At 41.4% G+C, this 60948-nt stretch overlaps 4 protein-coding genes across 10 annotated transcripts; 3 read left to right on the forward strand and 1 right to left on the reverse strand.

Moving 5' to 3' along the window:
- Window positions 1-742: 742 nt before the first annotated feature.
- On the forward strand, window positions 743-16588 carry LOC118225117 (inositol 1,4,5-triphosphate receptor associated 2-like). Of its 7 annotated transcripts, none has more exons than XM_035413163.1 (15): window positions 743-1042; window positions 1862-2140; window positions 2501-2549; window positions 4806-4843; window positions 5186-5252; window positions 6116-6274; window positions 7002-7119; window positions 7855-7905; window positions 8006-8080; window positions 8396-8452; window positions 8608-8667; window positions 10639-10691; window positions 11077-11188; window positions 15201-15256; window positions 16187-16588. In XM_035413163.1, the coding sequence occupies exons 2-15, from the start codon at window positions 1900-1902 to the stop codon at window positions 16401-16403; spliced, it is 1353 nt and encodes a 450-aa protein (XP_035269054.1). In that variant the 5' UTR covers window positions 743-1042; window positions 1862-1899; the 3' UTR covers window positions 16404-16588. The 7 variants fall into 7 exon arrangements, 6 of the variants coding, with proteins under 6 accessions (XP_035269054.1, XP_035269053.1, XP_035269056.1 ...); XR_004764773.1 differs by lacking the exon at window positions 743-1042 and adding an exon at window positions 1053-1770 and having other exon boundaries at window positions 11082-11176; window positions 16187-16207; XM_035413162.1 differs by lacking the exon at window positions 743-1042 and adding an exon at window positions 1053-1770.
- Window positions 16589-19368: 2780 nt separating this feature from the next.
- Window positions 19369-35658, forward strand: lrrc34 (leucine rich repeat containing 34). The gene is made up of 18 exons (XM_035414654.1): window positions 19369-19494; window positions 20106-20404; window positions 20615-21468; window positions 22138-22297; window positions 23792-23970; window positions 24612-24695; window positions 25089-25175; window positions 26251-26485; window positions 28867-28983; window positions 29202-29314; window positions 29737-29801; window positions 30483-30566; window positions 31750-31878; window positions 32019-32114; window positions 32715-32869; window positions 33403-33558; window positions 34535-34661; window positions 35333-35658. The coding sequence occupies exons 2-18, from the start codon at window positions 20127-20129 to the stop codon at window positions 35522-35524; spliced, it is 3111 nt and encodes a 1036-aa protein (XP_035270545.1). The 5' UTR covers window positions 19369-19494; window positions 20106-20126; the 3' UTR covers window positions 35525-35658.
- A 1893-nt stretch (window positions 35659-37551) lies between these two features.
- On the forward strand, window positions 37552-42020 carry LOC118225124 (leucine-rich repeat and IQ domain-containing protein 4-like). Its single transcript, XM_035413176.1, has 5 exons — window positions 37552-39132; window positions 39260-39433; window positions 39530-39668; window positions 39946-40142; window positions 41834-42020. The coding sequence occupies exons 1-5, from the start codon at window positions 38098-38100 to the stop codon at window positions 41987-41989; spliced, it is 1701 nt and encodes a 566-aa protein (XP_035269067.1). The 5' UTR covers window positions 37552-38097; the 3' UTR covers window positions 41990-42020.
- A 54-nt stretch (window positions 42021-42074) lies between these two features.
- Window positions 42075-51495, reverse strand: lrrc31 (leucine rich repeat containing 31). The gene is made up of 11 exons (XM_035412878.1): window positions 51403-51495; window positions 51030-51059; window positions 50705-50911; window positions 48447-48596; window positions 48080-48247; window positions 46849-47016; window positions 45751-45918; window positions 45324-45491; window positions 44476-44640; window positions 43838-44005; window positions 42075-42998 (listed from the first exon to the last, which is right to left on the reverse strand). Exons 1-11 carry the CDS (start codon window positions 51413-51415, stop codon window positions 42640-42642), a joined length of 1764 nt encoding a protein of 587 aa, XP_035268769.1. The 5' UTR covers window positions 51416-51495; the 3' UTR covers window positions 42075-42639.
- Window positions 51496-60948: the final 9453 nt, after the last annotated feature.

A 60948-nucleotide genomic window follows, 5' to 3' on the forward strand; every position in this document is an offset into this window, starting at 1 on the left:
ATGAAGTAGTCTTCTTAAAATATTTGTTCAAGCCCAACTAAATTTTCAGCGTTAGAACAACTCTGATGAAGAACAATTTACTCCAACAGATTAAATTTATACATTTATTATTTTACTAAAAACTGTTAGATTTCAAATAACACCAACATTTTTCACTGTGTGTAGTGACAGATTTAGTGTGCTTCATTAAGATTTTCTGCATTATATAATTTAAGTAACATGACATCACAGCTGAGGCTCCTCGCTGTAGCTGTGTCTCTTGTGGTCAACTCAAAACACTGAATAATATCTACAGTTATTTAACAGTTATTTAATTTAAGTTTTATTATAAAGATGATAGGCTATATCAGGAAATGTATTTTTATTGTTTAAAATCTATCCTTTTACCAGTACACAAGGTTATGTGAGAGCCTAGAAAATGAGTGATATTTACAAATGTAACAAAGATGTTTATACACATAAGTCTTCTGGTCCTGCTATATTCAATTTGACTTGGTCTTCTCCATTGCAATGACAAAAGTTTCTGTATTTTGTAAGCAGTGATTTTTCATCTCTGGACATCCTTCAACATCCAGCAGGTTAAATAAATAATCAGAAAGTTATGCAATAGGTGTTAGGTGCACTTAATACTGACTAACCACGTAAGAATGATTTACAAAGGAACGTATGGCCATGAATATTTAATTTGATAAGATAACCTACGCTAAAAGTGCTGCTTGACTGTTTATCATACCTGCTAAGAATACAAGGTGACATTGCCTATTCACTTACCCTTATGTAAGCTACAAAAGCATAGGCCTGCTGACTTGAAAGAAAAGGGCATTATTTCCAATCCAACAAGAAGCAAATATTTAGTCACTCTGTAGCCTGTTTCAGTAATGTCAACAAGGATGAAATCAAAATGCGATATATCCTACTTCACTTCTTTTACATCCACGAGTCAAATAGTTTGCCAAAATCTGTCAATCATGTTTTGACTGCATCTAAAACTAGGTGCCAGTTTACCCAGACGCGGCCGGGGTAACACAGCCATCCTCAAAATGTAAGGGAAGTTTCATATGAAAACGTATGAAAGTGGATTGCAATCGACCGTCTTAAAATGAAATAACACTCATAGCCAGTTTTGAATATTTGCGTTAATTTTGATTGAATATTTAAAGAGTAGCCTAATTCATAATTAGATAAAGTAGTTTACGTTACTAGGCAGATACAAAGTCTTCCCGTTGCGTTGGCAAATTATGTGTATGCACTTACATTAGCTGAGCATTGGCGGAATGTGAGTGAAGTGGTTTAGTGGTTTATACTACTTGAATTCTGGACATTAGCTTACAATTAAGTTTATGTTACTGAGAAATGTTAAGTCGTGTTATTCAAATTTGTAGCTACCAAGCTAACGTTCTGTGGTGTTTCAATCTAGCTAGCTTCTAGCGTGCAGAAGCAGCGATCTACGGTTCTGTACTTGTTAATGTTGACAAACATTCATTAATTCATTTTCTAGTTTTGAGTTTTTGTGAACCGTGAGAACGTAACTTGCTAGCTCAATAACTAGCTACGTTTTCCGTTTTGACCATGGCGGGAAATGATAGCTAACGTTAGTCTAGCTAGTCAACTCCGTTAAATAAATTTTCCCGTGCATTAGCCTACGTTAGGTAACCTGGTCGAAGTATTTCGTTTGCGTACTAGTTAGTCATTTTCCCTAAGATTGTATTTTATAATGTCAATGTCAACGTAAGCTGACTATTCTACCACGAGGGCTGAGTTCGGCTCACGGTAAGATTGTATAACAGTGACTTTAATGTCTATGAGGTGAACTTCCACTGGAACCCCTGACAGGAGGGTTTCGCGTTTTGTGACATTTTAGGGGGCGATTTTACAGACACGGCTAAGAAGTGGGGAAACATGCTTCAGATAAGTCTCTCGTCTCCAGACGAGATTGACGACCACTGTGAAAGCAGGACAACTGGACGCCCGGTACAGAGTCTTCCGGCATTTTTAAATACTCCACATACAAGACAGGACCGAGATGAAGAACATGCAACGCAATCCAGGTGGATTCGTGGATGCGCAGAAGAAGCCTGTCTGTGGGAAGACGAAGGAGGAGGAGGATTGCTCGTTACACCACTATCACAGCAATCGGATGGCAAGTACCAATTCTAATAATGCGTTTTCATTTAGAACTACCTGCGTGTCTTTCAGAAGAGGAGGCATAAAATTGCTTGGCATTTAAACGTGGTTATTAATCGTTTAGCTATGACCGTTCACGCGCACAAAAAATCTTTAATTGCAAATGAAATACTTACAGGCACAAATTGAGACTTATTGAGATAAGCAGGAATAGCTTGTCAGACAAAACATTCATTTGAATGACTCGAAACTTTTTTTCAGTTCAGAAAACCTAAAAAAATATAGATGTACCAAATTGAAGTAAAATTTTTGTTTCATTCGATGAATTTTTTTATAGTGTGTCTAAATCCCTTTATTTGTTCATGTCACTGTGTAGGTAAAGGGCTGAGACGGAGAGCAACTTATGACAGCACAGATCAGCTCAGGTGACCCAACAGTTAACTTTGCGTTAATCTGTACAGTGCTGGAGAAGAAAGAAAGTGCAAAAGGCCACCAACATAAGATCATATGCATTGCACCATGCTGGGAATCTTGATAGAGGCTGGGTGTTGACAGGGTGAGGTTTCATAACTTTAAAGATAATGAAAACAATGTCAGTCTTTTTACAAAGGTTTTGTACAGTACAGTGAGTACACCTTGACCTTTTGCATACGGCAGTGGGAAAGTGCCCTTTCTGTTCAAAATAAGAACAGTCTTGGCAGAAATAAGTGGTAAGGTTACAGTTGTCCTGCTGAAGCGCATCATATTCCTGTCTGAACCTAACCTCACCGGGCAAAATACTGGCCGACCCTTCCCGACTGTCATTCCTTGAATACATACCCCTGCTATCTGGCTGCAGCTATAAAAGGGCCTGAATGAGAAAAAAGAGAGCACTTGCCTCCTTTTTAGAGTATCCAACTCAACAAGTTTTTTGATTGATGAGTTGTTGATCTTTCTGAACATTATTGCATAGATAATTTATTTTTGTATGCTATTGCTACATTCAGTACACTTTTTAAATATGTTGTTCACTTTATATGGAATTTTGAATTGTCAGTCTTGTTGTATGGTTTTGTGTTCAGCTTCTTGTGAAAAACCCTTCAGGTTCTTCTTTCCCTTGGTCTTGTTTTCCTCCTATTGAGGCAATAAAGGTTCCATTCAATGGGTGGACCTACCATGGCTGGTTTCAAGCAGTCAGAGAGTTTTTCCATAGGAAACTGTTTTGAGACATTTGGATTAGTGAGTCGGTGCTCCCCATGGTATGGTATTGACCATGTCAGTGCTGACTGGCCGCTGTCACAGTGACGCATACAGTAATTACCTGTGGCATTACAACAAGACGGGAGGGTTACAATCAACAGGCTTGTCCTTGTCTCATTGTGTGGCTGGCTCCACCAGTCAGGAGCTTTGAGCTTGCTCCCAATGAAGTGACTAGCATGTGTGTCTTTGGAGGAGAGCATCTGTGCTTATTCCCACTCTCATGAATGTATGGTGGACGCAGTGATGGGACAGACTTACAAATGCTATAGTTAATTTCAAATTGGGAGTACACGAAAAACAAAATATTGTTTAAATTGTTTTTGTTTTTTAAATTATTTTACAGTCAACTCTGAAATGACACATAAATGCTCTGATGTAGCCAGAAGGTATTCTGCAAATTCTCTGCAGCATTAATAGTAACTGCTTTTGATTAAAAACCCAAGAAATGGAGAGTCTAGGGGTCAGAAAGTAAGTACATTATATGACATTTATTTGACAGACGCTTTTATCCAAAGCAATGCTCAATGAGTGCATACCGAAGGTCATTAGAACAACTACAAAGCACAGGTCCGATAAGGTACAATACTCATTATGCAACAGTTATTCATAGCCATGAACACATTAAGTCCAGTTCACGCAGTAAGCATACAGTAGGCTAGATCAGAGAGTAATGTTAAGTCAAACTAGGAGGCATGACAAGTCAGTCCTGCTATGTGTTTCTTCTACCAAAGTACTCAGCCAGCTGATTTCATTAACTAGGGCCATGTCTGAAACAGCTTTCTAACTACTGTGTCCACAGTGTATGTACTGTTCACTGAGCTCACTGCGTGCTGTTTAGTACACGTTGGGCAGTTTGCAAAACATTTCCTCCATACTATTTTCCAATTGTATTGTGGAAGTGTCCCAATATGTTCTGCCCTTGAACGGCCATGCCCATGTGTTGTTGGTGTTGCTGAAGGAAAGCGTAAACAAAGCTGCACCTCGATTTTAAAACAAAGCTGCGCATCATATTTATGGGACCAAAATGGTTGTTCACTTCCTTAAAAGTGCACTTCTGAATATACCTTGGAAATAAGAATAAGAATATCATTTTAAGCACTCTACATTTAGAGAAAATTTTGCCTTTAACTTTCTCATCCAGTGTACTCAACAACTATATTCAATAGTAGGAATGTGTGCTGATTCAGTGACAACCTAGTTTTACTTCCAGGCAGAAGAATTGTGATAATTAGCAAATCCAGGTGATTGGAACAAAATAATGGAGAGGAGTTTTACTTTCTGAACCCGTATTTTCCACCTCTGGTGACCTCAGGTTTTGTGATGTAAGGCTTCATTCTGCCAGTTTGCTAAGGCTGATCAGAAGTACTATAGAAACTCAATTATTGTAGCACCTGCTCCTGACAGATGTTTGTCTGTGTTTTCCCCTCTGTGCTGTGTTACAGGTCCTTGGGAGATGAAGGTGATACCTACAGTTATGAAGGTTGAAATGACACCTATAAACCTTGGCTCAACAAGAATGTCGTACTTAACCACCATACCTTTCTCTACATATTTATTTTACACATTTTATTAGTGGTAACTTGGGCTGGTTTCCCAGACACAGATTAAGTTTAGTCCTGGATTAAACTGAGTTTTGTATGGAGAGCCTTATTCTGTGTTTGCAACACTGGCCCTATATATTTTAGTTCCAGAGGTGCATTACTCAGTGATCTAATAGTATTCACTTTAATTCTCAAGCAAAACGTATTTAATTCCATCAGAAATGTGGTTGTTATGTGCTTGGAGTTTTTCCATCTAACTTGACATGCCAGTTTCCTTCCAGAGACCAGAGTGCCTGATGCTGAGGACTACAAAGCAGAGGAAGACCTTAGTTTAAATTCATCTGATCTGTAAGTGTGGGACAGTCTTAGGGAAACTGGTCGTCTTCAGGCTCATTTACTCTTTTCAAAAATAGAACTGTGTTATTATGTGGTAAAATATGATACCTGAAATCTATCCCGAATCACATGAAGTGTGAAATATATTCATTGCTAAGACGTTGTTGCTTGGAATTGTAGGCATAGATTGAATGCAGTGTACCCTACTGTAAATTACACTACGCAGTCAATACAATGTAAAAATGACTTAGGTCTGGAAATTGGATTTTCAAATTTATAAGAATATTGAACATATGGTCTATTAATATGTGTACTGTATACTATTTATATGTAGAGTATACTATAATATTGCATAAAAGGGTAAGCAAAGCTTGTCGTAACGTCAGTTACCCCTGCAATAAACGTGCAGACCTTACGAGTGCTCCAGTATCTTACTTTGAGTAGTTTATTTGAAGTGCCCAGGTAAAAAGCCTTGCTTACATATATATATTGTCCTTTACTGTCGAGCACCTAAAAACTACCTTTTCATTGGAAACTTGGCTGAAGCGCGTTGGACTTTACTTTTGGGTTTTCATTGTGTAAAAGGGCTATTTGCAAGGTTTGAAGAAATATAATTTATGAATTAAATATTTTTTGGGTTGATGTCCTAGGCCTTGGTTACTCAGGCTAAAAATGTCTGCATGTATGCAATATAGATTTTACTATTTAAATGTATGATTGTCTTTGCCAAAATCATGCCCACTGTAGATAGCGTAATTAAGAACTGTGAATGGGATTGCCTGGATGAAGCTCAATAATTTAGGCGCAACAGTTGCTTTTGTTTACAGTGAATAGAAATTAGAATAATATCCTGTCCTGTTTTTCCCTCCTAATAGGAGCATGGAGGGAGAGAGTGATGTGGTCACCAAATTGGTACATGCACAAAACTGCCTTAAGAAGATCAATGCCGAGCTGCAGGAAACGGTGGACGTGACAGAGGACTCCAACGCCATCCTCCGCTCCGAGAACAGCATGCTGAGGAATCAAGTCAAAGGGTGACGCTGCTGTCCCGGCATTTTTACTGTGTGTGCCTCATGTTCTGGCCAAATTACCAATCTGACTTCCTCAGTTTGGCTGTCCAGCCAATGATTAGCAGTCAACCTAATGACCAACTGCCCTGTTAAACTGGCAGTAAGAGGGACGAAACCTACAGGAGACCTCCCATCATGGTAAATGGTAAATGGACTGCATTTATATAGCGCTTTTATCCAAAGCGCTTTACAATTGATGCCTCTCATTCACCCATTCACACACACACTCACACACCAACGGTGAAAGGCTGCCATGCAAGGTATCAATCAGCTCGTTGGGAGCAATTAGGGGTTAGGTGTCTTGCCCAGGGCGGGGGATCGAACCGGCAACCCTCCGACTGCCAGACAACCAGTCTTACCTCCTGAGCTATGTTGCCTCATTACACATGTAAAAGCCGTCTGCAGGCTACGCTTCTTACTTTTACTAATTTCAAACATTTTGGTTTTGCTGAGCCTGCCACTGATCTGTCCAGGTTCTCAGCCCTGTTTCTGGAGGCCCCAGGAGCCTGCCAGGCTCTGACCTCCAGTCAGGCACTTGAACCACCTGGGTTTACCTGCCAGGCAATGACAGCACGCACGGTGTAAAGGGTGCAGGCAGACAGGGTTCAGCCCTCCGGGTCCAGGGCTGAGTAGTCCTGAGGATGTGATTAACGCTGAAGGGCAGTTCTCCGGCCTTGGGTGCTGTGTGCAGGATGAGACAGGCTGTGGACAATGCAAAGCAGCTGATGGACGAAGTGGAGGAGATGCGTGGCTCCCTGGCAGAGCTGGCGAAGGCCAAAGGCAAGCTGGAGACCATCATAAAACAGATGGTGCGTGGTGGGCTAGGGTGAATGAAAAATTTATTTAAAAGTTTTTGATTAGTTAATACTGAAGTGTCATCAGGTGTTCTAGAAACCAGCTAATTACTGTAATGATGCTGCCAAGCCCTTACTTTAGTCACAAGCATTGAGAACCCTTCATGTGCAAATTCTGAATTTACAAATAGATAAAACTCTGTTTTAACATTTTACCCACTGTTGTACCCTTTGCATTGTGTTTATACTTCAGTGCAATTACTTAGGTTTATTGTTATACGCTTCCCTGGAGGCTGAAGCTGAAAATTAGTTGATGAGTCAACCTTGGTACATTTTACTGTGGCATCTGTATTCTTATTTAAAAAGGTGTAGCCAGTCACATGTTGGGAGGGAGATTAGGTGGGCAGACTGAGACAACCATTTTGGGAATTTGATGATAATTTAAATTGTGGAATTGTATCACACTCAATAGTCATTCAGAACCTCAGTTTAATGTCATTTGCGGAGCGGCACCAGCATATAAGGGATATGGGATTTTACTTAGCCCAGACGATCAGAAATAAATATATTGATATACACACACATATACACAAGGATACACACACATATGCACAGGCAGGCAGGCAGGCAGGCAGCCAGATAGATTAGAACTAGAACTACAGCATCAGCACTGGGTGGAGTGTTTTCCCATTTGCTTGAAACTACTAGTTTTAGGGTGGGTCTCATGAAATATTTTATCTTTTATGGCAGGAAAAAGAAAATGAAATGCTGAAAAATCAGCTTGAGACGCTCACTAATGAGGTGTGTGCTGCATTATTTCTATCTTCATTTATTTTGTGACCTCCATTACTCTACCTGAAGTAGTCGATGCAATGAAAATGTTTTTCATTTTATTTTGCAGATGTGTAATACCTCTGAGAGACAAATAGACAAAGAGAAGATTATTCATCTTAGTAGCCTCCTGCAAGACCTAGAGGTGCCATAATATGGTGTCCAATTTCCCAAACAACGCAGTATGATAATGAGAGAAATGTTTCTGTTTTTGAGAAAAAGGATTGAGTTCATGCGTGAAGACAGACATGTATTTCCAGTGATTTAAGGAAAAATCATTACGATTCAGATTTTTCTGTTGTTGAAGCCTGCATTAATTTGTTGGTGTTGTGGTATATAGGCATATTGATATCTCAGATTGTTTGCATTTCTGCAGGAATTATATCCCAGTCTTATCCTTGCATTATAAATAACTTGCCTGTACCAGTGCTGTAAATAACACACAGTCTGTGTCTTCCAGAAAGACATGGAACGAACAAGATTAACTCTTGACCACAAAGAGGAAGTTATTCAGAAGGTATGTATGTGTGTATATGTATATATAGATTTGAGAATTGGGTGTAGTACAGTGAAAATGTAACGACAGTACTGAGAATATGATACAATGATTTTGTTAGAATTTTGTGGTTTGTTTGTGCATGTGCTGATATGTGACTTCTGTATTTATTTCAGAAGGATTTCCAGATTGAACAGTTGGAAAGTTCCCAGGCAGAATACTCTTTGATTGTCCAAGTAGGTACCTCTTCATCATAATAACTATGGGCCAGATTTACTAAGGAAACAGTCACAGTGGAAATACATTCACTGTATTGCACTGTATTGTAGCTCTGTCGCAGATACCGACACATTAACAACCAATTAACAAAGAATGTTTCTTTTTATGCAGTCAAATAAATTAAACAGCCTCATTTGCAATTTTGCAGTAGGAGACGCCCATAAAAAGGGTCCGAACAATATGGCGTGCTTACACATCCAAATTACAAGGCACTAAGAAATGGTATGGAGCAACCAAGCACAAGCAGCAAGGAACGACAAGAAAAGGAAAATTTTAATTTACAGATTAACACTGGAGCGGACACAGAGGACAAAAATGTGCAGTGACATCACCTGCAAAATTAATTGTTTAGGCATAATAAAACAAACAGTAGAGGATGTAAAGAAAAGATGGCATGATGTTAGGCGGTGTACAAAAGAAAATCCCAAAAGACTCAGGTGGTGGTCCAACTAAGGAAAGAATACGAACACTGATAGTACAACAGGCGGAAAAATCCCTGTAAAATGAGCTAATTGTAGGGGTTGATGGAGTAGACACAGATGAACTTGTAATGGGAGAAGCCCATGGACCGTCTGATGGTAGAACTGTATTCTGTCAGGGTTTTGGCGGGTTAGGACCTAAGTGCAGAGTAAAACACAGGAGGCTCAAAAGGTAGGGTATTAAACAAAGGCTTTTCTACCAACAAACAAACAGGGAACAAACAAAGAGACCACGGGGGCAAATCTCAAGAACACAAAAAATGCTTGAAAATAAAATAACAACCCGAGGAACTCGAAAATTAAAAATACAAGAAGCTCGAAAACTAGAAATACAAGGAACTAGAAACACTCAAAAGTATGGGGAACTCACAGCGAGGGAACACAACAGTAGGATCCAGCACCCGACTCAGGCAAACAAAGAACTTAAATACACAGGGGGCTAACAAGACACAGGACAACATAATGCACAATCTACAGAGAGGAGAGGGATACCGAGACGGTTAATGAGACACAGGCAAAAACAATGATTGAATAAATGAACACAATAATACAATTAAACACAGGAGAAAGCAATGAGGCAAACGAACCGAAGTACAAAGATGAGAAATGCCCCCATCTGGTGGCCAAAAGAAGGAAAATCGGAACAAAAAATGCAGAATGCTGACCTATTCACAATTAATTATAGGGGAGAGTCAATATAAATGTCACAGTTTTTGAATTTTGCTCATTTACTCAGAAAATATTTAGCCTTGCACTCTGAATGTAATTGAAAAGCGTAATGACTACTGATATATCAGAGCTGTTTGAAGTAGAATGTCATAGTGCTGGGCTAAATATTTTCTGAGTAAATATAAGTTTTTGGATTTTGCTCATTTACAATGTTTTTAAAAATATATGTTTTTATAGGCTACTAACTGCTAGCTGATGACTTCATGGCAGTATTGTGTCCTTACAAAGATGATTTCGTATTTATATCTGAAAATGAATTTGAAGCGATAAGTAGTGTGTGAGCTATATAGGCTATATCAGCACGGACAAAATACTGCCTGCTTTCAGGAGGTCAAAAATTTCTCAAAGAGGGGAGTTGCAATTAATGCATGTTTTATTAAATTAGACCGAATACTTAATAGATCAAATTTACATAATCTCCACCCTGTTTTAGCGCATTCAGGTAAACATATGCATGCACACATTTAACTGTGCATTAAAAGGGAAGTCACAGAGTGATGTAATCTCCGCAAATTGCATCCTAATCGTGATTTTGACCCATTGCGACAATTTAGTAAATCCCACGTAGATATTGCGACCTTGTAGCAACTGAATTTTTGTCGAAAAAGCAATCCTTTAGTAAATCTGCTCCTGTGTGTTCAAAAGCACTGTTTTTTTTATTTCTGTATATTTTTACCATGGGGGAGGAGTCGCACCATTTCATTGTCTTTGTTTGTCCAGGATCTGAAAGAGAAGCTGAAGGATCTGGAGGACCAGTTGGCCGAAGCTTTAATGTATGTCGCCCAGCGGTCTGGTGTCGGTTCCTAGCTATGCCAGTGCCAGCTGTGGTGGGCAGTCCCGTGGGGCGGGGTGTGATTGGCCACAGGTTTGCTATGGGAAGACCATTTTCTGCTGGCAGGATTGTTCAGCTCATCACACACCAGCAACCCCCTCAACTCAATCAGGGCCTGCAGTCTGGCTGCAGCAGCTGCACATGAAGTGAACGCCTCCTGCTCAATAACTGCGCAGCTCAGCTCAGCAGCGCATGGACAGGCCTCCAAACTCAATTTCTGGATAAAAAGAAAAACGAATCTGGATGAAAATGTTGATGAAAAATTCCCAAAAATGTTTAAAGTGCTGCATATGAAATATGAATAATATTAATGCTGTACATTACAGTACAGGAGAGGGAAGCTTCCAGGACCTGGACGGCACTTTCTGCCCCACCGCTCGAAGTGGCAGCGTCTCCCTGTGTGAAGAGCTGAGGCTGCTGCAACATGTCAGTGCGCAGGTGTGCTCCATCAGTTACTCTGAGTTAGGGAGACAGGGGTCAGCTCTGCTTTATTAGCATTGATTTTTCTGTCTCTGCTGCTGTAGCTAAAATAAGTACCATCATGCTAGCATTCCATGGATGCTCTATCCTGAGGAAAACCTCTTCGTTAATTTTCAGAGACTGTAGTAGAGAATCATGGGCGGAGCTAAGGGTTCCAGAAGAATTTTTCAATGCAGATATCTCCTGATTGTAGATTTTAATCTAAGCAGTAGCCACATAATTATGCAACAGAGAATCCCAGGAGTCTCCTGGTTTGCGAAATGTTACAATTTATGTTATCCTTGGTTATGAATGTCAATTTTGTTTTGGAGAAGTCATGTTTTTGTTAGTGAGGTATTGGGATGGCAGGTATGCCATCCCGCCAAGTTACGCCTTGGCGGGGGCATGCCCCATACCTATACAGCACCGAGAGTTTGGCACTTATCAGGGTTCCCCACAGAAATATCCACAACAGCCACAGACACTCAGCCCATAAAAACAATAAAATTCTGTACATTCTGACCCCATTTCAACAGACGGATTTCATAAACAACTTCACATGTCCACACAATAAAGCCCCAAACTAAGGGGATTTTGCGTTTTTCTCCTTCTTCTTCTTCTTCTTCTTCTCTTTCTTCTTCTTCTTCTCATTCTTTTTTTTTCTGCCGCCTATCCCACTAACAACATGTCTCCCCATTGGACATTTTACCGACCCCAGCCAAATCTTCACCTACACGACCCAATCAAAAACTCGCATACACACGCAAAATACCCATACATTTTTACTCTGAAACATTTCCAGTTTAAACAGCTAGTCTGCCTGTGGCCTAGTGGGCAAGGTTACAGTCTTGGGAACATGGGGTCCTAGGTTCAAGCCCAGCTAGGAACACGTTTCTTTAACCTGCTTTTACCCTCACTAATAATTGTCTACTACTTCTCAATTATTGCTTTTGCACCATATCTACCCGCCATTCACCAAACGTATACACTGCATTATGACGTACCGTCTGCACGTTCAGTTATTAACCGGCTACAATATTGCCATATGGATTCAATGGGAGCTCTTCTGTGCTTACTGGCCTGTGTTCTTCTTTAAAACCACGGACAGGTTTGCTAATGATATTTCACGCATTGCATAGCTATGTCATGGTGCTGCACTAACAAAGTCACAGACTGGTAAACCTCTGGTTGAAGGAGTGAATCCCGCCTCGCCCTCAGGCAGATAATTTCCTCTTTTACACTAACGTTTTCTTACGCTTTTATTTGCTTTACCAAAACTCACTCATGGCCACCCATATGCATTTCATGACGGCAAATGTATTCCTTTTATTAAAAAGTCACACCAGTTCACCACTGTGCCATTTCTACTAACTATATTTCTTCACTTGGCTACCGTACAAAACCTTCTTATCAGCAAACGCCACATTTCTACATTCATGTTACCTCACCCTGTTCTCTATCTAGCCACATACATATTACTATTATTAATTGCTACGTATGTACGTTCTGCAACTCCCCATTAAAACATTACATTTAAAATCATGTCTCCTAATTTCTCTCACACTGTTGTTATTTTCTCATATGCAAAACCTGCTGGGACATATGCGTCTGCTCCTATTCTCCACTATCAAGTTTTCCGGTTCTAGCTTAGCAAAACAGCGAAGGGGATTCATACCTGCAGATAAGCCTATCAAAATGCCTTATAAACCTTACAAACACTAAAAGTGCATTTCCACGAAATAACAGACAACGGAGCAGGACAAAAGGGTACACAAGTTGTGACCTAGGGAACTAATTCTACGGGCTTGCTGATTCTTTTGTCAATCAAGGCTCGTTGGATGGCCGTCAAATCCGTGAGTACATACACTGGCCATGTTTCACCTGCGTTTCTGATGCGTTTACACTTACGTCATCGCACCCTTTGTCACAGCCACTGTTTTACATATATAGCAAACCGAAACTGCTAAACGGTACACACTCATCAGACTGTACAAATTCACACAAGGATAGCCATAATCCACAACCGTTTCTCACAGGGTCACTTCGCATTTCTCACTGTCATAATAAAACACTTTGCAAAAAGAAATGATATCTCATAAAAAACACATTTTCAACGTACAAACATGCCAAGTTACTCACACATACAAGACATACACGTCTATGACTCATTCATTCAGACTGCCAAAATCCAGGCCTGCCATTAAAAGTATTGATATCAAAATGATGCCAAGTTACAGTACTACAAACAATATAGGCTATCTTGCCTCACCGAAATTAAATAAGATGTATTCCAAAGCAATGATACCCAATATTTCCTCAATTCTTTCAAGTCACTTGGCCCTGTGTGTATACACATGCAGTTCATGGACAGGCCAAACATATGTGTGGATGGCTTTCTCACAGTCAAGATTGATTGAATAGGCGTCTATATGTCCAATTTGTATTGGTATGTATGTATTTCGCTGCCCAGCCTGTCTGTTGCGTGAATGATTGTATGTTTCTTGGTATAAATGTCTGTTCGTAAATGTGAATGAAACATGCTGCGAGGGAAATGTCCCCATGGGGATAAAGAAGTTCTCTATGTATGTATGTACAATATGTATTTTACGTGCAGTATTTATTGTATGCAGCAAATATAAAATCACTTGTACATTTACTCAAATTCAGTTCGGAAGCAAGTATAATAAACATATGGTTTCTGGAGAAATATGCTTCCTGTAGTTACTGACCAGCAGTTTCCTACATGAATTTCAATGTGTTCCATGAGGCAATTCGAAATATTTGACACTTTGATCTGACACAAAGTTTGCATGACATTGTAAAATGGTAAGATTACAAAACACAGGGCCAAGTGACTTGAAAGAATTGAGGAAATATTGGGTAGCATTGCTTTGGAATACAATACTTATTTAATTTCGGTGAGGCAAGATAGCCTATATTGTTTGTAGTACCGTAACTTGGCATCATTTGGATATCAATACTTTTAATGGCAGGCCTGGATTTTGGCAGTCTGAATGAATGAGTTATAGACGGTGTATGTCTTGTATGTGTGAGTAACTTGGCATTTTTGTACGTTGAAAACGTGTTTTTTATGAGATTTCAAATACTGCGGTACCCATGGGCCACAGTACTTGTTACCGTGGTGATAGAATGGGCCAGACAGAGCCTATGGCCTGTGGGATCAAAGAATTATAGGTAGCATCCTCGTCATCTTGTTTAACTAACTTACCTAGCCAAAATGGCACATTTACAGAAGACTGAGCTGTGTAATTGCATGATTCCTAATGTAGTTCTTTTTTCAGTGAACCAGATTTTTTCAATGCTATGGCTAGTTTTTTGAGGTGATGATTCACCCTGGGAGAGTTTCATTCCCATTCAAGGTTGGGAAATGGCCAAACTGTGCTTCACGTTAGACTGTCAAGTTTTTGGCCCCAGAAACTAAAGCCCCTCGGCATAACCACACCCACATTTCCACTCTGTGTATCCTTCGAAAGACTTCTATATGTGGTTTGAAAAAAGTGTGAATTTGTCTGGAGGTGTGGAGAGATAAGCCTACCCTTCACCCTCTGTCACTCTCACTCTCATTTCTCTGCTTTTTGCTGTGATTGACTCTGCCCTGTGGAAGTTTGTAGTATTGCAGGTTACATCACTTTGATGTAGCCATAATTAAACAAGGTCTTGTTTTTTGGTCTTTACTGAAAAAAGGGCCTTGGCCAACACCTATAGGACTTTTTGAAACTGACCATTTGACCATACTTCATTGTAATTCATTATCTGGCTTCCAGTTCTCAGCCTATATGAGCACTGTAGATCGATGACTTTCTTACTATTAAAAAATATTTTTATTGCTTTCTTTAAACAAGAAATTTGTGCATAAATATAAATAAATATTTGAACTGTATTGACTTTAGCATTAGTGGGCAACCCAGAAAAGCAGAACTCTAATTGCAGGAGGTTTTTTTTAAGGATTTATCTTCTTTTTTCCCTGAAGGAACCATATGAGGAGGAGACAGAGGTTGCAGATGATTCTAGCACTCCAAAACTAAGGTGAAACTGTTTTTCAATACGTTTCTATTCTGATGTGTAATATGAAATGTATTCATTCTTATTTAACTTCAGTAAGCCCTGAAATTCCCTCTAGGCTGTAGTCCATGTGCTTACTTTACATTTTCATTTGAAGTGAGCCAACACATGCTCACACTTTGGTCTGGCTCCTGATTGGCTAGTAGCATGCATTTTACAGTGATTCAGTGCATCATCATATGTCTAAAATGACAGTGCCATATCAGGTTTTAACTAGGGGTGAGTTTGAATAGTCAAATATTTGCGGAAGCTTGGCAGTTGTGTAGCAATTTTATGTCATTTTTATGGCCTTTTGTACTTAATTTTACCAGAGGTGTCACTAGGGGGTTGTGGGGGGTGCAGACTGCACCGAGTGACACCATCAGAGGGGCGGTGACACCGAAATGACTGGCAATACATTTTCTGTGCACTGTTTGTGTAGCGACGAGTTGAAACAGCTAAGGTCTGTAGTTGAGTTTCAGCTCTTGTTCCATTGTGAGATTCTTCTGGTCTGTAGCTGGGATTTCAGCTCTTGTTACACTGTGAGGTTTTTCTGGTCTGTAGCTGGGTTTTCAACTCTTGTTACACTGTGAGTTTTTTCTGGTCTGTAGCTGGAATTTCATCTCTTGTTACACTGTGAGGTTTTTCTGGTCTGTAGCTGAGTTTTCAGCTCTTGTTACACTGAGAGATTTATCTGGTCTGTAGCTGAGTTTGCAGCTATCATTACACTGTGAGGTTTTTCTGGTCTGTAGCTGGGTTTTCAGCTCTTGCTACACTGTGAGGTTTTTCTGGTCTGTAGCAGGGTTTTCAGCTCTTGTTACACTGTGAGGTTTTTCTGGTCTGTAGCTGGGTTTTCAGCCGTTGTTACACTGAGAGATTTTTCTTGTCTGTAGCACTGCCCCTCCTGTTTTTCAGATGGTGGGAGAGAAAGTGGAGTAGGCTGAAGAGAGGGGCTCATGCAGCCGGAGCTCTGAGCTTTCGCATTCTGGTGCCCCTGTGTGTGGCCACTGCCATTGTACCCATTTATTATGACAACCCAGGCCTGAGCTGTGTGGAGATCATTATGAACACTGCCCATCGCTTGATTCAGCCATACTGCTCTGTCCAGCACATTGGCCTCCCACCTATCTGATGACTACACACACAAACATACAAGTCCAAACAATTGTATGCAACAGACTGCTGCCACGTACACGCAATATATAAATACAAATTTTACTCTCTCATTTTGCACATTAAATAAGTTCATGACAATTTCTCTTTCATGTATGTAACTGTTTACTTGACTTCGTTCTGTTATGAAAGTCATTATCCAGCCAAGCTTGTGGTTATTTTGTTCCAGAATTATTTTCTATATTGTGTTATATTTGCATTTTAATTTAAAAAAAAGAAAATTTAAACCTACTTATAGAATTAGTGCATTTCTTTCACACACGCACAGTCATATATATGTATATATATATATATATATATATATATATATATATATATATATGCTCTACATGGCCAAAAGTATGTGGACACCCCTTCTAACAGGTGCACAAAATCAAGCGTACAGCCACGTACTCTACATAGGCAAACACTGGCAGTAGAATGGGTCATGCTGAAGAGCTACAGTCAGGTCCATTAATATTTGGACACTGACAAAGTTATTGTTATTTTAGCTGTCTACCACAGCATATTGGAGTTGAAATTAAATAATATGAGCTCAAGGTGCAGACCTTCAGCTTTAATTTGAATGTATTTACATCCAAATCAGGTGAACGGTGTAGGAATTACAGCACTTTTCATATGTGGTCCCCCCTTTTTAAGGGACCAAAGGTAATTGGACAATTGGCTGCTCAGCTGTTCCATGGCCAGGTGTGTCTTATTCCCTCATTATTTCATCTACAAGTAAGCAGATAAAAGGTCTAAATTGATTTCAAGTGTGGCATGTGTCTTATTCCCTCATTATTTCATCTACAAGTAAGCAGATAAAAGGTCTAAATTGATTTCAAGTGTGGCTCGGGGGGTAGTACTTTCGAAAAGTACAGGAAATTTTGGGGAGGGGCGCAAGCGCTGAACATTTCTGATTGGTCGAGTACTCGCAGAATTTTATTTCAACCACCATTTTTAAAAATCTGCAGCCGCAAATAACTTGAATTCACACATTATATGTTATGAAGCGCAGCCTACTTTTGGTTATAACCTGTCTACAGATGAGAAATTAAGATTTGAATTTTTTTTTAAATTTTTTTTTAATATCAGCTTTAAAATGTGGATTTACAGTAGATTTCAGCATGAGGATATAGGGAAAAACTCACCCTAGAATTAGTGTAGCCTAATCTTACTGCTAATGTCCCCCTTACATTACAAAAGTAATGTAGCCTAAGGGGACATCAGTTCAGGGCACTTAAAAAATAAAAATAAATTTTAAAAAAAGTCAAGAGAGTGCAGAGCTGGGTCCAAAATTGTATTAAAATGCATTGCATCCACTATACAGTAAAGTTGATCAAACAAAACAAAAACACAATATGCACAACAACTGACAAATCAAATGGAAAACACAGCTTATGTTATATTTTGGTAGAGAAAGAGAGAGAGTTTTTATAGTGGCAATATGGTGTGGCAAGGTGTGTTCTATTACACACATTTAGCTAACTGACTAGTACTGGTAGTTTAACTTAAGGCACAGTGGTGGCTGGTGAGCTGAAAATCGAGGCGGCAGAAAACTTCCCCTGATTATTAGTCTTGACTTCCAATCATTTTCCTTGATTAACAAGTCTGCCCACGATCTGAAAAATTCAATTGTAGATAAAGTTTCCTTCGTCACGCCATGCTATGAAGATCAAATAAATTCAAAATAAATTATAAACTCAAAAATGCCATCTAACCTGTGCTCGTTCAAATGACAAAATCTGCGTATTCCAGATCTTTGCCATGAACATTTTCGGAGTGTGTAGGCTACGTTTATCCAGTTTTTAATATGCTAGTGTAGATTGAAATGTGCACATTTTTGTGACGCAAATAGAATGTTTTTCTCGTCTAAACTAATTGAGGAGACCTGTCTCTATCATATTTAGTAATATGTCATTTCTAATCAAGTACAATAATTAAAAACAAGTTGACACCAATAACAACGTTAATCAGTTTAAGGGATTTTCTGCCTGCTTAACCTTGTAGCCTAGGCCTATATGGCCTAACAAAATACTTGGTAGATGTGTTAATCACCGCTGATGGCGTTAATTTCTACTTGTTTAACGTGACTTTCGAAACAGCAATATATTTACCCACTAGCCACATCTGTCCAAAATGTAAACAAGTAAGGCAGTCTTCACGGTCGGGGAAAATTTTATGACAGTGTCACCTAGCGAGTGAACACCACAAACGGTGGTGGTGTAACAGTTATTGGCTCATTACTTTTGTGGCGAAAACCTGCGTGATGATCCAGACAAGGTGAAAACTTGTCTGGATGGCACGCTTCAAGTATTTAGCTGCTCCGCTAGCAGTAACTTTAAAAGATGAAAGCAAACGGTGGCTGTACCACTGCAATATTAATTTAAATTTTCACGCAAGTCCGAGTTTTCATTCTATTTATTCTTGTCATTTTTCGATTATATGGAAATGACGATGACAGTCGAATTAACCAATTCAACAGCCAATTGTTTACGATGTGTCCATGTTCCATCCAGTTAGACAGGAAAGCACGCCCTCAGCCAACCTGAGCTGTGAAGCACCCATTTTCTCATCAAACTGAAGAAAAATTTGTTAAATAGGTCATTATAATAAGTTATAAATTAAAGTATGTTTATTCCATATATAAGAGGAGTCGCACGAACGCGTATCGCCTTTGTAGCCTACCCTGATGAAGGCACGCCAACTTATAACCAAATAACAAACCAAATAAAGTCTTTATAATCTTTTTTCACTGGAGATTGGGTGTTGTGGAGTAATTGCGGACAAGAACTCAACCTCGCAATGAGGACATCTCCATTCTGATAATATTTTGATACTATGTGAAGGCAAGTCAGCGTTTCTTTTGCCACTTCTGTATGATTATTCCAGGTTTATTCTAAAGGAGTTGCGCTTGTGGGAGCGGAAATTACGTTGTGTAATGATGGTCAGAGCGTAAATCCTGTGACATCATCAGAAGACGCCTGAAAGCGAAATAGTGGTATTAAGAAGGTACCCTGGTTCTGCAAACATCTTGCTTTTTGAAAGAGATAGTCGTACTTTGAGCTACTGTAAGTTACCTTTAAAGTGGTTGCATTTCGTGTTGTGTGTGCATACCAGCTAGCTTGGGTGTTTTAACTTCTCCAGAACGTCCGTTTTTTAAATAAACCGTGTTGTTCTTTCTGGCGGACCGGTAGCTTCTTAAGTTAGCCAGTTTGGATTTCCATGTCTGAGAAAACGTATATCCGGTTTATGCTTGAGTTTGAAGCGGTTTTAAAAACTGCTTTCTTGTATTTATTTGTGAAATGTTATGGAAATCACTATGAAAGCGGTTACATCCATCCGCATGTGACACGCCTTATCCCGTCTACATAATATTGTTTTAGTTAACTTATGTTGCAGTAGCTAACACAAGTAAAGTTAAACGAATGTTTCATTGGCTTGCTATTTGTCATCTCACATGTCTCTATCGTGGTATCACTGCTGTGGAAAATTCTAGCTAACGTAGCTAGCTACCTAGATTACTTTTTAGTCGCGATCTTTTAAAATTACGTCATCTGCTGAATATGACCAGTGCAACACGATAGCTAGCTATCGTTTGTTTTTGTATTTTGCTCCCCCACTTACGTATGGTAGCATTTTTATTATCTTGTATCCATTGTCAATAATTATAACATTGCAGGTGAAGCGGGTTAGCAGTGGAATGGCTATGCAGTCACTTCCTCACAGCGAGCGACTCCTGGAGCAGTTGAGGAAGCAGCTGGAGGCCGGCTGCTTCTGTGACTGTACTGTCGCAATAGGCCCTTCCCGGTTCCGAGCCCACCGAAACGTTTTGGCGGCGTTCAGTGAATATTTTAGCTCCCAGTGGCAGAGCTCAGCGGAAAATTGCGTCACCACCTCACTGGATCCTGAATGTGTCAACGAGCAAGTGTTCCAGAAGTTGCTGGACTACGTATACACCGGGTACCTGAATGTTGACAGGTAGCCATAGGCGATGATTTTCTACTTTTTAATTGGTCCTAATATTTGATTACTTAGTGGTAATTAGATCAACTAATGGGAGTACTTTTAATTACCATCATTGTGAAATGCTCCATCGTGTAATATTATCATCAAATTCCTTCTATTTCATAAAACATGTATGCCGTTTTGCTTGATTTGTCTCATGTTTTACATGGGGTTGGTGTACAGCGACAACGTAGAAGATATCTGCAAGGCTGCCAGTTTTCTTCAGATGGAAGACGTCATTACACTCTGCATCCTGGTCCAGGAAGACATCAAGCCCGTCTTTGTCGGGACAGGGGAGACGAGTGACACCCACGATCAAGAACCTGCCCCACCCAGCTCGGACGCCTACGACTCTTTTGAACCTGAAGAGGAGGAGGAGGTGGGGGCTCCCGAGGACGTGAACCACGGGCAGGGGGATCAGCAGCCCACAGCGCAGGAGGAAGAGGAGGCGCAGGAGCATGGTGAGGTGGTGGAAGTGATGGAGGCAGAAGTATCGAGAACCAGGGTGTCGCAGAGGGCCAGGAAGCCTAAGGTCATGCCGGATGGCAGCATCCTAAAGAACTGCACCGTTGTCCTCCAGCGAGAAACCAGGCATCTCATTGGGCAGCCCGACCTGGTGGGGCAGTCCAAACCTCCCGGCAGGTCCCCGGGCAGGCCCCCAGGGGCACGGGCCAGCAAGGCGCTTCGCGCTGACGCGGAAGATCGCGATTGGCAGGCGCCGTGGGCGGTGGGCGGCGAGGACGGCCCGGAAGAGGAGCAGCGCCCCCCCAAGAGGAAGAGGGGCCGGCCGAGGAAGGGCAGGCTCAAGGAGAACCGCTCGCACGCCCCGTCCTCCGACCCGGACGAGGACGACGAGCAGCTGGTGTTCGTGGAGGGCAAGCCCGTGTGCCGCGTCTGCGGGCGGGTGTTCTCCGAGTCGAGCAGCGTGCGGCGCCACATGCGCATTCACCGCGGTGTCAAGCCGTACCAGTGCCAGCTCTGCAACAAAGCCTTCCGCCAGGGGAACCAGCTGAAGACGCACATGCGAACACACACAGGTGAGGTGCCTTCAGCCTCCGGAGCCCACGGGGCTGTGGCTCAGGTGGAGAGGTGCGTGGTCTTCAAAAGCAGTCTGTGATTTTTAGTTATGGTGTGTTCACATTGGCTCTTACAATGCTTTGCACCTTTTGCAGATATTTCCTTGCCCCCAAACAAATGAAACTGTACGTAAGCTCTGTTGAAACCTAGTTGTAGTTTGAGATAGATCTCTGGTTATTATGCAATAGATGTGCACCTCATTATTGCCTTCTCCTGCATGTGAGTAGTTTCAGAGTAGTAACCATACTCTCCTACACAGTGCAGTCCAGATGACAAAAATCCCATTGTTGCACAGTCACAGTCAAGGGAAGGAGCTGTCATGGAGTTGCGTGTGCCACCAATTGAAAATCGGGACAATTAGCCATTTGATACTAGCGCCAATGTGAATGCACCTTCAGGCTTTTCTGTCCAAATAGCAAGGCTTCCGCTTTTAGTTGAGTGTCTAGTCGGGATTGTTTTATTTTTGACTTGATTCAGAAAATTCAGTGTTTTTTTCTCTCTCTCTTGGTTTATTTTAAAATAAAGTGCATGTATTTTTCCCCTCCCTGTGTCCAACATGATTGTCAATCATAAAAATGTCCCCTGTCAATGTTGAACATTGTACTCTGTGTTTTATCTTCTGCACACAGGGGAGAAGCCCTTCCAGTGTGACATATGCGATAAGAGTTTTGCCCAGAAGTGCCAGGTGGTCTTCCACCGCCGCATGCACCACGGAGAGGAGAAGCCCTACAAGTGTGGTTCTTGCGGGCTGCAGTTCGCCACCTCCAGTAATTTCAAAATACATGTCAGGTAGGAGCTTTGGGAATTCTGGGAAATCCTGACAGTGAGCAGTGTTGCCAATTAATTTTTTTGTAGAGTTGGTAGGGACAGCTTGATTTGTGGCTTAAACATGGCCAAATGATGCGATAGTATAATTTTAGCTAATATTTGCAAAATGTAATTCTCGCATTTTAGCTACTATTTGGATTCAAAACGGTGTTGCCAGATTATGGGGGAAAGAATGAAACTCCACGAAACACGAATCTTGAGTAGGCTGTATAGGTACCTCCAAAATGTACTCTCTCTGGGCTTTTTTGTATAAATTTGTTAAAAAAATTTAAAAAAATAGAAAAGCAAAATTATAAATGAAAATATAACTAAATCTGGGAATTCCAAAAATGGACATAAACAGAATCCTACAAAAAATATTTAGTAATGCCATAAACATTTGTATCCCAGATATGGAGATTAAGATGTTTGTAGAAGTTTTCTTATTAGGCTAATAAAACAACAAAATCGGAACAATTGCTTTTACTTAAGTAAACAACTGAACATTAGTAGAGGAAGTGGTTGAAGTAAACAAGTTTTGTTAAACAGTTGAAGTTGTCTCACAGAAGGTATATAAAATGGATATGTAGAATTGGCTTTTTATATTTAAACGCATTGGGGCACTAATAATAATCAACTCTTTGGGACACAGTTGGTAATGTTGCTGAAAGTGAGTCATTTTTAGTAAGTGACTAGGTGCTTTTTTTGGGGGGTTGCTATCCACAATGTAGTTGCAACACTGACAGAGGTGCTGAGCTCCAACCCCAAGTCAATTTAAAAAAGTTAAATTGGTAAGGACCTAACCCTTCCTCTAGAACAAGTGTTTTCAACCAGTTTTGGTACAGGGTCCCCCACCCAGACTCAAAGGCATCCCAGAGACCCCCCATCATTAATTTAAAAGGTTTATGTATATATTTTTAAAGAGTCGATGCAGATCAAGTCTGGCCAGGAACCCCCTACAATACCTTCGAGGACCTCCAAGGGTCCATGGACCAGGCCCCCTGTTGAAAATCCAGCCCCTAGAAAGCACACAAACGCATATAAATGTGTGTTATTAGTGGACATGATTGATAGGCATAAAGTCACCTACTAATACAAATGGCACTTTCAAAGGCGTTCAGCCCCTGGTAGAAATAGTTAACTTCTGCATTTGAAACTCAGAGTATAAACTTGAATGCAAAATTCCTTCCAGTAGTTCTTCATCCAAATTTTTATTGATTTAATCCACCCTGTAGGTGCTGTAAAGGGGTTTTCTGGTTTTTCACTTAGAATCATCAGCAACCAGATTAGACCCATTAAACCAGATGAGGTGAGGTAACTGTTACCAGATACTTTAATTGATCCATTTTGCGCCAAGTAACAACAGAAACTGGACCACACCCCTGGCTCTCCCGGGCCAGGGGTAGGAACACCACCAGTAAAAGTCTGTTGTGGGAGGTTGCTTATTGTGTCCCTCTGCTGCCGCCCTGCTGGCAGGAAACACAGTGGAGAAAAGCCATACGGGTGTGACCGCTGTGGGAAGCACTTCGCCCAGGCCAGCACGCTGACCTACCACATGCGCAGGCACACGGGTGAGAAGCCCTACGTCTGCGACACCTGCGGCAAGGCCTTCGCCGTCTCCAGCTCCCTGCTCGCCCACTCCAGGAAGCACACAGGTAGAGGAGAGCCCCTACCACATCCTACTAAAGCACAAGCCCCTGAGAAGCAATGTGCCTCCAGTCCTGAGCATGCTCCGTGTCAGCCGGCTCGCAGCCCATGCAGTCTGACAGCGTATTTGCCTGCGGTAGAGGGATTCATTTGGAAGGGTATTGCCCATCTCATCATGCAGCAGTGACTCCCCTGCTCAACTGAGTGCCTGCAGTCTGCCTGCAAGGTGTAACTGCACAGCTGGTGATTGCAGAAGGATAAGAAGGGAACAGCTGGCTGCATGCATTTTGGACAACGTGCTATTACACGGCCTTTCAAATTGTTGGAGGACATTGCACGTTGAGATAGGCCTCTAGTTATGATACAGCCCTGTAATATAGAGAGAAAATAGAAAACCTGGGGGGTGGGGGATGAAAGAAATGTCTGTCTGTATTTCTTGCTAGCAATGTAGTTAAAAGGAATATTTCTAAATATTTTTTGTAGCTGGCCAATAGATTTGACACAGACAGGCACTGCAAGTTCATTTTCATATCTTTACATCAGTTTTTAGGCCCGTGGTAGTTTTTTGTGGGAGGACTTACTTATTCCTGCCTGTTTGAATAAAATCAGCGATTGGATGGTTAATTGTCATGTCTCTGATCTCAAACAGGAGATACTTCCTGCTTCTGTATAGTGTGCAACAAAACGTTCACGAACGCGGAAGAACTCGAAAAGCACTTCCCGTGTTCAAAAGGTGAGCATCCAACAGACACGCATCGATGTCTGCACATTAAGCCAGCATGCGTTGATTATATTGTATGATTTCGCATTAATATTTTAGTTACCATGGTTGTGTACAAATTAAGTGGAATAATTGGGAGATTTCTCTCCACCCAGTTCATCTGAATATGGGAGTAAGTAGGTTTTATTAAAACATGTTAAAGTTGAAGTGTTGTGAAAGAATGAAAAAATCGTAATACTCACTGAAATGCTTTACACGAGGTTACGAACAACACACTTAACATTTCACTAAATAGCCCTCAAAGCCTTGCTTTAGCATTGGCTGAGCACTAACCAGTCTGTGAAATGGCAAGTGCATGTTTACAGCACTTTTGTGCCTCATTGTAAATATGTCCTTTTCTGACAGGTATGAAGAAAATTGAGTGTGACCTCTGTGAAAAGTCCTACACGGGCGCAAAGTATCTGAAGAAGCACAAATTGAAAGTACACAACAGTAAGCCCACCACCCCCTCCAATTTCAGTTCTATGTCTAGGCTTGTTTACGATAAAGTAAAAGTAAAAAATGAACAAATAAAAGTCAATTTGCAGAGCTTCAGTGTCAATGTTATTCAACGAATATAAGCACATTTATATCACCTACTGTACGTGGCCTTATCTCTGTTCAGTGTGTTATTAGATGTGGTGTTGGAGGGGAACAAACGGTGCTGAGCACTGAGTTGTTGGTCGGTCTTCACTTGATGTCACGCAAGCAGTTGCCTTAGAAGAGTTGTAAATTAGAGTGCAGGCCTACTGTGTAGTAATCTTTGAGTGTATAGAAGTAAAAGCCTAAGTCAAGGAATAGCCCAAGCCCAATTGGCCATTCCTGATGCTGCTGGTAGCACATCAAATTACTCCTCAAAGTCTCCTAGTCATGTCAGCAGATGTGTGGTAGTCTGACGTAGCAGATAATTTGAAAAAAATGGAGAGAAAGAAAAACTTGAATTCAAGTACGGCTGTCTGGTGGCTTCTGTGCTGAAAATCGACTGGGCAGAAAACTTCCCCTTAAACTGATTATTGGTCTCAACCTATTTTCAATCATTTTCCTTGATTATCAATACATTGATTAATTCACAAAATACTTAGCCATCAGACACCGCCAGTTCTTCTTAATTAGGCTTTTAGGTGAGTAATAAAATTCTTAATTGCAACACAAAACTGCATTTTATTATTTGAAATTGTGAATATAGGTACTATTCGTTCTTGGCTGTCGCTCAGAGAATATTCATGGAAAAGGTCTGCAATGCGCAGATTTTGTAATTAAGTGCAGGTTTTGTTAGCTAGCCTTTATTGTAGGTTGTGCTGAATGCTAACATGGTACGCATCTTTATTTGTTAACTGTACTTAGCAATTAAAACAGATTTTTATTAATTGTATTTATAATATAAGTTTAACACCGGTGTATTACTCGTGTTTTTAGAGGGAACGCCGGTGTTAAAATAGTAACATCATGAGAAGCTTACCAGTGACTACATTACTGTCTGTATTCTGAATCTTGTGTTTTCTTATTTGTCATCCTCTGCAAACCAAAGTTCCCGAGCAAGACCAGGCGGCGCTCCCGTTCCCACTTAACATCCCTATCGACCACCAGTCCCTGCTGTCCCGCGTCCCCCCAGGACCCAGCACAGCGGAGCTGATGACCAGAGCCAAAGCCGCCGCCGATGCCGAAGCCGCCACTGCGGCTGCTGCCGCCACCGAAGCAGCCACCGCTGCTGCCGCCATCAACCAAACGGTGACCGAGTTCATCCTCTTCCAGACTCTCGACTGAGGCTCCGTCCCCGTTCCCACCCACCGCCTGGCTCGCGCTGCACAGGGCCTGGTAGCTTGGCTGTCTGCAGCTTTGCACTGAACCTTCCTGCCTTGTGCAAATACCTAATTCACTTTATCCCCCCATTGGTTGGTTGTGTTCCCAGCATGGTCATGATGGAGGGGGTGCGAGTGGCACAGGATTAGTAGGGCAGGGCAGGGTTGGGAGTTTCCTGCTTGTTGCATCACCCTTGCATAAAGAGCATGGAGTGCTTACTCTGGCTTTAATATGGAGTAGCACTGAGGACACGACTGAATGCTGTAGGTTAGAATCTCAGGTCAGACGGAGTGGAGCACAGGGCATTCCATTGCAGTGCATATTCAGGTGGAGAAATGACTTGCGGATGCAAAAGGACACAAGCATCGCTTGCTAGGGACCGCGATTTCAAGAAAATGGATGACGTAATGGACTAAGTGATGTGATCTCACTTTTCAATGAAGTCTGACTGTTGGGACATTGATTTGAATTCTGACACTTGTGGATTTCTAAATCATCGTGAAACATGGTTTTTATTGTTTAATTTCTCAGGATCAGTAATTTTTTTCAAAAGAAAAAAAAACATTTGTGGGATTATGTTGTAGGCAGGTAATGAGTCGCATCATAAAATGATTTAGAAGTACTTTGAAAACAAGATTAAAGAGTCTGAAGGGGGAAGTTAGTTTTTTGCATTTTAAAAGCTGTTACTAAAGTGGATTACAGATTCAATTTCTAGTTGAGTTAGCGAGCAGGTGTGACAGTTCATAGATGCACCTTGTTGGTAAAATGGCCAGCCCAGATGGGCTGAATGGGCTAATGTCAGTTAACATTATGTTCTTATAAATGCAGGCATACATTCACATTATTAAATAAATTTTCTGTTTCTGTTTTTCTATGCCTCTTAATGAATCAATTCACTTTCGTATCCTTCTGCCTACACTGCTGGTTCTTATGCAAACTTTGGGTTGGGGGGGGGGGGGGGGGGATTAGGATTATAACTCGGCAACCGTATGGCCGATTGTCCAAGGTTTCGTCCCCTCTGATTCACTGAAAGTTCACCTCATTCGTGGACACGATTACATCATTTCCCGTCTGGAATGTTTTCTTGCCATTCATTTTGAATTTTTTGCTAAACTTGGACATTATAAAAATTTACCTGATTGGCTCCATGGAACACATATACACACATAGCAAGTCTCTGTAAATCTATACCATCGGTGCCCTTTTGAGAAATGCATGCATGGCGGACACTCTAACGCACCATAACAGCAATGGAGCCATATTTTGACTATTCCAGGGCTTAAAGTGTCTGTGGAAAAAACATACATGATAGAAATGACAAATTTAGAAGGAGGCTTTGAAATCTCCACTCCACCTCAGAAACAAATAATAACCCATGTCCACAATTGGGGGTGCTATAACTGAAGCAAGCGTGTTCAAGCTTGTTTTATGTCTGATTTGAATTTTTTTTCTTCTGTATTGCCGTTACTTTGCTTTTAGGAAGTGAACCTGTAATCTATTGCCATGAATGTAATTATCCTGGGGTTTTGTTGTGGATGTTATTTTGTGGAAGCCTTGCTGTACATTGATAATTACTTAAAAGATTTATTATGCAGGATTTTTTAGCCTTGCTGTGGTCCTGTCCTGTGTCTACAATTGAAAAAGATTCCTCCTCCATCTTCAACACTCCGCCCACTCACCCCATGTACTCGACTAGCTACTGTAACATTGCTAGTTACCTCTAGATAGCTAGAGGTAATGTTACTTACATGTCCCACAGAAAACACACCAACTTTGCGTCGCTTTTCATCATTCCCTTTGTTAACTGCTGCCATCAATGAAAAGCACTTCCAAGGTTGACTGGTTTTTGAAGGGCCCCATCAGCTTGTTGTTTCGCTTGGCTGCACTTGTGCTTCTTCACTTCTGGAATTTCTGCAGCTCGCTACATACACTGTTGAAACCTGATCCCACAGAGGCTCTGTAGCCACACCCTCTCCCCTACACACATCTAGAAGAAATAAAGGCAGAAAAGTATGCAGGTATTTTTGTAGCAGAAGTGAGGCTCCCAGTTGATCATAGTCACATTACACAATTATTTTACGGTACTGAAGCGAAGCTGTGACCTGCTGTCACTGACTAATTGTATTAGGTGAGCAAGTCGTGTGTAGTGCGCACGCGCTGCCCGGCGCATGTGAAACGCACGGTTGTTATAGGAACTCCAAACAGTCCTTGGTTCCAGGAGGAGAATGTTTCACTTTCAGACAGCTAGCATCATTTTACTCGCCTGATAACCACTTAGTTAGTTTTGGTAAGGTTCATTAGCTATCGTGTTTGATTTAATTCACATTTTAATTGTGGCTTGAAGTTGGCTGAAAGTTATGGGAAGCATTAAAGAGCGATACTCCGTCATCTGCTCAGAGCTGCAGTTGCGCCCGAATCCGTACATTTTACAGGTCCTGGAGGATACGGAGGGACAGACCGAGTAAGTTGGTAGCGTATATTCTCATTCTGTAGTTATTGGGTAACTGGCAAAAATTAGTTGGCTAATATACGAATTTGTGAAAAGTCAGGCATCTCGGAAATTCAGAAGTGTTTTGCTTGCATGTTGTGCAAGGTGAACTTATTTCAATTAAAAATAAAACTTTACCCGTATCCCTGCTCGTTTTTCGTAATATAACGTTGGCGCTTGTTTTGATAAAGAGAGATTCTGATAAAAGTGACGGGGAACAACCGGTTGCTGCCAGTGCAAAAGCTGACAGATGAAGATGCTCTAGCGTTGTCCAAAACCCTATGCAACAACGTTTCAATTAAAGGTACGGTATGATGAATAAATCTATTGTGCTTCGTGAAAAGCACTCATTTACAGCTTTGAAGTGTTTTTTTTTTTTTTTAATTTTAAGTTGCTTACTTGCTCAAAATTTTTCATATGGCTGCTAATTATGATCATTATTGTTGTTATTATTTTTGCCGAGGCCATTGTGTTTGCATTTGAAATTTCAGCCATTATGCAGACTTTTCATTACATTATTAAAGTCGTTCCCTATCCCAGTTTTAACATCAGGAAAAGTGGCTTTGGTTTTGGGAGGGTTTCATATAGGCTACAGCAACCAAGAGACGAAAGTGAAATGTGACTCAGTAAATAAATAAATAAAGAGTTAATTACCGCTATGTTAATGTATTGCTTTCCCAGGCCCTTCGGTTTGTATAATTTAAGAGAACCCTTCGTATTTTGTAGCTCTCGATTTACGGTACAACGAAATCACCGACGAAGGCGCCAAGCACCTCGCAGACCTTCTCCAGGTAGGCGTAGCTGTGTCCTGTCATGCTTACCCCAGAACTCGGTTTAATATTTAAGAAAGTGGAAGAAACTTGTGATACAAACACAAACCAAAGCAAAAGTTGCTGCAGGGGAAGCTGTCTAAAAACAACTTTGACTTTCTCCTTAGTAGAAAAGGAACACTACACAGTACATTAACCCCATCATAACATACCTGACATGCAGTATACAGTATACCTGCATGGTAGCCACCTGCCTTTAGCAATATCATTTTGTATTTCTCAGTTCAATATAAAATGGATGTCATATGCTGATTTATTTATTTATTTTTCTGAACCAAGACCATTTTTTGAAATCATGATTTGAAATTATTTTTGGCAGTTATAATGTACTCTTCTAGGAGGAGAAATGCATATTGAACTGTAGCCTTGGTGATATGTTTTACGGTTCTGTTGCTCTTATCCATTTAGCAACATTATTACATAGTTAAACAGAGTGTACATTTAATCGGCAAATGCTTTTTACATAAGAGAGTTTTGCAGAGGATAATATATGTTACAGGTCTGTATGTGTGTGCGTGCATCTCAGGAGAATTTTGCAAGATAGCATTTCTTAAGAAGAGAAGCTACTTTATTAGAGACTATTTTGTTGGTGATTGTGTATTTTCCAGGATCTGTTTTATAGACACAGAATGTGTTTTCCAGGAGAATGTATCTCTTTTGTCTCTCAATCTCATGGGCAACAACATAAAGGCCAGCGGTGCAAAGTTCCTTGGAAAATGTTTACAAGTAGGTGAATTGCATTCATCAGATTTCATCATACTGGTTCATGTTCTGAACATGCTGCTGTAGGGTGATATACCTCTACTACTCACATACAGCACCATTTAATGTGGGGGATATGGTTATACCATTTTTCTGCAAATGGTGATGTAATTTAAGGATAATAAATCAGTCTCATTCAGGAAATATGATATACACTCACCGACCACTTCATTAGGTGACAGGAGTGGCACCTGGTGTGGTCTTCTGCTGCTGTAGCCCATCTGCTTCAAGTTTTGATGTGGTGTGCGTTCAGAGATGCTCTTCTGCATACCTCAGTTGTAACGAGTGGTTATTTGAGTTACTGTTGCCCATCTATCAGCTCGAACTAGTCTGGCCATTCTCCTCTGACCTCTGCCATGAACAAGGCATTTTCACCCAGAGAACTGCCGCTCACTGGATATTTTATATTTTTCGGCCCATTCTCTGTAAACCCTAGAGATGGTTGTGCGTGAAAATTCCAGTGGATCAGCAGTTTCTGAAATACTCAAACCAGCCCGTCTGGCACCAACAACCATGCCACATTCAAAGTCACTTAAATCACCTTTCTTCCCCATTCTGATGCTTGGTTTGAACTTCAGAAGATCGTCTTGACCATGTCTACATGCCTAAATGCATTGAGTTGCTGCCACGTGATTGGCTGATTTGCTGATTTGTGCTAACGGGTGCAGTTTGCAGTTGAACAGGTGTACCTAATGAGGTGGCCGGTGAGTGTATATATATTAAAAATGTATTTAATATATAAAATAAATTATTAAAATGCCACACAAATCGTTAATTTTAACAAAATCATAATATTATATATTGAGTTTATACCAAATTAATATAAATAATTCAGTGAAGTGGAAGTTATTCTAGGAGTTCTTTTGATTAGTGGTGGCTAACTCAATTCAACACAAAAGTAATATTAATACAGACAACCTTGAAAAATATAATAACTACTGTAATTTGCTACAAACTGTTTGTGTGTGTGTGTGTGTGTGTATGTTAGCACAGTATGGAATTGCAGTGCTGGAAATCACAGCTGGGACAGTGTCCTACGTCACATGCAGTTAAAGAGTTTCCTGTGGAATGTATGGAATTTTTGTTCTGTTGACCCTATAGTGCTTTGTTTTTCTTTTGTTTTGAATCCTCCTTCTTCATTGAAAAGGTGAATAAAACACTGAAGACCTTACGGATAACGGGCAACAAGATTGGGAATGGAGGTGCCATGCACCTGGCCTCTATGCTGCAGACAAATTCTTCTTTAGAGGAGCTGGATATCTCAGACTGTGATCTGGTAATGAAATTGGGACCGCTGAAACGTCTGGCCGAAAAGTTGTGGTCCCTTTGCAATAGCATTGTTTTTAAATGGGTTGATGCCATGACTCGCTTGGAAATAGCTCCTGGTCTTTTTGAAGATGTATTTCTCTTTTTAAGGATACACAGAGCTTAATCGCCTTCGCCATCGTCCTGAGCAGCAACAGGAGCATCCGCACCATTCATCTCAGCCGCCCCCTGCTCTTCAGTCATCAGGTATATGGCGCAAATCAAAGCACTTCTTTCCATTGGTGGGTAAGGAAATGTAATTGTATTGGCTGAGGCATGTTCAAAAAGTGATTTATCTTAGCACAGTTGTACTGCTTTGCTATGATTACATCCAACACGTGTGGGTATGATTTGAATCCACAATCCATGGGGCTGGAGGGCAGTACTGGGCCGTGTATAGAAGTGCTGTAATTAATATGTAGTGAAACCAAAGTATATAAAACATCCTTAAATAAAAGCTGAGAATGTGCACTTTAATCACATGTGAGTCATAGATGCACACGGGCCTTTATTGTGTGCTCTACAATATCACAAACTCAACAGAACACAAACAACAGAAGAAGGATCATGTAGATCCCGCGTGAGTTTCTCATTGAAGTCCCCCAGTCTCACTGCAGGCCGAACATATAGTGTTATCAATTACTGTTATTTCCTACAGCTGCGGTTGCAGGACAGCTAAACTGCTCTATTTCCACCTGCAGATGGCGCCCTGACCACACCACTTCTCTACACATAGGTCAGCCAGGATGATGCTTACTTCTTCATGTGCCTTTATTTTTATTAATCTTATTTTCTTCTCCCTGCCAGGAGGAGACAACGGGGCATTTGGCTCGAATGCTGAAGGTGAACCAGCACCTGCGGGAACTGCAGGTGGGAAAGCACAGCATGACGGACTGGGGTGTGGAGAGACTGTGCCAGGCGCTGAGGGAAAATGCCACCCTTCGATATCTGGACCTCCGCTGGTAAATCTCGCTTGAGTCACTGGAGAATGATGGTCCTCAATGAGCTGTGGCATTATAATATACTGTATAGTGCTAATACTAGTACAATTAACGATTTTTACACCTGTGGTGGTTACTTTACAAAGTTAGAAGTGTGCTGGTATTTAAGAGGCAAAAGGATGTCTGCACATTCATTTGATGTTTCCTTTGCCTTGTTTCACTAAGCAAATATTGCTGAAATTATCCACATTTATACGATTTTCATCATTGTATTTATTTAACAGACTGATGTCAGAGAATATCCTGTAAGTGCATTCAGCTGAATATCACACATCATTTCCTATGTATTTGCATGACTGTGTGGAAAAAATGTAAGCTAGTATAGCTACTGTGCACAGGAACAAGGGGTGGTAGTGTTACTGCCTCATTTCAAGAATGTATTCTGGCTGTATCATTCAGTGAACATTCAGCTGACACAGTGTGGTATTTTACAGACAAAAAACACGTAACATTGTGTACAATATGTGACCAAATGAGCTCTACCTTCTTTGCAGCAACAGCATTGCGCGTGATGGGGCCAGGCATCTAGCAGAGCTTCTGAAGCTGAACACAACTCTGGAGATCCTGGACCTGTCCTCAAACAGGATAGAAGATGAGGGGGCGGCCCACCTCAGCCAGGCCATCGCTCTGCACAACAGCAGCCTGAGAGCGTGGGTCCCCCTGCCGGCGCCAGCGCCCCCTCTGGCTCGGATTCACTCAACGCCCATCCTGCGTTTTTAATGCGTGGCCTTGTTTCTGTTCCCAAATACTATGCGACGAGTTGGGCAGTAGGCAGATGGAAGTCAAAGTAAAGGACGTGGCTGATTGAATTCAGGCTCTTGCTCTTTCTTTAGAGGGGAACACTTTAAAAAATGGGGATTTGGAAGCTTGTAGAAGTCTCTGAATGAGGGCACGCAGAAGCCATGCGGGCGTACTGCAGAATTTGATGAAAATTATTCTGAAATATGTCTGGGTCTTTAGCCTCATCTTGGAAAACTTTGATTGCTGGTCGTTTATCAGTGTATTAGAGAAGGTCAATTTATCATTGATTGAAATGGCTGTGAATCTACCACAATGGAACCCATCATCTCCTTCTACCTGTTAAATCGCAAAACAGTTTGATATAATAGATTTTATGTAAATGGTATTTTCAGCCAACCTCATAATTGTACAGCATGCCAATCTACAAATATATACGAGACAGGCGTTCATCTAGAATGTGGACAAGAATGTAGGAATTTCCCTAAGACACTTCAAAGGATTTAAGAAAATCTTGTTTTTGTTATTATTTATTAAAGGCTTAGCAAGTATAAAACCAAGATGTTTTTAAAAACAATGAGGAACACTAAAGCATACTGATAAGCGATTGAGACTAAAAAACTATTTAACATTCAAATTTCTGAAAAGTTGACAGTTAAAGGTGATAAAGTTCTGGAAAATAAAGAATATTGGTGTCTTATTTCGTCTAAGGATCAGTGCAAGTAGTCTCCCAGAACAAAAAACAATAATTCTTTACTGCTTGATTCCTCTGAATTTTGCATCATAAAGCAGCTCTGATCCGCATAATTGTGAGGCATCGATATAGTTCATTTGAAGAAACACTGAGGCTGTCAGAATGTTTATCGTGGCCTCTTTTCTTCTCTACAGGCTGTCTATCCCGAGCAACAGCATTGGATCAGCGGGCCTGGTTTTGCTCGCTAAAGCCATGGGCGTCAACTCCTCCCTGTCTCACATTTACATCTGGGGCAATAAGCTGGAGGAGCCAGCCTGTGTGGTGCGAGGCCATTCATCCGCATTTCAGCATAATAAGCAGTTGCATTAATATTGTGTCTTGTGTAATGATCAGAAGGGCTTTACAGGGGATGGAGGAAACTCACTTCAGCCACCACCAATATGTAGCTCCTACCTGGGTGATACACGGCAGCCATTCTGTGCCAGAATGTTCAACATCTGAGCTGTAGGGAGAGATTAAACATAATCGTTCCCACACTGCACTGGAGATTTATATTGACATACTAGCTTTGAGCTGAATTGTGGGAACTGGTCTTGGCGTGGGGGGGGGGGGGGGGGGGGGGAGGGCGGCGCGGGGGCGCGGGGGGGGTTTCAATCCCAGATAGACTATTAGCACTGCTGTTGTGCCCTCCAGGTACTTGTCCTGAATTGCCTCAGTAAACTCATACAATGAGTTAAACTGGTTTGTTACAAATGTAATATGTTAAATACAATTTAATTATTTGCCTTAATAAAGGAGTTAATAAAAGAAACATACGAATGTCAGGGCAATAACCACTAACTCCCTGATGATGAAGGACAGAAAGTTCTTGCTGTCTACAGGTGGTTGATATTTAACAGCTTATTCTTTCAGAGGAATAAGCAAACATGAAATGGCAACATCCAGCTCATTTTAACATTTTCTGTGTTAATGTCCTGTGCTGCTGCCTGCAGGCGTTCGCTGACCTCATTAAAAGCGGGCGACTGCGCAAGGAGGACACAGACGTTTCTCCGTATGAGGTCGACGGCCACGTGTTTCTGGCGGAGGTTTTTCACGGGTTGAGGAGGCACTACTACTGGACACCTAGCTTCGGGCGGGACGGTGACCCAGCCAGCAACTCAGCACTTGCCTTGGTTGTCTCTTAAAACAACCAAGTATCGTACTTGTAATTCACCTTTTTTGTATGATAAGCACTTTGGAGAATTGCCCTATAGGAAACTTTGAATCTTACCTGTATCATTACCTGTATTTGTTGTCAATAAAAAAAATAATTGTTGTTTCAGTTGGGTGATTAATCAAAACAAAACTTGAATATGAATGCCTATGTTTCGAAGTTACAGCACAAAAATGGAAGAAATACAATGAGCTTTATGTTTGCGACAAAGACATTTTTTTCTTGATTTAGCACTGTACTTCTTTCTAATCAAAGAATTCACATTTGGTTAAAGTGCATATCCTCTGCTTTTACTAAATTGTATTTATACACTTTGGTTTCACCATGTACAGCACTTCTATTGCATAATTTCAGGACACTATAATGTTTGGGACATGCATGTAATGTGTCAATGATAGTAGTCATGTTTTCTATTTTGTCACATATCCTTCGCAAGCAGGGAGTGCTTGAAGTCTGTGACCCATAGACATCACCAGGTGGACAGTTGCCATCTCCAGCTCCTGCTTGTTTTGGGGTCTAGTTGCCTCAAGTTTTCTCTTCAGCATATGAAACACATGTTCAATTGGGGCGACATAGCTCAGGAGGTAAGACCGATTGTCTGGCAGTCGGAGGGTTGCCGGTTCAAACCCCACCCTGGGCGTGTCGAAGTGTCCTTGAGCAAGACACCTAACCCCTAACTGCTCTTGCGTATGAGTGGCATCAATTGTAAAGCGCTTTGGATAAAAGCGCTATATAAATGCAGTCCATTTACCATTTACCAATTGGATTCAGATTGGGTGAATAACTTAGGCAGTCAAGAATCTTCCATGTTTTGGTTTTGAAAAACTCCTTTGTTGCTTTAGCAGTATGCTTGAGATCATTGTCTTGCTGTAGGATGAATTAATTATGCTACTGCTATCATTATGAACATCAATGAACATAGGTGAGCCAGTTCCTATGGCAGCCATACATGCCCAAATCATAGCACCTCTACCACCATGTTTTGCTGATGAGGCAGGGAGCTTTGGGCCTTGGGAAGTTCCTTTTGTCCTCCACACTTTACATTTGTCATCACTCTGATACAAGTGAAATTTGGTCTCATCTGTCCACAAGACCTTTTTTTCCTGAATTGTACAGGCTCCTTAGCCTGCTAATTAGTGGTTTGTATCTTGCAGTGTAGCCTCTGTAGTTCTGTTCGTGAATTCTTATGTGGACAATAGTCACTGACACATCCACAACTGTCTTCTGAAGAGTGTTTCTGTCGGTCATGGGTTTTTTAAAATTATGGTGAGAATTCTTCGGTTATCAACTGTAGAGATGTACCTTGGTCTACAAGGCCCTTTGCAGTTACTGAGCTCAGTGCTCTAATGATGTTCCAAGCTGTTGATTTTGGTAAGCTTAAGTTTTTACCTATGTCTCTGACATTTTTATTATTTCTCAGGCTCATAATGGCTTCCTTAACTTGCATTGGCACAACTCTGGTCTTCATGTTGACAAACACCAACAACAGTCTCCAAAGGAAATCTAAAGCCTAGAATCAAGATTAGATAACTGCTCTTATATACCTGCACTAAGGAACAATTAAACATAAAAAATACACTTTAATAAAAGCTGAAAATCTGCACTTCAAGCACGTGTGAATTGTTTGGTTAAAAATCTAAATTTATGGAATACAGAGCCAAGTTAAGAGAAAATACTTCTTTGTCTCTAACATCATGGACCTCACTGAATATGTTGAATGCAGTATTCATTGGACTTAAATTATTGCATTCCTCCGGTATTTAATCAAAATCTGTAAATTCCTTGTTGTGAATGGATATGAGGCGTGGGATTTTGAATCTAATAATAAGAGCTGTTCACATACAATAATTGTGTCCTAGTGTGTGTCCAAAGGGGGGGGGGAATTATTATTGGGACGCCTAATACAAAAGAGAGAATCCATCGTGCAGTCAAAACAAGCGCCCACGTCAGACGAATCAGAACAATTCAGTGCAGTGCGTCCACCGCTCCCATGGAAACGGAGGAACACTTCTCCGACATCTGCAGTAATGTGAATCAGAAAGTCTGCTTCATCTTAAAGAAACTTTCCCACTTGAAGTGCATCTCCGTAAGACTTCAGAAATGCTATTTTGTGAACATCTAAAATATAACGACAGTGATAGTCGAGTTAAACTTGTCCGTAGCTGACGGATATTGACTGACATTGTCGGAAAAAGTCTTGGCGAATTAATGTTCATCCCTTCTACATACGGGATAGGTAGGCTATGTGCGTACGTGAAGTATTTATTTATATTTTTATTTATTTTTACCGATTCTAAAAAATATAAAGCCGCTTAATTTTATTTTGTAAAGAAGCTAAACGGAATTTGCGCAATTGTTATGTTGTAGATTTTTGTAAAGACCTTTGAGAGAGTTTTGATTTTAATCTGTTTAATTATTTGTTTTGAACAACGTTATTAAGAACACTTCACCTTGCCTTGGTTTGCTTTACACTACATCCCCCAAATAAATCTCCAGGAATTATTTTTTCTTTGTCTGTTCGGCGGCTGCCCTTCACCTGATTCAATGGGCACATTGCTGTACTGTAACTCTAGTGGAGACGGAAGGCCAGACAAGGCAAGCCTCCCCTTGATCAAGGACGGTGTTAAGGTTCTGTTCTTGGACTGCTCAGCTAGAGGTCTGGAGGAATTCCCCCTGGTTCTGCTCCAGCTGGAATACCTGGAGGAGCTGCACCTGGAGAGGAACCTGATCCAGGCTTTACCTCAAGAGGTTGGCTTGCTGCAGAAGCTCCAGGTCCTGTACCTCCAAGAGAACTGCCTGAACCATGTCTGTGAGGAGCTGGGGCAGCTGTCGCAGCTACGATCCCTGGACCTGAGCAACAACCCCGTGGCCAGCAGCGAGAGGGGCCCCCTAATGGTGGCGGTCCAACGGCTCAGCGAGCTTCGGGAGCTGCGTCTCCACGGCTTAGGTCTGACAGAGTTTTCAGACGGTATCTGCAAGACCCTCCATAAGCTGGAGCTGCTGGGGCTCTCTGGAAATAGACTAGCCACGCTCCCCACCGAGATATCCAACCTGCGCTGTCTGAGGGAGATCTATCTGCGTGGGAACAGGCTGGAGGCCCTGCCCACCGGGCTCGGTGATCTACCCTGCCTGGAGATTGTGGACGTGGGCCACAACTCGCTGGTGTCCCTGAACCACGTAGCCTGCGGGCGCTCATGGAGAAAGCTGTTCCTGGGTTTCAATGGGTTCTCCTCCTTCCCCAAGTCCCTCTGCCACCTTGACCAGCTGACCATCCTGGACATCTCACATAATGGCCTGACCCGGCTACCTCGCGCATTCCACACTCTCACTAGCCTGGTGGAGCTGGGGCTCTCCAATAACCCCCTGCGCACCTTCCCTCCCCAGATCTGCCGCCTCCCCTCGCTACAGGTGCTGTACCTGAGGAACACCAAACTCTCAGGCCTTCACCCCAACTTCAGCGACCTCCACAAGGTGCAGGTGCTGGATCTGAGTCAGAACCGGTTTTCTGAGTTTCCAACCGAGATCTGCTCCCTGATCAGCCTAGAGCAGCTGTCTTTCGATGACAACTACTTGAAAGAGGTTGTTATATGCTGTTATATGCTGTTGTTGTTGTTGTCTTGTGTTAACTCACCTTAAACAGTGATTTACATTTTTCTGCATTATTTTTTAATCACCAGCTCTTCTTAATAATTAATTTATCCTGCAGATTCCTGTGAGCATTAAGGCACTCTCCATGCTAAAATGTCTTGGACTGACAGGCAACCAGTTTCCTTCCTTCCCAGAGGGAGTATGCGGCCTTCAATCACTGGAGAGGCTTTTTCTCGGCCAAGACCAGGGGCTCAAGTTAACTTCTGTCCATGAAGGCATCTCCCAACTCCAGGTAAGTTGCTACAGGGTAAAACCAAGCTTTATAAGAGGCCTATAGCTGTACGAACCCTGTGGTGACATTGTAAATGGTGATGTTATTTTCTGTCAGAGTCTCAGGGAGCTGTATCTTGAGAACAACAGTATCAAATGCCTCCCAGAGTCCGTTGGAGACTTACAGAGATTAGAAATCCTGGACTGTCACAGCAACCAACTTACGACCATACCAGATGCCCTCTGCTGTTTAAATGGTAGTGATCCTATTTTTCTTCTTTAATTATTTTATAAAACACTCAAACTTTGACTTTAACTTGCTCTTCTTGTACCTGAGATCAGGGGGGGAGGGCGGTTGCACATGACAGTGTGATTTAGTCGATTTCTGGCTTTTTCTGGATGCATAGCTGCTGAGAGGGGGAAGGTATTGAATAAAAGCATAGACACACTCAGATTAGGTACTGGGAGAAAAATATGGGTTTAAAAAATGCAACAAAAAAAAACACTCACATGGCTGATCATTCTGCTGCCAAGGTTTGGCAGAGCTCCGACTGCAGGGGAATAGGCTGAGCCACCTGTCACACCGAGTTACCCAACTGCAGAGCCTGAAGGTCCTTCTGCTGGAAGGAAACCCCCTCACCGACCCCCCCTCAGAGGTCTGTGAGCAGGGCTTGGCTGCCATTAAGCAGTACCTGCAGGAGAAGGCCCGCCTATTCACCAAGGCTACAAAGGTACCAACTGGCTTTCTGTGCTATTTTTAAAACTGCAGATGCCAGTGCTCATGAGTGACTGCATAGGCAATGAGTAAAGGAGTGAGTGAGAGAAAGAGATTGCAAGAAAAGCATACAGGTGATTGTGGTTGAGAAAGTAAATGAGTTAGGAGTGAGTAAGTCGGCCAGTCCCCAATTCAAACCCTAATCACTGCACCTACAAACTACACCTGTAGTACAACTACAAAGTTGAAACATCCCAATATGGAGTGAGTCAAATGTCATTGAGGGGGACTGAGTCAGGCCCTCCATAGCCTCCTTGAAAATTAAGGTAGTAGTGCTTGTTTAAAATCAAAGGTTTCCCAAGTACTGTAGTGATTCTAAATGAAAGCATCTGCTCACATGCTGGAGCACAAATAGATGGACAGACAATCAAAATGACATTTGGTACCTCAGTGGAGTAGCTAGTAAAGACATTGAGTTTGGGTGCAGAGCTCACTACTCTCATGTAGGTTTTAATATTGCTGGATTATTTGTCAACTAGTGACAGGGTGCCCAATGGAGGTAATTAGCCACATTCCCAAGGGAGAATTGGATAGACTTCTACTGGCCATGTGGCACCTATGCAAGGTCTGTCTGTAGTTGGCAAAACAGAGCAGTCCTCCAAGTGTGTTATGTTGCCTAGTTACAGTCACAACAAGTCAGGTGAACAAAAGCAGCGGCTGGCTTCACTAATATTGGAGGAGGCTAAGTGCTACTCTTGACCCTCATCAATTGTGGTGGGTGCCATAGATGAGAGAGACCTACTAAGACTGGGAATAAGCAAAGACTACATACTGGGAGGAAAACAGGGATGCTTCTGTCTATGATGCTTGTGGGCATGTATTATGAGATTGCATAATGATTTAAAGTATCAATTATAGCTTATATGATTTACCTGCCTGGTATGCTTAGCCCTACAGGCATGGTATAATTCATGTTATTTCCTCTACATTCAATGCCCCTGGTTGTCATGATAGCACCAAATAAAGCATTTTGCAGTGCAAAGTCCAGCATGCATCCTTTAGGTCACTGTACATTGCATTTTATGGAAACAGTCTGACAATTACAAGAAGCAAAAAACATAGTACATTTTCATATAGTCCAAGTACTTTGGATCATTTTGTCCTCACCTATCAGAATTGTAAAGAGGGGTGTTGCCACTTTTAAGTGGTGACACTGGCATTGATACTGAAAACTGAGGTTGAGTGAACTGCTTATGCAATAAATGTTTCACCACTAGAGGCCACTGCCATTTGAACAATGTCAGTTCAGTTCCTTGTGTTCTTCAAAAAACAGAGGAAGAGCTTTTAAGTCATTGGAGATAACCAGAATGTGTTAGGAAAGCTAAAATTACCTGCACAATACAAGAGATGATTACAAATTGTCTTCAGAAGCATATGTAGCCATCAACCATTCCCTAGCTTTTGCACTATTATGTGATCCTCTTGTGTTTTCCCTCACATGCTAAACTATTTTACAGTTGAGCCTAAGTTTTCACATTTATGGTCTCTGAGTATTTATCTCCCATCTCAAGGGTTGCTGTTGCTCTTAACCCCACTTTATGCAGTTATCTTCTCTTTGTGAAAGGATAAGAGTGTCTGTCAAAATGCCAGTAGTGTAATGTAACAATTATATTTCAGTGACTAATGTCCCATCCCTCCACCCAACAGATCCAGGCGTGGTGGAGGGGGGTGATGGTGCGCCGAAGGCTGGGACCTTTCAAACGTCTGGAGAGCAATAAGAAAGGAAAGCAAAAGAAAGGCAAAGGCAAGAAGAAGAAACCTGCAGGCAAAGCAAAGAAAGGGGCAAACAAGAAAACAAAATAAAGCAGACTGCTAAAATCGAATTATTTTAATTATACTTTTGTACACTTTTGTTTTATTCTGTTATTAAAGTTACCATTATGCACATTTGTATAAAATTAATTTGAAAAAAAAAAAAAAATTTAAATTTGTGCTTTCCAAAACATATTTTATAAAGTTGAAATTTATCAGACCACAAGAAATATGTACTGTTTCATACAAGTGAGTGCAATTACAGTAAGTTGGTATAAAAATAGTGTGCAGAAAACAAAAAGGGCAATTTCAGTAAAAATGGTCAAATCAACACAAATACAGTGCATCAACTGTAGTACAGTTTAGTATACTTCATATGTGACTTCACAAGTAATCTTCCCAACAGCAAGTGTAGGATGCTGGTGCCTGGAAGATGGGTATAAGAAAGGTGTACCATACTCTTCCTCTTTCTGTCTCAGCTGCTACACTTGCTCCCATTGCCTTCCCCAACACCCGCTTCTTTTGCCCAAATTTATCTTCTTTCTTCTGCAGATTTTTTTCTCTTTCTCAAACTCTTGGTTTCTCTCTTCCCTCTCTTTCTCATTGCTCTTTATCAGCCCCATCCCCTTGTGCTCTCCCTTCCTCCTGCTCTTTCTCCTCCCTCTCTGTCCGTTTCGCTCTCCCGCCCCTCTGTTGGTTGTTCAGACCCTCGCAGCCGCGGGGTGCGGGTCGTAGTCGAAGTGGACACTTCTCTTGCCGTCCCTGCTGAAGGCCTCCAGGCCGTCGCTCTCGCGGGGGGTCAGGGCCCAGCCCTGCAGGGACAGGCTGATGAGGGAGGGCAGCCGCGGCAGGGCGCTCAGCAGGGCGGGCAGCCACGGGGAGGCGTGGGGGCGGACGGAGGAGCGGCCGGAGGGGTGCAGGCTCACGTCCAGCTCGCACATCGCCCGTAGGCCCTCTGCCTCCTTAAAGAGGTGCGTCCAGCCCTGTTCGCCCACGCCATCGTTATACATGAGGTCCAGCTTTCTCAGGTGCACTAGGGCTCCGCGCTTTGACGCTGATGCTGCAGGCATGAATCACACATCATACATCATGGCCGTCAATACGGAGAACTACGGACACAGAGCGTACATCAATGCAGTCAAAACACAGAACTACAAACAGAAAGTGCATGTAAGCAGCATCAGCAGTGATGCCACAGTCACAAATCTTGCATGAGAACTACTGACACAAAGTGCAAAACTATACACGAAGTGCAAAGCTGGCAAACACACACATGAAGTACCCTTTTTCCAACGCTGTGTCAATTTGTGTTAATTCCTTGTGTTCGTTATGCCACATAGGTAATACTATAACACAGATATTGCCATTGTCTGTTTATCAAGTGTTTTTGGAGGAGGAGGGGCCCTGTCTTATACACTATATGACCAAAAGTATCTGGACAACCCTTGATCTGGGGCTGTTTTTCTTGGTTTGGGCTCGGCCCCTTAGATCCAGTAAAGGCAAATATTAATGCTGCAACATACAAGCACATTTTGGTTGATTCTGTGCTTCCCCAACAGTTTGGGGAAGGCCCTTTCCTGTTTCAGCCTGACAGTGCTCCAGGGCACACAGTGCCCAACCTCACTAATGCTCTTTTTGTTGAATGGAATAAAATCCCTGCAGCTATACCAACATCTAGTATAAAGCCTTCCCAGAAGAGTGGAGGTTGTTATAGCAACAAAGGGTGCACCAACATTAATGCCCATATTCTTTGATGAGATGTTGGATGTCAGGCACCCACATACTTTGGCCATATAGTGCATGTCTGTGCTTCAAGTGGTGATTGCTAGGGGTGATGGGGGATGTGAATACGCTCCATTGTGCCTGGGTGCTGTTTGTGGGTTGTCTGGAGTGCCCTACCCAGATGCAGAAGGTCTTCGGTGTTAAGGCCACAGCTAGCCAGTCTCAGCTCTTGCAGGTGAGAGCCAGGCTGCAGAACCTGCAGCACCTGCCTCAGGTTCCCTCCTACACATTTGTTCCAGGACAGTCCCAGCGACTCCAACTGGCCCAGACTCTGCACTGCAGAGGCTGAAACACACAGACAGCCCACCCTGTTGACCAGGCCCACTCAGCCAGTCTGAAAATAACATCACTTTGAAGGCAGTGTTATTTTTTGAAGACTTATGGGGTCAATTGCAGAGTGCTTAGCTGGAATTTAAAGGTGTAAACTCCTAGACCACAGAACTGTATTACAACTGGAACAGCTTTCCAAGTATGTGAAAAAAGGCTTAGCTCTTCCAGATGTAATGCAGTTTTGCGGTCTAGAAGTTTAAACCTGAGGTTTAATTAAACTCCAGCTAAGATCACTACAATTGATCCCTAAAGTTTTACAGAAATAGTTGACTGTTGTGTGGTCTGTGTTTATAGTTTTGCAAAATTATGTATAGTTTCAACAATTAAGAAAACTGCCAATGTCAGACACAAAAAGGTTTGTCCTGGATGACCATGTCACATGTCTCTGCAAGGAACAGTTCTCAGACAGCCATTTTGAGCATTACCTAGAGAGTGGTAGGATTCCTCAGTCAGACAGCAGCTGTTCAGGGACAGTGTTTTCAACTTTGACAGGGGAAGGGTGGGGAAAAGCATCTGGGCCAAGCGCCCTATCGTCTTATTGGATGATAAATCCAGCATTGTGAGGTCACCAAGGGAAGGAACAATCTGGACTTTTGAAAAACACACACAAGCAGGGTAGCTTTATTTGTTGTAGTTCTAGAGGCACTTTGCAGACACTCCTTATATCTTTTACATACGATCTATTCATGAAGCTGGATATTTCTTTAAGCAGTTTAGGTAGTTTGCCTTGCTGAAGGGTACATTGGCAACGGCTCACCTGAGAATCATCTCTACAACCTCTGTATTACATGCACAGCTCCCTAACCATTATGCTACACTGCTATCCAACAGGTTTATATAAGGTTCTCAATGACATAAAATGCAACTTTATTTCTACATTTTACAAATTCCACAGAAGATGATGAATAATAATGAGTGTTACAATACCCCCCTCCCCATTATATTAATTTAACATGATACTCTTGATGTAAACATCACTAAAGCAGTATTGCAAATTAATTGCCGAGAAATGATCCAAATGTACACCCCCCCAACCACATCTTTCAGATATTACACTCATAAAAACATTTTAAAAGGTGTTTTTGACAGCATCCCATAACCATTTTTAAAAAAATGTTATATACTAGATAATAAATGTGATGCTTCAAAGTCATTGTGTTCACAACCAAGATCTGCACTCTCTGTAAATATATGTAAATGTATCTGAAATGGTTGAGAACGGAAAAGCCTTTGCAGACCGATATTTTTGACGTCCCTCATGCTGTGGACTCACCCAGCGCCTGCACGTCTTCCTCTGTCAGGTTGCACTTGTGCAGGTCCAAGCTGCGCAGGTGCATGAGCTGGGTCAGGTAAGCACTCATCTGTGCAAACCCCCCGCTTGCCCCCTGGTTACAGGACAGGTCCAGTTGCTCCAGGGCTGGAAGAAACTGTATTGCTTCTCCTGGGGGAAAGACGGGGGTACATCCAGGGGGGAATCAGAGGGGCCACCAAAGGACAGTACAATCTTGGGATGGCACAAAGAGAGTTCCTAGAGCTTTTGAATGTTGACTACCAAAGTCTACCAAGACTTTCACAGTGAAATGTATTGTGTTAAATCAACTCTATGCCTAGATTAGACTCATATAAACTCTGTTAGAGTTGAATTAACTCTGAACATTTTACTGTCTAGTTCCAGGATGGCAGCTTCACAGCACTCTCACCCAGCGTCTGGAGGCTGTCCTGTCTCAGCCCACACATGCGCATCCGCAGGACCTTCAATCCCAGGCTGCCCTTCAGCTGGGGGGCCAACTCACACAGCCCCCCCTCCAGGTGTCTATTGGCAGAGAGGTCCAGCAACTCCAGGCTAGGCAGCATACTCAGTGCCCCCCCTGAAACAGAGAATAAGGGGCACGGGCATAGCACAGACGTCTAAACCACAGCCTGACTTGTGCCAGGGTTTCCCCACCCTGGTCCTGGGGAGCTCCAAGTGTATGCTGGCGTTTGTTCCAACAATAAACTGTAAAAAATACGGACAAAGTGGCTGTGACGTCAACCACTGAATTTACATGTCTTCGGGAAGCATTTTGAAGCCGTGGAAGTATTGTTTACGTGCTGCCATGTTGTACAAATTGGAGCGAGAGACTGCTCAGTTGGGAAAAGAAGGAAGCCTTACATGGCCATGAAGTCTGGGTCGTCCACTAGGTGTGTGAGTTTTGGTTATTGTGTTAAGTTATTGTGCCATTTGAACAACTACAAATTAGAAAATCAGCAAAAACAAATTAGCACATGAGAAGACAATGAAAAAACACCTAGCGCGACTAAAGGTTTTAGTGATTTTTGACATCATATTTTAATCGCATTGTTGCCATTGACCCGTAATGAATCGGGTGGCTGAAAGACCTATACAGGCACCCAATACGCTGACCCTACAGAGCAACGTCTCACAATAAGACCAGGAAAATCAAAGCTTGGTTTTGGCCTCTTGGTTCCAACCAGTCATTCATGTAAGTGACTAAGAACATGCAATATTATTGTGCTTGAGACAAGATCAGTCCATTGCCATTTGCTGTTTTGAAATCCTTTTCCCGAGCAGATATTGAAAGTCAGTAACTAGATATCCCCTGAAGGACCCTGGTGTGATTTTGCCTGTAAATCAGCCAAACAAATCACAACAACTGTTACAATATCCACATTTAAAGACCCATTAACATCTCATAAGATGCTGGAATTAGCTATTTCAACTGGAACAGAAAGCAGATGGCACGGGTTCCCATGGGAAGGCCCCATTGATTCTCATAGCCAGCAAGGTGTGGTCTTACCTAGTGCCTGGGCGTCTGCTGCAGTGAGCTGGCACTCCACCAGGTGGAGCTCTTTTACTGTGTTCCCTGGCTGGAGGCCACTGATGAGGCGTTGCAGGTTCCCACCGACACCGGCATTCCAGGAAAGATCCACTACCTCCAGGAGGGGGAGATAGCCCAGCGCCTCCCCTGTGGAAATATTCACAAAGGTTGTCACCATCATCGTGCTTCTAAGTATGGAATAAAACATCTCCTTTGAGACAGCATTCAAAAGGCCATGACCATACTTACAAACATGTTACATTACATTACATTACAGGCATTTAGCAGACGCTCTTATCCAGAGCGACTTATACAACTTTTACATAGCATTTTACATTGTATCTATTTATACAGCTGGATATATACTGAAGCAGTGCAGGTCAAGTACCTTGCTCAAGGGTACAACGGCAGTGTCCTTACCCGGGAATCGAACCTACGGCCTTTCGGTTACAAGCCCAGTTCCTTACCCACTGTGCTACACTCCGTGCCGCATGTAACCTCCCATGTGATAATATTCACACAAACTTCATCATGTTGAAAAACAATTAATCCCCTCCCCCAAGACAATATTCACAAGGCCACGATTATCTAAGTTATCATATGCATGTTCTGGATCGACAAGTTCTGACAGTATTCACCAAACCTCCAAAATAAGCTAACACTAGCCAACATCACATTCATGTAATAGAGAAATATCAAGTTTTCTGAATGCATTGCATGCCTCACAAAGCTGCCCAGATTCAAAGCCAAAAGAGAAACACTCCAAATACAAAACAGGGACAATGAAGCATTCTTTTTCTTAAATCAAGAGCAGTCTAAATCTTAAATACTTACTTAACATGCCCTTGCAAGTCAGTGCCCATTTTTAAACAACTCAAGTTGCTAGGATTTCTGCAGTGCAACATGTCATTTTAAACAATGATTAAAGCTATGCTTGTCAACATCATGCAAACTATGGAGTTGTTTTCCTTGCAAGCACTACATTAAGTGTTGTGATTTTTCCATTTTTGATTCATTTTATAATTCAGAGGCTTCAACCATCACTCTAAAATAATGAGATGAGGAAGCCTTTGTATGATGAAGTTTAATCAGAAAAGCACAGGGTTCACAATATTTTATTTTCAGCTCTGCGCTGGCAACCTAAGCTACTATTTCCCTCAGTTGATTAACAGGAGTTTAGCAGGGGGCAGAAAGCAGAACCCTATCATACCGAGCGCTGTGAGGTCATCTGCTGTCAGCCTGCAGCTGCTCAGTCTCAGCATCCGGAGTCTGCTCACATGCCTCAGGTGAATGGCCAAAGCCTTCAACGATCCACCGCACAGGTCGTTCCAGGAGAGATCCATCTCTTCCAACTGAGACAGGAATGGCAACAGGGTAGCTAAAATGGATAGAATAAAAATGGAGTGAGAGAAAGCAAAAGAGGCTGAGGGAAAAGAAAGTATAGAGAAGAGATGAATGTAAGAGAAAACATGGAAATGAGGACACGAGAGAGGGATTCCTTACTTGGTCCAATACATGACTGCAGCGCTATGGAATAAAAACTAGCGAAGAGTGTGTCACTAATGAAAATGGCTCACCCAGTTCTAAGACATCAGTGGCGGTGAGGTCACAGTGGCCGAGATTCAGGCTGTGGCTTTCCAGCTTCTTTCCTAGCTTCTGAACAAACAGCTTCACTCTACCCCACCCAACCATCGAACTCAGCTCTGAGTCCACAGGGACACCCCTCCCTGAAACAACATCAGTACCCATGCATCATCTCACAGGTTCCAGGATACTGGGAAGAGTCGCCATAAATCGAACGGTTTTTGGATTTTGCTCATTTACACTATTTAGCATTATGAAATTTTACTTCAAGCAGGTTTGACATGTCAGTAGTTATCGCCGTTTCAATTACATTCATGACTTAATCGAGTTGGATACAATTAAAACCAAGGATCATGCAGTCCCACGTTACACTCATACCATTTAGTAGGCATAATTGTAAAAGATGTGAGGAATAATTGTAACATGAAATGAAAATGGCATATAATGTGCGTACGCCTTTTTCCCCCTCCACTCAATTGAAAAAACCTCAGGATTGTACAGGCGGGGTTGGGAGCTCATCACGTCTGCACTGAACTCCACCTAAACGGTCCTACCCACAATTAAACAAACACATGCAGCTAAACAAATACATACCAGACATATGCAAATGGTATCCTCAATGCTCAACAACACCAAATGCAATTTGTAAAATGTACACAAAGATTTCACAATTCTGTGACATTCTCTTTATGTGTCAGTTCCGCCTTTTAACTCACATTCCGATTTGGGAAATATGAGGCCCTTCATATTGCCTCCTGTAACCTACCTCATAAATGAAAGCAATTAGCAATAGTTCATAACAAACTTCTCAATATCAGAGAAAATTTTCCAGCACATGCTTTGGCATAAATAAATCTTCAAGGTGAATGTGTATTTCTGCACCGAAAGAACTTTGACATTCTGTGTTCTGCACTAGACAGTTGGCGCTCTCTTGAGGTTAACATTAGTTTAAAGCCTATTTTAGTATATAGCCTAAGGTTATGAGTGACAGTTGATAAAAGGTTTTTTCATTTTTAAGATAAGACAATTGATGTAAATGTCTCAGCTTTGCTTTTCCAATGTCTCAGATTTTCTTTATCCATTAGCCTTGAGAGATAGGCCCTGACTGTAAGTAGTATGATTAATAAGCTGATTGTTACATTTAACAAAATAATTATCTGTAGTGTAATGTGTATTAATGTAGATAAATTAGAATGTCCTGACCACTGCTGGCCTTTATAAGTCCTAGTAATAATATACAAATTCTGATATATTGTTGTCAGCGTAGATATATGAAAAAACAAAGTTAGTAAAGTTTATTTTTGTGCAGATTTACAATAAATTATTGTGCCAGTGAAGTACCTGAACTTCTGTTTACGTGTCTGGAGCTTTATTAAAGCTGTACGCTATCTGTCAACTCATAAAAAATGAACCTGTGAAGAGAGAAGTGTATTGTGTCCGTATTGGTAACGCCTATAGAGTGTCCCGCTCAGATTCACAGAGGATGTTTTAACAGGAGATAATACTTTTATTTGCCTCAACTATGGGAGAAGATATGCAATGAGATTAAATCATTTATTGGCCATTATGTCAGGTGCTTCATGATGTCACGATGACCAAGACCCAATAACTCAGAGCCCAGTAATAGTAACCATAACAACTTTTAAAGGGCAGATAACTTTTTTAAATGATGTATGATTTGATTTATTGTAAATAAAAATTAAGCTTTATGCCCGAAAAATACTTTCGGAACAGATTTTTAATTATCTCGCTAAAGAAACCTTTTTTGGAAATATTTCAGACCTGAAATGGGTACAGTAGCCGCATTGTATATAATAATATAATATAAATTATTGACCGTGTTACATTTAGCAAGCGTTACATCGCGACTCTCCCCTACAACAATTTACGGACTCAAAGAGATTGAAAACTCACTGACCCGAGGATAGACAACACTGATTTTACGACAGAAAATATGCCTATATCACTGTCATAGATATAAAACGTATAAATGTCTCTAGGATGCACATTTCATTAACTATGAACGACACGACATCGCACACCGTGTAACAAAACACACAAAAGTATACATAAAGGGTCCCTTTACAGTTACACCTTATACGCATTAAATGTGCAATGACAATTAATTTCCATTCATTTCCAATCTTGCTATTGAATTCACAAATTATGAGACCCCAGTGTTCCGCTAGTAGGAACGTCAAAACAATTCACAGCGACCTGAGTGCGTAACCACTGTCAGAGTCCCACATACCCATTTTCTCCTCGCCCCGCTGGGCCTCTGGTTCTCCGCTATCTGGTATGCCGCCATCCTTCTTGTCAGAGTTTTCCGTGGGGCGGAAAAAGCGACCGACTGACGCCCGGGGGCGCCGGTCCGTGATCGACTTTGTCCTGCGTATTTGGTTCATTATCATGTCGAACGGCGACCTCTTCTGGGGGCATTCCCGTCCCTTATGAGAATCTGGCCGATGTGTTACAGTACAGTTTTAAAAAGTTGTGTAGAACCAAATAACACACCTTCCAAAACTTCTGAATTTGAAATACCAATGTGAAAATACCCACCCCTGCCCGCAATTTACCTGTGTGTTCCATTCTGTGGTCTTCCACACCTCAACAAACAGAAATTGGCAGAGCAACTTAGTCAGCACAAATACTCGCATATAGGCTACTACACTATATATATATAAGGCCGACGCATGGAACATCTATTCAATCAATGAAAGGAAGTATTTAAGTTTTGTGTGATTACCAAAGCGTACTTTCTTAAATGTCTGTACAATTTAAAGCCTATTTTCGTGTTGAGTGCAGTCAGCGCGCAGCGGCAGAGATCCGGTTTCTTTTTACTTAGTAAACATGATTTTCTCTGTCCCAACTATAACAGCAGTGGGAATATTTACTGCGTTAAAGACAACACAATGGCTACAGTAACGTTTGTCGGAGTGTTTTGTTTACCTGATCTATGCATGTAAATCGCAGCGGCTGTTTCTTATTTAATTTGCACGCCTACTGTTCGATAATGCTGTGCTTCGCTTCCGAAAGATCATATTATCCAGGAAGTAAGTCTAAGATTGTACTTTGAAACCAACGGCGACAGGTGAGCAAATGAGGCGTGAGGTGCTTCTGACTTACGAATTTGCACACTCAGCTCTTTTGCCGTCTAATGTTTGGCAGCGGTTAACTTTCATTTTAGTTTGGTTACGCGATTCATCCTGCCCCATCACCTGTGTGAGAGAACCTGCTTCAGCAGTCAGTAAACAGTATAATTCGGCAGGATAACAGGATAATTCGGCATTGGACAGTGGTGATGTTGTCCTACTGCACATGTAGGGGCCCTGAAAACCCCAGGACCTGAAGGTTTTGAACAACCAATAAAATTGTGTCTTGTCAGGGGGAATTGGTTAAGAGAAAAGGTGTGGACATTGTTTATTATTTAAATATTCATGTATATTGAATAATTACTATTTTTATTTTTTATGTTGAACACCTTCAAATTACCTTGTTACCCCGCATGCATTTAACACCACAGTTTAACAATTTCTGTTGATTTTGGTTTATAATCTGAACACTTATTTTAGATATGTTCTAAAATGTCATTACATGTCACATTATATAACTTTCTGTGGCATAAAAAAGAATAGTCATTCTCTCAAGGAGAGTCTAATCGAGAGGTTGTTTTAATAACCAAATAGAATACACAACTCCAGAGTGGGGTCGCACGAAACTTGTAAATATGTAAATGTGAGAATATAATAAACTATGTACAGCAGCATATATGAAATATATTATTATAGCACATCCCTGAAGAGGGTGTGCTGGAAAATATACAAATTAGAGTCACTCAAACTATATTGGATATTCAGGGTAAATTGAAATACCTAAAACTGTTTTCAAGACAATTTAACTTTTATTCTTGAGATAATTACCTTGCATGTTCTCAAAAATGAACCTCACTTGGTTTAAACGAAAAATGTTAAAAAGCATAAAGCACTTCTGTTTAAAATAGCTCAGTTGTCTCAAGATAATGCATGTTGGGACCTATGTATATATCTTTTGAACTATTTTGAGTTTGTATTAGCAGTAACAACTTTGGTTCCCCTATACCAAATGTCATCTCGGCAGCGAAGACTTTCTGGTGTTTTAAAGCCAGCAACCTCCTAGCATAATTTCCGAGGTGGTAGTGTGATAATAACAGATACCCTGAGGATCTCTCCTAAATGCCCCCAAAAGCCTCTAACATCTCAGAGTGTCTAAATATGTATGAATAAGGTGGGAGTAACACTGCCTAGTAGCGGCACTAGACTAATGCCCTTTTAATCCCCCTGTTTTAATAACGTATTGTTTCTGGTTGAGTCTGCTGGCGAGTAGTAAGTACAAAACCACAGATTAGCAGGCATTTCAAAAGACAATCCTAGAAAGATGTTTAGCATCAAGGTTTTTTGAGCTATTTACAGGTGTAGGCAAGAAGGGCCAAAAACATAGGTTCTTCTAACTTTCTAGGAAATAACTGTACAAACAGCAAGAGATAAACAGGTGCAAGGTGGGGCACTTAACCTGGGTCAAGTCAAATACTCTCCATGAAATACTCTTACCTGAAGTCCCTGCAGATTGTTGAAAAACATAAAACAAACAGTATTTTATAAAGGGCATAATTAACTCATGTTACTGTCTATTTAGTTACATTTTATTGAAAATTCTCAGGGATCTGCAAGACTGATTCCAAATTGTACATGTACTTAATAGGACAAGTATTTAATAAATAACAAACTATTTCAAACACATATTGTTAGTATTCAACTTGGAAACTGCCAAATAATGGCATAAACAAAGTTGTATTGGGTAATTTAACTTTAACTTTCAGAAAAGTAATAAATACAATGGCTGAAACAAGAAATGTGCTTTAAGTGTGGGAAAACGCTTTATAAATTAAATGTATTATAATTAAAATGTATTATCAGATGGGCAAGCTGGGACAGGCTCCAGTGCCCCCGTGACCCTGCCCAGGAAAAGCGGGTATAAATAATGGATGGATGGATGGATAAAGCTTACTGAGCTGCTTAGTTCCAATTTCACACGCAACTGTGGATATATCACTGCCCTATTTTAACAACCCTGGTTCAATTAACTCTGGAGTAAAGAAGGAAGTGATATAAATAATTCTCAGTTTTAGTTTATACAGGGTAGGAAGAATTGTTTTAACCTTTGTGTTCTGCTTACTTATTAGCAGCTCTGAAACTGTTAGCCGTGGGTAAAATATACCCAGGACATTATTGGGGTTTTAAAGCAATAATGGAATAAAATGTAATCAAAAATACCCAATATATTATCTTTTTCTCAGTTCCAAACAATATAAACTATATGTAAGTATAATATAATTATTTGTGATAATAATGTGATTTTTTAAAAATCACTAAATGAAGGCATGGGAGCATAAATCGTGTTTATCTGTGAAAAATTTAAATGAAACAAGGTTTTCATGCAGTTTTGAACTGATATTCTTAATTAGGCTTACTTTTCGTCTTTATCTTATCGTATTGAAAGAAGCAATATTGGCAGAAAAGAACAGATGATGAACAACAAATACAAAACACTAAACACAAAACAAGAACAAAAGTTACTCTGGTCTAGTCACTCGTCATAAATTTCATTTCTCAGGAGTGTTATTCCTTTCTTCACTAACAGTTTAAATCGATTGATTAGAGGAAACCGAACAAAGGGGCTAAATGCCAGCTTTTAAATGATGAAGATGAAACCTGCGAATATTTTGAAAAGCACACGCATATTAGTAGTACAAGAAAACTCCGTCCTAAACTAGATCAGAGGGGAGGCGGAAGTAGATTATTAATTTTTTTATTTTTTCGGTAAAAATTTAAATAAGCAATGCATCAATTTCAATACATGGGAAGTCTATAGAAAGGCATATTTGAAAAATATTTAACCGATAACATTATGAAATATCATTATTGTAATAACAAGACGTCAACAATGAACTAAATAACAACATTTTTTCGTTCACATAATTCGTTTACAATATCTCATCTATGGCTTACTTTCAGAATTTGCCTATGTGAAACGCAATGAATGGGCACCCGATTGTAGGCTGTCACAGTAGAGCCACAGCACGTGAAGTGAATTATTGGAAATAGCGCATTTCGGGATTCTGGAATTCAAAAAATAAATTAATCAGTATTTGATGGTAGGCTACAGAGTTAATTGAACTCTGACAGAGTATTGGAGTCCAGTTGGACCATATGTAGATTTAACACTGAACATTTTACAGTGTATCTAAAAAAATAATCACATACAATTGGGGAATTTTCAAGTTTTCATTATTCAAATCGAGAGTACAAGTATGGACTATCCCTAAATGTACAGTAACATAGTCTACCACTGCATTTCCCTATAAATTGTAACTTTGCCAGGCTGTCACTCCCGAGTATAAACGTTCAGTAATATTTAGATGACGGCATTGGATAACCCGGTATAGGCCGTTTATGCGAGGTTATGTGGGAATTTACTTGTAGCATTTAATATAGATTTGACACAGATGTGTGGTAAAATAATTAAGTGGCTTTTCTTCGTGCACTCAACAGTGGGTGGTAGTTGACCTAATGTCACAGAATATGCTTTTTAACATGTACAGTACTTAGCCAGCTAAACTACTAGGCAAGGAAAAAATATTAACATTTAAATTAAATTGCTCTTAAGGTTCTTAAGAAGCTATGCATACAAAATGCTGTGATTTCTACATGGCGAAACCAAATGTATACAAATAACATTTGATAAAAGCTGAGAATCTGCATTATAACCACATGTGAATTGTTTGATTACACATCTAAAATTGTGAAGTACAGAGGCAAATCAAGAAAAAAAGGCTTTGTCCCTAACATGATGGAAGGTAATGTAATTTAAATAAGGGTTTAATAAATACGTGTGAAAATTGTTGAATTATTGACCATACCAGTTCTTTACTCTGTTGCCAGTATTTTTAGTTTAACTCCCTCCCAAATGACAAGCAACAATTGATTATAATTTTGCTATGTTGCCACAACCACAGCAACTGTTATGTATCATGTTGATTAATTATGCAAAGTTTATATCATACAGCTTAATAAATCAAAAATCTTTTTTCTGTGCGCCCCTTGTCGCTTTCAGCGGTGTAGGATTTTAACAAGTCAGTATATCAGACTAAACGCGCTCTTGGTGGCTTCTAATGAAACTGACGTCACGGTTTATCAGTTCAGCCTAATTTGTATCGTTTCACACCCAGCTCCGGCATAGTCGGACTTAGAGTCACATTGGTGACAAGTAACACGATAACAATTATCCTTAGTTCTTTTGTGATGCATTCTAAGTACTAGTCTCATAGTGGTCTCTCTTTCTTAAATTCAAATTAAAAATGCTTTGGTACCATACATAGTCAGAGCTCAGTATGTGTAATATTATGACATATATTATGACACCTAATTTATTTTTGAATAATTATTGACTGGTCTATGTAGTGGTTGGGGGGGGGGGGGGGGGGGGGGGGGTTCGCTTTGGTTCTAAATTAGGTTAGTGGTGTCCTAGATAAGCGCAGAGGATTAGGGCTTCAGATCTTACCGAGAGGGACGCTTGCTGATGAGATCTGTCAGCGGTAAAACTCTAAAGGGGCAGCTTAACGCAAACACATCCCAGTTAAAGTGCTGCTCAGCCAGTCTTTATGATAATAAGATCCATGCGATAGGGAAGAGCCCTGCGTGTAGAATGTGTCTAATTAGAATGTGCACAGGGGTCAGCAGCTGTTCCTGGCAGATTTTACTGGACTAACCTAGGATTATCGAGCTAAGATTAGTTCAGATTTTTAATGGACTATTAGGTAACGCTGTGTCTTTGGAAGCAAAAGGTAGCCATGACAAAGATCTAATAGTCTTTTTTGGTTTGGTGGGGGGGGGGGGGGGGAGGTTCTTTAATTCATCCAGGGGGTCTTTAGAAACATGTTGGAAAACCATCACAATCAGTATACAGTTCACTGTATCATAGTATGCCTGTTTTGTAGCCACATCTACGGAGAAGAACTAGTAAATAACTAACTAATATATAATTTAAATGTTCAATCTTCTCTGTGCCAATTCAATCTTCCAGGCTTTTAATAAAACTTCAGTCCAAAAGTGATTGAACTCCTTGTCTGAGAGTAGCTTCCTGCCCCAGGGAATCATAACCACAATGGAACAGTTCAGCAGGTTGACCTCACGGGGGGAACATGATCACCAGGACCAAAAGTGGCACAGATTGGTTAATGGGATGCATGCAAGTGGTAAGGCCAACCCCAGATATCTGAGAAAAATCCTTTATGTTATGATGTGAATGGTCTATTAAAGATCTACATAGTAAAATAAAACTGTGTTTTTTGGACAAAATGTTTAAAAAATGTAAAAACAAAATCTCACTATTTTTTAACAATGTCAAAGTTGTTATACTGACTCATCATTTAATGGCTGTCCCATAAAATAACAGGGCGTGATAGAATGCAACAGTCTTTTAATGGGACTCCAGTGTGAGTGGGTGTGAGTGGAGAAGGAGAGGGTGTGATGAAGCAGGGCATGATGGGTTGTGCTTGTACTGGTTCGGCAGACATCAGGCAGCAGATGATGAGGAATCAGGCAGCACTGAGACCCCAGCATGTGGCCCTGAGTCCCCATCTGCTGCAGGATGCCCCAGCTCAGCTTCAGTTCCAGCACCACCTCAGGGACTGGTGAGAACTACACAGATAGCAACCAACAACCACACACACACACGCACACGCACACATGCACACGCATGCATGCATGCATGCATGCATGCACAAACACACATACACACGCAAGCACACAGAAACATGCAAGTACACACACAGAACCCATGCTAAAGGACTGCATTTTACCAAATTTCTCTCATTGATTTGTCTCTTTCTGTGCTGACACCTTGGGTGCTTTTTCTTTCTAACATTATCCAGTTGTTTCATAGTCTAGAGCCCGTGGACTCCTTCTGTCTGAATTTATACAGTGGTTTAAGAATCACGTGTGTGTATGTGTGTGTGCGTGTGTTTGTGTGTGCGTGTGTATGTGCTTTTGGGAATTCTCTTTATTCTCAGTGAATCTCTCTTCATGCCTTCTGTACACACTGCCATTGCTGAGAGGCACACTCAGGACTGCTTCTACCTTGAAGTCACATCCTGCTTAACTCTCCCAGCAGCCACCAGACCACTGCATCTCCACCTGTGGAGGTGTGGCAGCTCCTGAATCCCGGTGTGAATCCTGCCTTCGGCCCCCAGCGAAGCAGCATGCTGACTGGCTTCACCGGGTCAGGTAAGCAGCACATGAATGTGGCATCTACCATAACTTCTGTGTTGGGTAAAACCAGAAGCTCTTCAAAGTGTTGCAAAACAAGCCAAGCTGTCATTCACTGCAGATGAGTACACTGGAAGCAGATAGCACCCATAAAGCAAACCTTGATGGATCAAAACTTCTGCTACGCAAAATTTTCATTTTTTATCAGTGTGAATCTGTCAATAAGTAGACTATGGCAGTTCATAAAGACATGGCAGCTCTTGTTGAGAGCACAACTGGTGTCTGTAATATCTAATGAACATTCACATGATTCCCTGACTTCATTGAAGGCTCCTTGAATTTCATGGTTGTCAATTCAGACTGATGCAACATGCAGAAAACAGCATGTATACCGTGCAGATTAAGTCCAAATAACTGCATATTTGGTTTATTTTTATATTTTTTCCACAGGACACAACTTCCCATGCTCAATACCCATGCCGACTGTTGGCCGGCAACAGGAGATTATTCACAGGAAGAACGTTGCTAGGTATGATGCAATATGCTGTAATGACATTGCCGGGGGGCTGAATCATTAGAGCCAGTGTCAAACCCACAAATAAATTAAATCTCAAGCGTAGCATGACACTCTCAATTCTGGCCATGCAATCGGTGTGTAGCATTAAATAATTTTTTCTCCAGTCTACACCCAGTGCACTAAATAACTGAGAAGGGATATTTAACGTGGCTGCCTGGCTGCTGTCCGGGTTTCTGGTAAGCCAGTTGGGCAGGTTTGGCTACATGTTATTGCACTACATGTAAGTGCAACAGCTTGGTTTGGGAAGGCACTGCTCTCTGTCTGAAGTGTGCATAAAGCACACTGTGTTGCCACAACTGTGCAGCTCTGCAGGCTGAACTGAGCATGAAGCACACTGTGCTGCCACATCAACTGTGCAGCTCTGCAGGCTGAACTGAGCATGAAGCACACTGTGCTGCCATCTCAACTGCGCAGCTCTGCAGGCTGAACTGAGCATGAGGCACACTGCGCTGCCACATCAACTGCGCAGCTCTGCAGGCTGAACTGAGCATGAAGCACACTACGATGACACATTGACTGCACAGCTCTGCAGAGGGAACTGAGCATGAACGCACTGCAATGACACAACGACTGCACAGCTCTGCAGAGGGAACTGAGCATGAACGCACTGCAATGACACAACGACTGCGCAGCTCTGCAGAGGGAACTGAGCATGAACGCACTGCAATGACACAACGACTGCGCTGCTCTGCAGAGGGAACTGAGCGTGAAGCGCACTCTGATGACACAACGACTGCGCAGCTCTGCAGAGGGAACTGAGCAGTAAGCGCACTGAAATGACGCATCGACTGCGCAGCTCTGCAGAGTGATCAGATACAACAGCTTCTTCTTAATTTTTTTTTTTTTAAAGGCTGCTTTATTTAAATGGCCTAGTTGTAATATTGGAGTGTATGTGCTGCAGGGTTAATGAGATAGTCAAGAGTGTATTTTCTTTTCTCCAGGCTGGAGGTAAATGCCATCCTGCAGCAGAAGGATATGGCGAACAGCCAGCACAAAAGGCTGGTGGATATTGGATATCCCATCATGCACCAGGTCCCAGGAATACCCCCAAATGGCAATACGTACTGGGTACAGCAGCATCACTCAGAGTGCCACCCTCCCAACAGCGTCGTTGTTCACTGTGTCTCTCGGGGAGACCTGCAGGTCAGCAGCCTGTTGCAATCCCCAAGACCCTACCCACTAATCAGCATACAGCAGAGGCTGAGGGGGAGGGGTAAGGGACCTCACAGAAGACTGGCCAAACAAAGCTATTTATTGACAGTGGCAACAGCCAATGGGAATATGAAAGGGTGGAGATCGGCAGAGAAAGGACTGAGGGGCTAGGAGAGTGGCAGGTTGGGGACCACTGTGAAACAGCCTTAGGAAACGGGAGGAGAGGTGTGGAGAATGAGCATGGGAACAGTCTGCAGGATGACTGTGCGCATGGTGCAGACAGCAACGGCAGCACTGAGGGCAGGGGAGCACCTGGACACACCTGCTCAGCTCTCCTCAAAACAACCCTGAGCTCCTCCCCCTTTGTTCAGCCCACAGAACTGCCATGCGTGTGTCCACCAACAAGGAAAGAACTCGCTCCTGGTGAGTTCGTATGATGCTACAAAGCCTGGTTTTTAAGCAGTATGGAATAGGTGCACTAGTGTCATAGCTAATCCAGGAGAATGCAGTTCTGTCAAACAGACAGATTACAGCAATGCATTAAAGGCATAGTTCACTCTCTGCACTGGGGCTTTGTTATTATGCTATTCCTGTGTGCGAGGAACAATATTTTACATACGTCCAGATATTTCCAACAACCTGCCAGGTTATTAGGCTATAGGGGAATACATTACTATAGAGAAAGTACATCAATAATCATGATAACTAATATCTACCCATTAAGGTTATAGCATAAGTTTAAAGTTGCAGCAGTACAAGCTGCTGTGGGCTTACTAAAAGTGTATTTTCTTTGTTTTATACCACACACCTGTGGATGCCCTTAAACCAATCAAGTCACTGTGAAGCTAGCAGAGAAAATTCAGTGTCTAAAATATCCATCAATATATCACATTAAAACTGGGCCAATCAAACACACACACTTAACATGACATAATATCGAAAAAACCCAGAAAGGGAATTATCCCTTTAAAGGACAAGCCAATTTACCATGGGAGTGCTGCTCAACAATAAATATATTTCTGACCCCTTTACGATGGGGCATGTGACACGGAATGATCCATAAAACATCAGCTTATTTATTCATACAGGATGTACTCACAAATTCTGGGACTGACTGATCATGCACACTAACTAGTCAATCCAGAAAATAACATTCCCTGTAAACTAGTGTGGATGTAGATTCTTGGAATTAAAATGGGTGGAGCTGCCATATGGCATACATCATTTTAAACTGAAACTAAAACAAAAATAGCCATAAAACAACATATTTTTAAACTTGAAAAAAAGAAACACTTCTGTCCAAGAAACAAAACTAAAACCAATCTACAATTTTTGCCTCTAATCCCAAATAAAAAAGAACTAACAGAATTTTCACATCATTATAGTTCTTTATATTAAAAGATGATAATCAGGTGTTTTGTCCAGCCTATTGGGCTTCTAGGTAATCATAGCCACTAGATGGCA

The sequence above is a fragment of the Anguilla anguilla genome, chromosome 4 (genome assembly GCF_013347855.1).
Source record: "Anguilla anguilla isolate fAngAng1 chromosome 4, fAngAng1.pri, whole genome shotgun sequence".
In the NCBI taxonomy this organism is placed as follows: domain Eukaryota; kingdom Metazoa; phylum Chordata; class Actinopteri; order Anguilliformes; family Anguillidae; genus Anguilla; species Anguilla anguilla.

Coding starts and splice junctions, on each gene's coding strand:
- LOC118225117 (XM_035413163.1), top strand. CDS start 1,900: ATGCTTCAGATAAGTCTCTCGTCTCCAGACGAGATTGACGACCACTGT. Junction 2,141..2,500: donor ACTATCACAGCAATCGGATG/GCAAGTACCAAT, acceptor GTCACTGTGTAG/GTAAAGGGCTGAGACGGAGA. Junction 11,189..15,200: donor TGCAACATGTCAGTGCGCAG/GTGTGCTCCATC, acceptor TTTTCCCTGAAG/GAACCATATGAGGAGGAGAC.
- lrrc34 (XM_035414654.1), top strand. CDS start 20,127: ATGGCTATGCAGTCACTTCCTCACAGCGAGCGACTCCTGGAGCAGTTG. Junction 25,176..26,250: donor CAAATTGAAAGTACACAACA/GTAAGCCCACCA, acceptor TGCAAACCAAAG/TTCCCGAGCAAGACCAGGCG. Junction 29,802..30,482: donor ACCTCGCAGACCTTCTCCAG/GTAGGCGTAGCT, acceptor TGTGTTTTCCAG/GAGAATGTATCTCTTTTGTC.
- LOC118225124 (XM_035413176.1), top strand. CDS start 38,098: ATGGGCACATTGCTGTACTGTAACTCTAGTGGAGACGGAAGGCCAGAC. Junction 39,434..39,529: donor AAGGCATCTCCCAACTCCAG/GTAAGTTGCTAC, acceptor ATTTTCTGTCAG/AGTCTCAGGGAGCTGTATCT. Junction 39,669..39,945: donor TGCCCTCTGCTGTTTAAATG/GTAGTGATCCTA, acceptor TCTGCTGCCAAG/GTTTGGCAGAGCTCCGACTG.
- lrrc31 (XM_035412878.1), bottom strand. Junction 45,492..45,750: donor GGACAGCCTCCAGACGCTGG/GTGAGAGTGCTG, acceptor TCTTTCCCCCAG/GAGAAGCAATACAGTTTCTT. Junction 42,999..43,837: donor CGAAGACCTTCTGCATCTGG/GTAGGGCACTCC, acceptor TCATGCCTGCAG/CATCAGCGTCAAAGCGCGGA.